The following is a 72,089-nucleotide window of genomic DNA, read 5'->3' as shown; positions in this document are numbered from 1 at the left end:
TGTTCCATCATTATTATCAATCTGACGTGCACCTGGTGCTCCGGTGACCACAAGGACCCCTAATAGGTGGCTCACATAAAGAGAGCTCATCTCACGGCGCCCCTTGAGCATACTACATTGACCTTTGCACACCAAAAAGCCAGATGACCAGCGAAGACGACCATGCAGACTCCTCGGACAGCAGTGGGATACCAAACTTAGTATTGCCCGCTATATGGCCGGGAAATGGTCTGAGCTGCCTTTTCATTTCATAGTAGCACTCCTTTCGTTGTCATCTTTAAAACGCAATGGTTTGTCGACAATATTCTATGCCCCATTTAGTTGCCCTTCATGGGAAGCCGTCCTGGGCTTAAGTTTCAGCAAGATGATGCCCACACTCACATGGTGAGTGCCTGCAAGATCTCTGTATCTCTCCCCAATTGAGAGCATTTTCAGCATTATGGGTAGGGCCCTCCAACCAGTTCGTGATTTTGACCATCTGACTAGCTAATTGGACACACTTTGGCACGATATCCCTCAGGGGAACATCCAACAACTCTGTCAATTAATGGAAAGTCGAGTAAATAATCAGTGGTCAATCGACATGGTACTCACTTGCTCAATTTGTTAATCTCTTTCTCTTGAATAACTCAACCAGTTTTTTTGAAATTGTAGTCATTAGTGTGTCTGTATATGTGCATCGCATCTACAGATCTTAGTCCCATTCTGATAATTCAACTGAGAAGAATGGCAGTGGTAAAGACATTCATGGGAAACGTATTGAACTGTGTGCTATAGCCATTATTATAATGTGTGCTCATAATTAAAGTGCAGCTAATCATGGGTGTCCAGTGTCGGTTGTATTGCATGGCAGCTATACTTGGTAGATATACTAATCCGTTAATGTGGAACGGATTTTCGACGGAAAAAAATTAGTTCCAGTTTTGGTCACCAGGTGCAAATCTCGCTCTCTACAGCATCCCATCAGTATCCACAGTGCTCGTATTGAAGAAACTGTGTAAGCAGCAGTTCATAATAAAATCAACTATAAGCCTTTCTCCCTTCTTTGGCCTTTCTGCCTATGTCCTGTTCGTAAACCATTATGTATGGAAACATTTCTGTACATCTTTTTCCCATTCAGAGTGCCAGGTTTCCACCTGGTGTTCAAAATTGGAGGTAATTTTTCTCCAGCGTAAATCAGTTTTCAATATCTGCGATATGATAACTACAGCCTGCACTTGACCTCTATGAGTACCTGCACTTTACTTATAACCACTCAGTATTAGATTTTCACGTTATTGTTCATTGTTATTATTACTACAAAAAGTGTCTCTGAACAAAAAATTGCAACCAAAAAGTGTTGTATGTTGTAACTATCAACATTTCGTAAGACAATATTGCGAATAAATCTTGTTACTCTATTTCCTTGTTACTGTTTACAAAAACCATACCTTCAATCGCCAAACCCAATCACATTGGTAGGTGTACTGCATATAAAAACAGAAAGTCAGTGGACTTCTACCATATATCTGTATAAAAAAGAGACATGTCATATGTTTTCATAGGACATGGGTGTGATGCTCATCAAATAACCTGGAGGTAAAATCCATGACAGCCGTCTTTGGGATAAAACTGTAGTAGAATAAGTGGCTAATAGGCAGTACGATAACACCTTAACTAATTTTTTTTATTATGCCTGGGGTGATGGCAATTTATAATGATCCTTTCAACACAGTATACAGGGCAAGAGTCACAGTCAGTCTGATGTCATTATAATTCGATTACAAATAATTGTGAGAAAAGTGGCAGCCCATCTGTTACTCTAGGTAATCGGACAATAAATAGGAGTGACAAATGGTTAATAAAAGCGATAGACTACGTGGCTGACTTGTAGAGAGTAGTGGACCCCTTTTCCAAGGGAAGAGTGAGGTGACAGGACAGGAGGTGAGGGATGGTTGACTTTGGAGATAAAGAGAATATTAACCCTGGATGGATATGGCAATGATGCACCCTTCCCTGACCTTTGGGAGTTTGCCAACACTGCCAAGTGTCCTTATATGCCCATTGATTCACTGTTTTACCCAACACTAACACTCACCCACGTCATAAGCTAGAGAATCGTCCTGATAACAACGTAAAATCATTATCATTGTTACCATCAAATAGATGGTAAAGCAATCCCTACAAGATAAAAATCCCCAAATTTAGATCATGACAGGTATTAGCTTAAACATCCCATTCAGTACAAACATGCATTACCCCATATTGGAAAGGAAAGGCCTTTCGATGCAGGAATGAGGGTGCCAAGACACTTTCATGAAGTTGACAAATAAACTGGAAATAGGTAAGCTTGCAAAACACCCTAACTTCTCAAAGGTATTCTGTATTACGACAGGCATTGACTAGTATGGGACTGGCACAGATTTGTATCAGTTATAGTCAGGTGAAGAGGTATGCTGACCGTTAGCCTTACAAAGTAGATCTTTGTAGATAGCCAACAAAAGTTAGTGGATCACAAAGCATTTCATCATGGCTAATAACGATCTACTTGTCTGATCACCAGGTTGCACAAAATGTTACCACAGACTGTAAATATTCTTATAAGACTTTTGCTTGAAACATACAAAGCTTGTGAGCTCCACATTATTTTTATTATACTTTAACACCTAGTACGAATAAATTCAGGAAACGATAAAATTATCTGTCAAAGTCTGCTACAGATTTGTTTACTTCAGTGAGACAAGTCACCTATAAGAAAGAACAGTATTTGCAAGATCGACTTAAGCAAGGTACTAACTATCACACAGCATAGATTCAGTATTTTGACTGTCTTGCTCATGAAGCCAAGAACCATTTCGCTCTGTTTAACTTGTTTATAAAAATGTCAATAGACAGAACAAAAACTGCACAAAAGAAATAAAATCTTATGGGACAGAAATAAAGTGTTATATATACATTTATGATATTGTAATGTGAGACGATACAGAGGAGGTCTTGTACTATAAATTAAGACTTTTGAATCACGCTCTGTACAACACTAACTTAAAGGTACTGGGACACCAACCAAACCAAAATGATTGCAGAATGAATTCGACAGCTAAATGATGTAACTAATGGGACAGGAAATACAATTCTAAAACAAGTAAATGAATTATATAATTTATATAATACAGTTAATACAATTATTAATGGTGACAGTACTCTGATGGATATTGTAAAAGATTCGCAATGACTAAACAAACAATCAGAAATAAAATACACTGGATGACAAACAGCCACCTTAATGAAAAAGTAAGGAAGAAATTCTTAAAACTATTCATTTAGAGTGTTTTAAAATATAATTGCGAATAGTGCACTTGTTGGCAACATAAAAAGAACACTGCCTGTAGGAAACAACACCTAGCGTGAGTCATGTTCAGACAGAAATCAAAGGATCTCCATTTTCAATCGTCAATTCCGAGAAACTAATCACATTACCGTAGATCTGGTGGAGAGTGAAGCATATATAATCACTCTGGTATCTCAGCCCGACGAGCCTGAAAGGCCACCTAGACGACAGCCGCTAGACGGTGCTGCTGAAATAAGCTAGCACAGCTGTCTCTGCCTCAGCGCTATGCGAGAGCCACACCCACTGCGCCAGCCTATTGACTCTTGCGGTTACACTACAAAACTAGCAACGCAGGGGCCAGACCTCAATGAACTGCATTCTCGTGTTCTTCATTGGATTCATCGTTGTTTGAGTCCTGATCTTGCTACGTCTAGACTCTCAATTCTGTTCAGTCTCCAGACTTGTCGTTCTGCCGTGCTGTCTACAGTGTTCGGCCATTGCTGTTGTCTTTCCGTGGTTTTCAGAGTTTCCACGTCATTTCCCTTGGCCAGTCTCTCCACTTCCAGTTACTATAATCTTAAGTCAGAGAATGCCAGAAAGAAAGGAGAATCGCAATGCGTGGGTGCCATCAAGCAGCTTCCAAGTTGGAGTTATGGTACTAGTTAAGACTAAAGAGAAATGCAGTCAAGTTATAGCGGCAGTGTATTCGTGGACATCTCTCACGATGCATTTACATTTGTGGACAAGCTGCACACACATTTCTACCAATTACTATATCCTCTGACACAACGATCTTAAAAAGATCATAGATCTTAGGAGCTACTATCAAGCCTAATATACACAAGTAGTACACAAACTGAAAAATAATCATTGCCTAAATATTGGGTTGGTGCATAAGTTGGCCGCGTTTTTCCATAAGTTTCACAAACATAGCAGATATAGTAACAGAGATTTTAGTCATCAATACTATATTCTCCTTCAGTATTTATAACACTCTGTCAATACAGGGGTAGCTTCTCAGTTCCACGACGTCTCTGTTGGTGACAATAAATGTCAAAAATGATGGTTACACCATGGGTAAGCAATTCGTAGTTCACCACACCATCGCTATTCCTCCACATGCATAACATTATCATTTTTGGATGCATGCAGGTCTTCGTACAGGGAGTTACTGTTTGTTTGGACTCTACCATTCCATTCTTTTCCTTCTGTTAGCATAAAGACACCAGTTATCGTCACCAGTAACCACAGGCGCGCACTCCATGGGGTCTGAGGGAGACTGAGCTCCCTCAAAAATTCGTTTGGGGGGTGAAGCCACCCCAATAATTTAAGAAAATTATTAGTTATATTATGCTTTGTAAAATCACAAAATTATGTTGGAATTTTTTATTTTCCTTGTTTGACGATAGTTACCTTTTAAAATACATTCAGTAACGAGTTAAAACAAATAATTATTGCTATAGTAAGCTGGTTAACTGAAAACGAGTGGTGTGAATCATGATAGTGTTACGGTGCTCCGGGCACACTTAGAATTTGTACCGGTGCGCGAACCTTCGGGTAAAGTCTGGCGCCGGCGGGCCAGCGCTGCGGCCACGGGGACATCAAGAGCACTGAAGCAGAAGCGCCTGAAACCCTCTGCCTCGCGTCACCTTAATGCTTCGAGACATTACGACGCTGCGGCTATACAAAGCCCACCCTGCTGTCGCAGTCATTCAGTGCGGATAGTTTCGTTTAGTGCATGCTGCAGACGTTAGTGTTCCGACTTTAGTGTCTAGTGGACTATTTTACATGACTACATTTTGTTCTTTTACTTTAGTCTGCCGGCCTGTGTGGCCGAGCGGTTCTAGGAGCTTCAGTCTCGAACCGCGCGACCGCTACGGTCGCAGGTTCGAATCCTGCCTCTGGCATGGATATGTGTGATGTCTTTAAGTTAGTTAGGTTTAAGCAGTTCTAAGTTCTAGGGGACTGATGACCTCAGATGTTAAGTTCCATAGTGCTCAGAGCCATTTGAACCATTTTTTTTAACTTTAGTCTCTTGGCGTATTGTGAATTAAGTTTGCAATGGATAAATTTGTTACCAAAAGGGCGCGCTTGGAAGTTGATGATACTGCAACTCAACCTTCAACAATTATTGTGTCGTCAATTGCTTCGTCGTCTTCAGACGAAAACCGTTCACACCCGAAACCTGGACAATCCGGTAAGGGTAGATCATTTCAGAAGTCTTGGTTGATCAAATATACATGGCTAGAATATGAAGCATCTAGGGAAAAGTTTTTTGCAACACCTGCAACAAGGCAGATCCTAAAAATCTATTACAATTTTCTTCAAAAAAAAAGAAGATGCATTTACTTCAGTAGGGTTTTCTAGCTGGAAAAAAGCTTTGGAAAAATTCTCTCTTCATGAAAATTCGTTTATACATAAAGAAGATGTTCTAAAAATAAATTCCATCACTAACCGAAGTGTGGCCTCCCAACTGAATGAACAGTTAGTGATATGAAGAAAGGCCGTTTAACTCCCTGGTACAATTTTTACTACTGTGCAATTTCTATGCCGACAAGGACCAGCAGTTAGAGGGCACGAAGATGTAAACTCAATTTTTTTTCAACTGTTGGAATGCTGAAAGAATGACATACCTGAGTTTAAAGACTGGTTAGGGAGTTCGGGGTATAAGTGGACGTCCAATAACATTTAAAACTAGATTATTGATCTACTAGGAAAGTCTGTATTGAGAAGGGTATTGGCTTCAATCAAGAAGACCGAACATTTTTCTATTATGGGTGGAGAAACAAGTGATACTTCGATTCACGAACAAGTGTCATTTTATATTTGTACTGTCGATGATTCCTTAATCATCAACGAAGACTCTGTTGGCTTATACGAGACCCCCAACACTGAATCACAAACTCTGTTTAATATTTTAAAAGACGTTTTTGCTTGTCTTCATTTGTCAATGGATAACTTAAGAGGACAGTGCTATGATGGTGCCTCGAAAATGAGAGTTAAGTTCAAAGGACGAAATAAGTTAGTTTTGGATATACAACCAAAAGCACATTATGTGCACTGCACTGCTCACAGTTTAGGCTTGGCACTTGTAGACGCTCTCCGCCATCTTACGACTATGGGTGATATTATGGCTTTAGCCAAGGACTTAATAAACACCGTAAGGGAATCCAACAAAGCGATGGGACTTTTCAGAAGCATACGCTGTGAGAGCGCCAACGACCAAGCTAGTCTACGATCCCTTTGCCTAGCTCGATGGACTATGCGAGCTTCTAGTATCTTGAGAGTACTGAAAAACTTTGAAGAACTTCTAGAGTGTTTAGAAACGTTTTCTGCAGAGAACAAAACAGAGGCAGGTTACAAATGTCGAGGCTACATTCAGTCAATGTTACAAGTCAAGACTTATTTCTTTTAACGTCTTTATTGCCATGAAATAAGCCCAGTAGAGTATGTCAATGAAAAACTTCAATGCCCTCATCTAAGTGTTACTGATCTGGATAAAATATATGAGGGCTTGATTTGTATATTGAATGGAAGGCGTGATAGTTTTGAACTCTTTTGGAAATTATCTTTAAAAGAAAAACCTTCACAAGTTGATGATCCTTCATTTGCTCAGAATAGAAGTATACCAAACAAGTATGAAAACAACGAAGCCAGCTCACCACACACGTTCAAAACCCCAAAGGAATACTACATAGCTACTTACACTGAAGTTTGTGAAACCGTGCATTCTTGCATTACCGAGCGGTTTGCTTCAACTGGACTCATACATAGCACTGCTGTTAAACAAAAGTGCTTTAGTAAACAGAGGTGAAACAAATTTGGAAAAATCAACTGAGTTTTTCAAAAATGACCTAGACAATGAAAGACTGCGCTTACACTCGATATCGCCAATGAAAAACCACTGGTCTTAAAAAGCATGCGTGGTGTTAGAGCCTGCAGTTTGAGAAATGTTATGTGATGTAGCGGGTGCATTAAGCTTGTCCAAGTAGTTCCAATCACGACAGCAACAGCAGAACGGTCATTTAGCGCCCTTAGACGTCTGAAGTCATATCTCTAATCAACAATGGGACAGAAGCGATTGAACAACTTCGCTGTTCTTCATCGTCACCGAGATGTTTTGGAAGAATTGGATATCCGACCAGTCATCAACGACTTCATATTCAGTAATCCAGTCAGACAGTCGACATTTGCACCTTTCTAAAGACACTCTAGCCCTAATAATAGCATTTAGAGCATTATTTAAAATCTTTATAAAATAGAGAATTAAATACATATATAATGTTAAATGTTCAGTTTCCTAACATTAGTACAAGTTTCGTACTGTATTACTATATTACTATAGTTATGTATTAATTATTTTCAAATACTTAAATATTTTTCGGGTGTAAGACCCAATTAGAACCTGCTATTTACATACTTTCTGGCTGAAAGTATTAGGCATACTGTATTAACTTTATTAACTGTATTAAAGCATTAACTTTGAGATATTGTTTTGATTTAATGAACCCTGAGCCTTGTTCAAAGTAAGCTTAAATTAACTATGTCACTTATTAACCAAAGTGCTATTACTGTGACTGATGACCTCAGATGTTAAGTCCCATAGTGCTCAGAACCATTTTTTGCTGTTACTGTGCGACAGCAACATTTTGTTTTATTCATTTAATGATAGTTTAGGATTTATTTAAATATAATTTCAGTCCTTTCAAGCTATATATTCACTGCTCTGTAATAGCCTATAAGCATGATTATTATTGTAAATTAAATTACCTTTTTATGAAAACACCATGCATGCTTATGTTTTGTTTCCTTTTTCAAAGCCAAAAAATATACCAGGCTTGTTGAGTTTCCCGGATTGTCGAGTTATCGAGAGTTCAGTTTTCGGGGTTCTAATGTTGGTCATATGACTCTTAAATGCTTAAAAAACTTTAAAACTCACTATTTTTCATTTAAAATTTTGAAAATTTCCTCCAAATATTTTTAATAAATCGGCGCCCCTGCCAGTAACAATATGGGATAGCATTGTTTTGTGTTGTTCACGAGCCAGTTGGTAACGAGCAAACAGAGGTGCACATATGGCCACTCGTTGATTTCTGTGATTTTGGGTAGGAGCATGCGGTACCCATACAACCGATATTTGAACCTTCCACATTGCATACCAATGTACTACAGTGGTGGAATGATCACACTTCATCACATTTGTCAGTTCTGGAGAACACTGACGTGGATTATTGTGGATTAATGCGATTAAAGGAACTTCATAAAACCTCGTAGGTCTTCCTGAATGTGGAGAGTCACTAATAGCAAAACGATCCTCCTTAAAAAGATAAAACCATTTTCTTGCGATGCTCTGTCCAGTAGCATTGTCCTCAGACACGGTGCTAATGTTTCTAGCTGCTAACTCAAATAGCAACAGTGAATTTCAAATAAAAAAATACACTCGATAAATAAACCCATAGCAACCAGGATACCAGCATTCAAAACAAATATGCTACTAACTTTAAGTAAGAACCTATTATAATGATTCATTGTACGAGACTGGAGACAATAAGTAAACGTGCTCCAAGTGTCATAAATATGAATATTTTAGGTACCAAACTAAAATTTAAATCCATTGATGGTATTTATCTACTCACATATTCAAGGCTACCAACCGGAGAGTAGTAAAGTGACGTCGTTCAGACAAGAAAGTAGCTGAGACAGCAGTATTACGAACATTGACAATGTTCTAAAGCTATTTAGTTTCAGATCTTGTGAAACAGAATCCAGTTTTGAATATTAACATCAATTAATGGTGTGAGGAAAAGTAACTTGACTTGTTGTGCTCCTTTTGAGGGCTCAGACTATTTTGTGTACGACTGTATGTGACCAAAAATGAAAATGTAACTATACAAAGACATAAGAACCAGTAACTAGCAGAGAACAAAGCCAACAGCGTATGAATTTCACTTCTGAAAACATTCTGACTTCTCTAATGTTCACATTTGTAACACATTTGTACCCAAAGTACTTTTCAATTTTGTTATTTTCCCAATATTTGCATTAAGATTAAAATAAGATTGCATTAATCTCGGTTGCAAAAATCGAAGTTAACTTAAATCAGTCTTTTTTCAATCATTGTGTGGAATGAGGTGTCATACCACATAGAGAGGGGACAGCTGAAGGTGTACTTAGAAATCATGATTTAATAGTACGATACATCAAGAATATGAGGCAAAGGAAATGATTGTTATAGTCTCTGCATGTAATACATGGTAGATCGTCAGCACACGTATGTCACAGCAATCCCCAGCACTATTCTTATCGCTTTCGTTCAAGACTCCACTACTGCAAACTCTTACCCAGAAATACACTTACGCAGTGTCGCCCTTTGCTAGAGCTTACGGTGAAGTCATGTTGCATATTACACAAAATGTGCTACGCTGAGGTAGGTAAAAGTTTTGACTGGTAACAGAGCAGCCATGTACACGAAAGAGTCAGTGCTTGTCAAAATATTGAACTATATTATTAATCAATGTAGTGTAGATGACAACACATATATTTTCATACTATTTTACGATGTGCTCCAAAGTTAAAGTACAAGTCAGGGTACGATTCTTGTGCGGAAAACGTATAAATTTCGCACAGGTTCACCGTGAAATGCTGGTGGTATATGAACCAAATGTAACGGCGCGTCACGGGGTAGCCGAGCGGTCTTGGGCGCCTTGTCACGGTCCGCGCGGTTCCCCCTTTCGGAGGTTCGAATCCTCCCTCGGACATGGGTGTGTGTGTTTTCCCTAGCGTAAGTTAATTTAATTTAGATTAAGTAGTGTGTAAGCTTAGGGACCGATGACCTCAGCAGTTTGCTCCCGTAAGACCTTACCACAAAAAAAATTCCAACGGCGCGTCAAGCCCTAGCGAAATACTGCCAACAATCTGAACAAGGACGCACAGACCTGGGTGGGACTGATCGGGAAGTACACAACTTGCTCCATGTGATTTCCATTTTTTTGACAAGCTGAAAGAACATCAGAGGCAAAGGGATCTCGCAATGAGGGTGGTGTTCATATAGCCGTTCTCGTATGTCTCCGTGACCAAGGAGCAAATATCTGCCGTCTAGGAACTGAACAGTGCGTTGACTGTTCCGAGTGTTGTTTACGGAAAATTAGTGGCTATAGCGAAAAATATTGTCATGGATATGAATCACTTTGAAGTGTAGCGTAGAATTCAATAAAAGTTACATGGATTAAAACAACAGTCGAGGTTCCAACAACATTTGTTTCTTATCACCGGTTCCGGCTGATGTTAAAGCCATCCTCAGATTTTGTAGGCCCCTGACGGCTGGTGATGGTGCCTATCCGGTTCTTCACGTGATACCACTATCATCAACACTGCCAAAATTCATATACCAACACTGATTCCATAAAAGAAAAGGGAAAAATGCAAAACAAGAAGAAGGAGAAGAAGAAGGAGAGAATGATGAAGTTATATTCATTGAATATCTTCAGAAGATGCCGACTCCATAAGACAAAATGGGAAAAGGCAAAAGAAGAAGAAGTTATGTTCATTGAACATTTTCAGGTGATAGGTTTCTACGATTTTGCTGAGTGCTTTGTTATGCTTGAGAACACGCTACTGAAACTGTTTTCATGTATTCAAAAGCATTCGGCAAGATCCTATACACCTGTCACTAGAAGATGTTGAATGAACATAACAAGTACTGGAAATTACAGTACACTCATGAGCCAAAACAAAGTGGCTACTGACGACCGCAAGACTGGACGTCAGCTAGTGGCACAACGGGCACGTGATGCGGAGCACAGAAGAAAAGGACCAAAACTGGGAAGATCCACTGACATAATTGACTTGGACGAAGGGCAGGTTGTTATGCACGGTGCCTCGGATCAAGCATCTCGGAAATGGCAAACCCGGTTGCCTGACGAGTATCTATGGCAAGTGGTTCAAGAACGGTAAAACCACGAGCAGTCAACAAGCTCATGGGAAATCCATGTCTCATCACGGAAAGTGGAGATCCAAGGCTTGCCCACTCTGTAAAGCCGATCTGTGACAGATCTGGCGACGGGATAATTTGCTGGTAAATGCACAGGTTTTTCAGAGCACATCCTTCAGCACTCACTGTTTAACATGGGCCACTGCAGCAGATGATACCAAGCTGTGCCCATATTGATCCAACTACACTGAGAACTGTAGAGTGGAAATGGAAAACATTGCAAGTGCCAAATCTTATATTTGTCTGTAGAACAAAACAGCAATGTCTTTGTTTGTACATAAATGATTTGTACATAAGCAATTGAGAAGGTATTCCGATACCACAAAATTATGCTACTCATCGCACATCGCAAAAAATAATTGATAAATTAGAAAATAAACACTTTATTAAGAACATCCTAACAGCCATACCTGGAAACTGTTTCTAAGTGCCAATAAAATAGTTTTAACAAGTTGATCCTTGCGGAAAAGCATACAGCAAATTGTTGCTGTTGATACCGCTTTCGAATCGACAGGTCCATCCTCAGATGGTTGTTCACGCTTCTATTACATTTGCTGTTGTTTACATATCTTTTCCAACAATTAGTACAAACTACAATAAATGTAGGATAAACATGAACAGTTGTCTGGAGGTGTACCTGGTGGTCCTAAACGGCTATTTTCGACAAAATAGGAGGAAGAAAATTTTTATTCCAACAACCATTAATACTAAGGCATTATCTCTTATTTGTAATAATACAAGTACAAAAACATAGCCGTAGGTTTTTAACTATTAGAACTGTAGTCAACAAAAACCACAATCCATTGTCTTTTAAATTTTGGTACTCGAGAGGGAAATACAGCTTAGCACAAAGGCCATGCGGTATCTACTAACGCGTGTTTTAAAGACTGCAGAACGTTTTTCATTTCCACTCTTCAATTAAGATTGCAGTGGGCACAGCTGCATCGAGACTGGACCGTGGACACGTGGAAACGTCTCGTCTAGTGCGATGAATGTGTCTCTTGTTCCACCAGATGGATGCTCATCTCCCGGATATGCCGTAATCCTCGCGAAAGGCTGTTAGAAACATTCGGCGCGCCACTGACGCAGTCCAGTGGATGTATTATTATGCTATGGAGGACATGCACCTGGGCTTTCGTGGCAGTTGTGGTAGTGATCGAATGCAGTACGACAATATGGACTACGTGACCATTATTGCGGCCACTTGCTTTCCTTCATGTTTGACGTCTTTCCCAAGAACTAGAGTATCTTTCAGGATAACTGCCTATATCACAAGGCCGGAATCCCGTTAAAGTGGTTTGAGGACCATCATACATAACTCATGTTGATGCCCTAGACACCAAAATCACCTGATTGGAACACAGTGGAACACTTTTGTGGGCCAGTTACGTGACCACAAACCACGGCCAGTAATTTAGAGGAAATGCATGGCCTACACATAGGGAACTGGTGCCACAAATGTCGAGAGACGTACCAGGCACTTCTCGAATACAGGCCATAGAGGGTTTCAGAGATGGACCAAGACATTACTGTGCATGAGGTCGTTACGTTTCGGCTCATCAGCGTATTTCATAAGAGCAACTAAGGTCGTGTTCTACATATACTTTTAAGTAGCAACAACTGTGGCAACACAATGTAAAACACGCAAAAAACTATTTCTGTCATACAAGCTGGTATTTTTAAGATCGAGTACAGGTTGTCGACACATGCTTGACGACGTATGCCAGTTTGGGTCTGGCCGTGATTCATCCGTGGATCGCCAAATGAGAAGACGACCGCTCGCGATAAGCGGGAAATACTGGTTCGAGTCCCGGTCCGGCACGAATTTTTACTGCCGTCATTCCGTTCTATAGCTGATGGTTGTCCATATTCGCAATTGCCAGTAGATTTAATGTACAGAAAGTTAAAAGTCATGGGAATTTTTAGAATATATGTGCACTCATTTGCTTGTATGTAAATCCCTTCTGTTGTAATGTTAAACTGTTGAAGTCATGGTATACCAGTAGTTCATTCTGGCACTGTAACCATGTGTGGCACTTTTTTGCCTGAGGAGTGTGAGGCGAGAGATAAATACGTCTAACAACGAAAGGCATTCGGAAGTATATGTGTTGAGATGAATCGCTGTCAGCAAACAGCAGTCCAGTTGCCTCTGTCCATCTGCGTATGCATTTTATTAGCATACCGAAGTACATGTGAGATCAGGCGCCGTGCCGATTGTCAAGTGGCCTCTGTCATAAAGTTTTAACGAACTGAGCACACACAGTGTGTCCAGAACCGACTCCTAGAAGATGCTGAGGACTACCCTCGCGATCAGACTGATATACACAAGGGAATGCCACAGCTGATGACAGAAAAAGTGGTAGTTCAGATCACATGGTCATGCGAATTCTGTTTCCAGATCTCGAGGACGCCATTGCCTGCATGTCTGCTACTGTCTAGCCCTTGTTCTGCAGAATGTTTCTCAGCTGTAAGATGATCTTGGGACTGCAACATTATTTCCATACACCACAGTAAATTGAGAAAATAACCCTAGGTGAGAGGAACGGAGTCAGCACATTCTAATATATGGTTTTAATACCCTCAAATCGTTTCATATAAGATTCAGATGACTGATTAAATCATAGACATCAGAGAGATCCACGATGGTAGAAATCAATGCAGCGTTGTGAAACAGTTGTCAGAACATAAAGGTTTTTAAAGAGGCTTCTTTATAACTTTAAAGTGTTAACACTAGATACAATTCTTATTACAAGCCTGTGTATTCTGCACAATTTGATTCCAGTATTGGTAGTTCACCTCCTCCCCCCCTCCCCTCAAAAAAAATTAATTTGCAACTTGTTAGTCAATGTGCATATGTAGAATAAACATGCTGATATAACCGAACCCAGTCTAGGGGGTGCGTTTTCCAAGATACAAGATATTTGTGGTGTCTAAATCTGAATTGTTAGCACTTCTTGTCTTCTGTTGTTGCAGAGGTTCTGGAATTCTGCAAGAAGTTCTGAACTGTACCAGTACGTAGTAACTCTCTTAAAAATTTAACGCTAATTCTGTAAGCTTTAACAAAATGTTAATAATTTTAATTATTTCAGTAGTTGTCCTTCAAGTGAGAAGATTACAATGTTTTTCGAAACCAAGGTTGTGCTGACAACAAAGGGTTAAGAATTTGATTTCGTGACAAAACTGAATGCGATATGAGGCACTGTGACAGATACGATACGACAAAAGGGAGAATATTTTCACATTTTTGGATTTTCTCAGTGCCCTCCAAGCGATTTCAGATACATGCCCAGTTGCCAAAATGATACAGACGATCCACGGCTCCATTATTCATCTGCATGACCAGGTAAAGAAAGTAGTAAGATATTCTGCTGCCTACCAGGACACGTCGGAATCAAAGAAATTTGAGGTACCCGACACTACAGGTGAGGAAGAATGTTAGGAATACACTACAGAAAAAAGTTTCTGCCCTCCTGTGACCGTCCCCACGTTGCTGAGTCAGACAGCCGTACGCCAATTGGAGCCAGGCAGGCTGGAAGTGTCGTAAAATAACCGTGGTCAGTCAGTCCGATTGGCCCATGTGGATTAAAATGCAGAGCTTTGCTGTTCTTGTATTACATTCCTGACGACAGAGCAGATATAAATTTAAGTTGGGACTACCATCTATAGCAGATGACGAGGCGAATGAGGTATTTAATTGAAAGAAAAACTGAACTGCCCAGACCCTAGCTTAAACTATCAGATCGGAGGATTTGGTGTGTTGGAGAGTGGCTGTTGTTTCCGTTTTTAATTTTACGATCGGTCGACGACCTGTATCTTCTGTAATATTTTAAGTTTTTCACCTTTCTCCTTTTATTCAAATGTTTATTTTAACATTTTTACGTATTTTAGCCAAATTTGCCTCATCAGACATTGGTATCAGCGCTTAATGTTGTACCCCCAAATACATCTACATCACAAGCTCATTTTCTCAATAACTGCGACCTGAGGCACTGTGACAGATAAGCAGTGTGACAGATAAGATACGAAGAAGGGGAGAATATTTTCACCTTTCTCGATTTCCTCTGTGCCCTCCAAGTGATTTCAGATATAAACCCAGTTGTCAAAATGATACAGATGATCCACGGCTCCATTATTCATCTGCATGACCAGGTAAAGGAAGTAGTACGATGTTCTGCAGGCAACCAGGACACGTCGAAATCAATTAAATTAGAGGTAGCTGACACAGCAAGTAAGGAAGAATATTAGGAATACACTACAGAAAATGTTTCTGTCCTCGTGTGACTGTCCTCTCGTTACTGAGTCAGACAGCTGTACGCCAATGGGAGCCAGACAAGCTGGAAGTGTCGTTAAATAACCTGCAGGTAATGAAACCAGTTGGCCAAATATGGTGAGTCACCTTCCAGTCACGAAGACTGGATGAAATGGCTCGCACCTGGCTCTGTATATGTCACTTTGTTCTAACCCACTTACCGAAACGATGTATCAGTTTGCGGAGCTTCTAGAATCAAGAGTAAATCGAGCAAACGTATAGCTATGACGACCACGGCGGACAGAGCCATCACACCGACGTCATCTGAGACGCCGTCGCAATCTGTTCCACCTCGCGACCGTGGCGCGGGGCGCGGACAGCGAAGGGAGCGCGCCGCGGGCGGAGGGTATTTAAATCGGCCACCATCGCGACCGAACTCAGTCCCCTCTGAGCAGTCATAGCGTACGGATCTCCGTGCCGGCACGCTCACAGGAGCTCAGTCCGTCAGTTCACCTGATGATGGCGACATGTATGATCGCCGAAATATTGTGCCCGTTGGACACTGTAGACCGGCAGTACACCCGTGGATATTTTGATTATCAAATACGCCGGGAGAAACTCAAGAATCACATACAATGAAATTAGTTGCGACTTTTAATGGTAAAATTCCTAAAGATACAATTGCCTATTTAGTCATGTATGGTAAGAAAAAATTAACATATGATGATCAGCATAGAATTTTGAGTCAAAATTTTTAATATTGTTTTTTATTCTATATAAATGGATACTCTACTGAAACAGCTTAGTAATGTAAGCAGTTTAAAAAGAATAGTGAACTAGTAGAAATGAACTGCATTACATTATGGGCTGTGAACATTTAAAAACTAGACATGGGGAGAAAATTTTTATCGAGCTTAATAATAAATTTAAAATTATTTTGCCAGGCATGTTGAATAAAATAATAACTAATGGGGTTTCCAATTGTTTGAAGATGGTAATATCAAGCTAAAATATCAAGGAAAGAAAAGAACTATAAGTAATGATAACAAATTTCGTGATCTTGAGTCCATTATGTGAGTAAATTTATAATCCCAAGATGACCTTGGATTTTAAATTTTCAACTATAATTTTATTAAATTATTTTTTGTATTTATTTTTGTGAATGGGTGAGTTTTAATCATTACATGATCTTTTACTGCACTCAGCCTAGCCACTTACTACTACAGTGGTATTACACTTGGTGTCATGGTGTGGGAATCCACTGGGTATTTCTTCAGGTGATGGATGGTAGTAATTGGGGAAACTCTGTCTCCACAACAGTATTTTACACACATCCTGCACCCTAACATGCTATTTTTCCTGTAACAGTTTTGTGGTATCATTTTTGAGAAGGACAATGCTTGTCTCCAGGAAGTGTCTGTGTCGCATTGAGGGACTCCCCCCTATCTGCCCCTCATAGAAGGTTTACGGAACCAGCTCAGACATTGACTCTGTCCCAGTGTTAGTATACAGAATACGAAGGACAAGTTGCAACAGTTGTGGGCCAGTTTGCCTCAGGAGAGGATACAACAGCTTTGTGACTCCTTTCCCAAGTAAATCAGTGCATGCACCCAGGGCAAAGGGGTGTAACATCATGCTGATTAGTTTGATCGTACTGTTAAGTTCTTCATATATTGAATTCAATTGTGTAATCACTGAGACATCATATAGCCCCTCAACCCATTATTTTCATTTCAATTCTTCTTCCTCTTTTTGGTACTTTTCTTTTCCAGTCAGTCATTTTATCAGTAGGCTTGTAGATATTGGAATCTGTTATTGCTACTGACTTGGGCTACGAAATGCCTAGTGTATTTTTACTTATTTACTTTATGTTACATTTACACTATGTTACATATCCTGCAATAAGCCACATTTACTGTCTACAATTTTATTAGTAAATTTGCTCTAAATAATAAGTGTATGGTAAAATATGTAGCAATAGTTATTATTGCTATTACTATCACTCTTACTACTGCCAAAACTAGACCATGTCCATCACTATTACTGCTTCAACATCTACCTCCGACATTATTATCTGTGCTACTGTCTTGATAGACAGCATAACTACAGAAACTAACTTTTTCTCCTCTCAGTTGCCTAGTTGCACTCTAGCCTGTAGATCTGTATATTATAGAAGAATGGTCAGGTTTACATTCAGAGTTTTGATTAAGGATTGGAGCACTGTCTGTTACTGTTTCCCAGTAATAATATGCCATCAAGCACCACTCTTAATAATCACAGATGCCTACAACTTTTATGAAAGTAATAAACGTAACACACAAGAAATTTCATTTTCAGAGAAACATATCATCTTAGCAACATTCATCCAAAAATTTCTGAAACAGTTCTAGTTGTATCATGCAACTGATTTTAGATCTCTAATGGCAACAATCCCGGACAACTTTGACAGTCTCATGACTTACAAGAAATAAAACTGAAGTGTATTGCAGTTAACACTATGACTGTGAACTCAGGTTTTGCAGACTATTGCAATGTGAGCTTGTGTCTATTCGTCATTTTTTTTCTTACTGATAGGTCTTTACCTTCCTTTCGTGACTCACTTGACTTTCTATGCATTATGGACATTACCTATGAATTCACAAACTGTCTCAAAATGTTCTTTGACAGCAGGTACACTGAGTCTGTGAATGGTGCCTTTGCCTTGCAGTTATGTTTGCTGCATGCAGATGGTCAGGCCACGAGCCCATCCATATGGACTAGTCCCCAGTCAAGCAATTGAAAAGTTTTGCATGTTAAAAGCATAAATTTCTCGAATTCCTTACCATTTTGGGATGTCTTACCTTTCTAATCGCTTAATTCCATGAAATTTAACTGAGAAATTAGGAAATGGGTCACCCCACACAAAATGGACCTATTTCAGGAAGCATCCCCACCTGCTGCTACATTTTCAAAGAAGTTTTTCAGAGATGTTCCCTACAGGATGAAGATAAGCTGCGCAAAATCTGAGCTCAAGGTATAAAGTATCCAAGGAGGACCGCAAAATATTTTCTAACTAAAAACAATTTTGTCCAGATTTAAGCAAGATTAAAACTGAAAACAGGAGTAGCGTTAGCAAGACATTTGTATCTGATGTACAACTTTCTGTTCTCATTACACTGTTAACATTTCAAGATAGTGTCACACTTTTTTTTGCTACATGCATTCAAATTTGATTTCAAAATTGTCATAATTTATTTCCTCATTTTGTGACTGCAGTAAAATACTGATAAACAAATATGTGAGTGCCCTTTAGTAATACCACAGGCAAATTACTTATTATCAATTCTATCAAACCACAGCTGTTATTTGTGAGTATTCTAGATGTTGTTAATGTATAAACATGTAAAAAGACTTTTGCATCAATTTTTTGTATAGTTTGATGTTGTACTGGTAAATATTATCTTTATTTTTGTTTCATTGTTAAGAGCATATTTTTTCTACTAAAAGAGGTTTTATTAAGTTCTGGAGACCCTCTGGATAATGTATAAAAAAGATCTTGATAATACTACTGTCAAACATTTGCTGTCTGTTGTTATATTTCATGTTTGATAATTTTCATGCTCTAATTTTTTATATTTTGTAGTAATTTATTTTTATCTATATCTCACCATAATTCTCCGTAAGTGATCTGACAGGTAGGGTGAGCAGCAGTTTGCCACTCTTTGCTGATGATGCTGCAGTGTATGGAAAATTATTGTCATTGTGAGACTGAAAAAGGATACAGGTTGATTTATATAGAATTTCTAATTGCTCTAAATGCATAAAAATGTAAGATAATGGGTATGAGCTGGATAGCATTCCTGTAATGATCGAATACAGTATTAATGGTGTGGTGCTTGACACAGTCATACCAATTAAATATTTGGGATTAACATTGGAAAGTGATTTGAAAAGGAAGAAACGTTTAAGGACAGTAGTAGGGAAGGTGAATGTTCGACTTCAGTTTATCAGGAGAGTTATGGAAACTGTAGCTAATTTGTAAGGGAGACAATGTATAGTTCACTTGTGCAACCTGTTCTTCAGTACTGCTTGAATGTTTGAGATCTTCACCAGATCTGATTAAAGGAAGACATTGGAGCAATTAATAAGCATGTTGCTACATTTCTTTCTGGTATGTTTGATCAACATGCGAGTATTAAGAAGATTCTTCATGAATTAAAATGGAAATACCTGAATGGAAGATTACATTCTGTTCATGAAACACTATTGAGGCAATTTAGAGATCAGAAATTCGCAGCTGACTGCAGAATGATTCTGCTCCTATCAACATACATTCTCTATAACGACCACAAAGTTTAGATAAGAGAAGTTATCGTTTGTATGGTGGTGTACAGACAGTCATTTCTCCCTCGCTGCATTTGGGCGTACAACAGGAAAAGAAAGGTACCCTACGCCATACACCACACAGTAGTTTTAGGCGTTTGAAGAAGGTGTTTATAGTTAGTTGCAGCCCTTATCTGCAGGTGGCGCGTGAAGGTGATTCACGAGTATCTGATCATGTCCATCGATCACAACAGAGCCATCCACCCATTTGGAAGATCCCTGCCAATGTTTAAAGCACCAGATTTCGTTACCTTGATACGACTGCTCACAGCTGTTTCATACAGACTCTGCCATTCCAGCACAACATGCACTTAATCCCTAGACTGAGCCATAAGGACCAGGTCACTGTATACACCCAACAGATAAATGTATGTCCCCTCATCTTGAGCCCAGTTAACCAGCTATGCAATCTGTATAATAGTGGCTCAAGGCCAATGGCAAAAAGGATCATCGACAATGGGAAACCCTGCCAGACTGATCATAAAACAATAAGGAGACCCACAACACGTCCATTGATCAGCATCCACCAGGCACCCCTAAAAAGACAATGATGGTATCTATGATGTCACAAGGGAAGGTCCTCTGTCGCATCACTTCTGCAAAATAACACCCTACCAAAGGCATGGTCGAAGTCTACGGACACCCCATCGCTTTGAAAGTGACAGGGCGCTGCTTAAGTGCTAACAATAGGGTAGTCACTGAATGCAGTTTGTATGTTACTATCTCCACCAAAACACGTCTGATCCAGAGATCTAATTTGAGGCAGGATGCACTGCAGATGGCCTGTGAGAAGCCAAGTGACAATCATAAAACCACAATTAAGCAGGAATGGAACATCAGGGGACACCAATTCTCGGTACACAGGAATCCAACGACTGACCATAGTGTCGCGGAATTCACGATAGAACTCCAGCAGGAAAGAGAGTGTTGGCAAAATCATTAGCTATAACTGCAGCTGTAAGGACCTCCGCAGCCACTCTGCCCACAAAAGATTGGAGGACTTCATCAATAGCCATAGCATCTTTGTCCACTTCCATACAGAACTGCTGATTGTGTTCCATAAATGCGCTCGCAATATCTCTCTGGGACATCGGGTAGCGACCATCCAGTGTGTCAGATGCATACGCCAGTCCTCTCTGGCACTGCTGCTTCTCACTAACAAAGCCATGCATTGGCAGGGGTTCCATATGGGCCCAGTCTTGACGTCTTGCACATATTATTGCTCCCTCAAGATGATGACATGTCAGAGAGATAATCTGCGCCTTTACCTTCTGAGTTTCATCCTGTATATCAAGGAACGTTGCTTGGCCAGAAAGCTCCCTGAGCAGCGTAAAATAAACTTCCAACTTATTTCAATGTCAATACTCTTGTCGCGACCATATTGCATTATCACGTGATGTATGCAAGTCACCAATCAAGCGTTGAAGGATATACCTGAAGATGTCTTTTATAGGTGGTCCACGTCTCTTCTATTGACTACCAGCATTCTGGAGCTGCAGATGTGCGACATCTAACTTCCACATGCCTTGACCGCACCACACTCTCTGCCATTGGGGGGAGACAGTGCATATGTACGCGATATGGTCAGAGAGGGCCGTAGGAGAGAAATTCAGCATCAACAGTCACTGTCGTGAGACCTTGGCAAACGTAGGTAAGATTAAGGCGACTCACCAAATGGTTCATAACATACGTATATCAACATTGATCACCATGCACTCGTTCCTACGAATAGCGAGATTCAAATCATGAGCCAGCAGTTGCAGTTTAGGGAATGGGGTATAATGAGGAAATGGATCCTTTTGGGATATCACAGAGTTGAAGTCTCCACCAAGAACAAATTCGTCGTTGCAGTCTACAAACACAGAGGCGACCTCTTCTGAATAAAACCGCAACGGTTCCCATCGGTTAACTGATCCACAGGGAGCTAAACATTGACAATCTGGACGCCAAGAAGGGTAACCGCGAGATCCCTCGCCGATGGCAGATAAAATGCATCTTCAACCATGATCTCCTCCAGGAGTGATATAGCCATTCCGCTACCACCTTTAGAACATGGCATTACATAGACATTGTATCGATAAAAATCTGGAAACCTGCTGAAGGGACGTTCTTGAAGGACAAAGTGCAGTTGGACCTGAATCTCAGTTGTGTTGATATTTATGAAGCCAAACCTATAAGCCTGCGGTTCAAGTGTAGTCATGGAGATGCTCATTGAGGCAAGAAGACAAATACTGCCCATAAGTGCTCCTCCAACTGAGTGCACAACTCCGTCAAAATCACAAGTCGATTAATACACTCCTGGAAATTGAAATAAGAACACCGTGAATTCATTGTCCCAGGAAGGGGAAACTTAATTGACACATTCCTGGGGTCAGATACATCACATGATCACACTGACAGAACCACAGGCACATAGACACAGGCAACAGAGCATGCACAATGTCGGCACTAGTACAGTGTATATCCACCTTTCGCAGCAATGCAGGCTGCTATTCTCCCATGGAGACGATCGTAGAGATGCTGGATGTAGTCCTGTGGAACGGCTTGCCATGCCATTTCCACCTGGCGCCTCAGTTGGACCAGCATTCGTGCTGGACGTGCAGACCGCGTGAGACGACGCTTCATCCAGTCCCAAACATGCTCAATGGGGGACAGATCCGGAGATCTTGCTGGCCAGGGTAGTTGACTTACACCTTCTAGAGCACGTTGGGTGGCACGGGATACATGCGGACGTGCATTGTCCTGTTGGAACAGCAAGTTCCCTTGCCAGTCTAGGAATGGTAGAACGATGGGTTCGATGATGGTTTGGATGTACTGTGCACTATTCAGTGTCCCTCGACGATCACCAGTGGTGTACGGCCAGTGTAGGAGATCGCTCCCCACACCATGATGCCGGGTGTTGGCCCTGTGTGCCTCGGTCGTATGCAGTCCTGATTGTGGCGCTCACCTGCATGGCGCCAAACACGCATACGACCATCATTGGCACCAAGGCAGAAGCGACTCTCATCGCTGAAGACGACACGTCTCCATTCGTCCCTCCGTTCACGCCTGTCGCGACACCACTGGAGGCGGGCTGCACGATGTTGGGGCGTGAGCGGAAGACGGCCTAACGGTGTGCGGGACCGTAGCCCAGCTTCATGGAGACGGTTGCGAATGGTCCTCGCCGATACCCCAGGAGCAACAGTGTCCCTAATTTGCTGGGAAGTGGCGGTGCGGTCCCCTACGGCACTGCGTAGGATCCTACGGTCTTGGCGTGCATCCGTGCGTCGCTGCGGTCCGGTCCCAGGTCGACGGGCACGTGCACCTTCCGCCGACCACTGGCGACAACATCGATGTACTGTGGAGACCTCACGCCCCACGTGTTGAGCAATTCGGCGGTACGTCCACCCGGCCTCCCGCATGCCCACTATACGCCCTCGCTCAAAGTCCGTCAACTGCACATACGGTTCACGTCCACGCTGTCGCGGCATGCTACCAGTGTTAAAGACTGCGATGGAGCTCCGTATGCCACGGCAAACTGGCTGACACTGACGGCGGCGGTGCACAAATGCTGCGCAGCTAGCGCCATTCGACGGCCAACACCGCGGTTCCTGGTGTGTCCGCTGTGCCGTGCGTGTGATCATTGCTTGTACAGCCCTCTCGCAGTGTCCGGAGCAAGTATGGTGGGTCTGACACACCGGTGTCAATGTGTTCTTTTTTCGATTTCCAGGAGTGTAGTTATTAGTTGCTGCTGCAGTGAACACAGCTGTTTTAATGTTCATTGGTCCAACTTCAAGATCATTGGACCAGGCAGTACTGCATCGGCCAGGAGCAACTAGCAGGGCGTTTGTAGCATCCCAGGGTGACAGTGTGGTGCTACAGGAAGATGGCGATGTCCGAACTGCTGTTAGTCAATGGGAAGAATGTCGCTAGACCGGTGCAATGATTGTTCTGTATCCGATGGGCGACAGGCATGATATTCCGCTATTGGATCATGTTGTGAGAGAAAAATGGTTCAAATGGCTCTGAGCACTATAGGACTTAACATCGATGGTCATCAGTCCCCTAGAACTTAGAACTACCTAAACCTAACTAACCTAAGGACATCACATACATCCACGCCCGAGGCAGGATTCGAACCTGCGACCGTAGCAGTCGCGCGGCTCCGGACTGAGCACCTAGAACCGCTAGACCACCGCGGCCGGCGTTGTGAGAGAAGATCTAAGCAGAGAGGATCGGTATCATTCATCGGTTGTGACTGGCAGGTGTCTGACCGAGTAAGCTGATCCTTGTTATGTCCCTTTGGCGAACATTGTTTATATATGAATGGCTCAGTATCCGAGGACGTCGGCGGGTCCTAATGGGCAGGCACAAAGGTGCCATTGGCTTGGTGGCGGAGTCGATGTCTGTCCCCCAGGCCGGAATCTCATCACCACCCACCACCACAGATGGAGCAGGAGTGGACACAGGCATAAGTGACATTCTCACATCACCTCTCAGCTGTACAATAGCAGTCAGCAAAGGTTCAGTAGCAGTAGATGCTGCAGACAGTGGTTGGGGTACTTTCAGAGAACTTCAACATATGTCAGTGGAAGTGTCATCAGTGTAGTCAAAACCATCTTGAGGTTGCAACTGCATGATCCTCCTCTGAATGCACTCCGAGCGAACATGTTCTTCTCATCCACAGTCCTAGCATGTCATCGGCTGTCCATGAAATATTACAATGGTGTGGCACCTGCCAATACATAAAGAGGATGGCACATGTTTGGTGAATTCAGTATGGACCTGCCACACTCCACTGATGACTGGGTACATGATGAAGTGAACAAACTTTTCAGTCGTATGGCTTACGACCTTATGACCTTCCCGTATGTGCAGGGCACAGAAAACACCATTTCTGAAGATACTTCAGACAGGAGTTCAAAACCAAGTGTCATCTGCAGTTCAAGACCTGCATGAACTATAGACACTTCTCCAAAATTGCCATCTGAGTAACAGGACTTGAGACTATTCCTAGTGTCATTTAGAATCTAGCCACAAACAACATCGTTAATTAACGTAACATACACCACATTGCTCAGTATGGATACGTACATACCAACAAGATCGTTATGGTCAATCTTAACAACATCTAGGAGAAAATGATCGATTTTGCGTGCTTTCGGACATGCATATTCACTGGAAAAGCTTATAGTAAGTGCCTGTTTACAATAAGATTAGGCCATTCTTCTTTGAAAGGAAATACAGCATGCAAAGTCGTCCGAAGCAGACAAACAACCCAGAGCGCGAGCTGTGCAGCAAGGATGTAAGCAGAGACATCCGTGCTGCTACATTGCTCAAGGCAGACGATATGCATACATGTATGAAGGAATATTTCATCGAACTTTACAGTCAGTGTCAAATATAGACTCTGCTCTAATGTATTTCATGCCAACTCCAAGGCAACCTGACGAGAAAACTATGCCTCTTCCTGTGCGGGAATCACATAATTGCGTTGTTAGTACTACAAGTAGCAGACACTGGGCCATACAGAAGTTAGGGTCCGTCCTTGAAGTGTGCTCACATAGCCAGTCAGTCTACCTTTGACAGTGGTAAGGCGAGCACTACTTGTTTGTATCTCTCTTCCGAGCAAGCGTGCATTTCTTTATTTCGGCATAGTGGCTTGTCTTTGTATCTCTATTCATCGACCGACATGGAGTTTTCCTATGGCCAAACCGAGATTAAATTATCGTTTGTTGTGGATCATGCAAGATCGAAAGAGAATGAACTCTAACAGTTTGGACTAGATGAAAAGCGTTTCCCACCACAAGATATTCTCAGGATTCATTTTTCGACCACTACTAGTACTGTGTGTATCAAGATGGCGAATGAAGAGCTGTGCACCAACGTTGTGCGGCGCCATGCTCACGATCTCAAGTAACGATACACTGACGGCCATATATGGGCTGTTGTGGTTGATAGTGCGGGATTTGGCCTCTGGACGTTGAATGTTATCCAACTACTCCTTCAGGTGACATCATACGTTGTGGTAGCTGCCTTTAAACCTGAGGCAACGTCGTCAGTCGGGTCGCTGAAGCGTGGAAGAGTTTCGAAGCTTACCATGTCCTCAAAGGTGCCCAACAAATACAAACTGAACTTAGGAAACATGTGCCTCTTTATCTGGTTATTGCCAGGTGCAGGGCTGTCGTGCAATGGCCAGCTGCACACTTGTTTAGGCTGTGACCAAGAAGCCCATGTCCGTCCGGAATGTTTTCTACGCAAACTGGTTCAGACGCTGATTGAAGAAGTTGCTCTCCCTGCAGCACTTGCAGTGTTACGTTTATCACATGCGTCCACGATGGGGCAGCCTGCTGTATCCACTCTCAGTCTCTCAGCACTGGCGTCAATTTCTCTCGCTGATGTGACAGACGTTTCGCCTGTCTCTCATACCCCACAGCTGGCGGAAGTACCGACAGACGATGGCCGTCAGCAGCAACAATATGTCTGCCCCAACCCAATGGTTCTTGTTCATGAAGCTGTACCAACCTTCTCTTCGCTGCCATCTGGCCACGTGTCAGACAACAGACACTTGCCATGGGACAGCTTGTTAGATAGCAATGGTTGCTGAGAAAATGGAACAAACAGCATCGTATACCTTGTGATGGCTGCCTCCATTGGGTGTGTGCACAGGATGATGATCCTCCTCCTGATGGTGCACTGTCCACTGACATCCTGGCATCAAATGATGCAACATCTCTCCCTGCCACAGTTTTTGATCAGCATCCACCTATGGACACCAACCTCCGTGTTCTGTCTTACTTTTTGCGTCTGATGCTACATATGCGCACACCTCTCAATGTGTTCCACTGAACTGGCCCAGTGAGGCATCTGTCTCCTTGGCGGATGACGTCGATACCAAGGACGGACATTTTGGAGGTTACAGGATGATGGAACCCCCTTGTTTGGGTCGACTCCCTCCCTGTCACCGTGATGTGCCCTTCCACAGGGGTGTAGCAGGGAGCTGTAGCATCGCAAGTTGTTCTGAGCGAACGTTTGTTTTAGGATAGCTTGCTGTATGTAACTTCAGTGGCTGACATCTAGCGACCTACCTGGGAGACACACGTGCATCTTTCACTGCCTGCCGTAGGAAAGCTATTCAATGTCTTACTGAATGCATGCATTGACCACCTATAAGAATCTGAATAAAGTACAGCAGTTTTTGTGTAACTGCTTTCAAAATTTTTATACTGCATTTTGTTATTCATAGAAAGGTGGTGCAAACATCGCATCTTTCAAGCGGGAATATTTTCGGAGACAGATAAATTTACTTTAAAGTTAGAAAACCTACACTTAAGAAAGGAAATTCACTTGGGAACATTTATGACTTGTTTTTGGTTGTCAATTGAAATACTCACCTGAAGTATCAGGGTAAAGAATTATTTAATTGAAATTTAATTTAAAAAATTTCAAATGCTTTACAATTTTCGTAGTATGAAATCTAGAATAACTTCAGAAAGAACTAATAAAATTAGTATTTATTTTATTATTTGTTATGTGAGCCTGTGAGTAAATGAGAGTGTGTATGTGGGACATTTATAAAATTTCAATGTTGTATTATACACCGTCTTCAGTAACCTGCAAGAGTTACATAAGCCTGTCATGGGAAAATGATCCTAAGGGAATTACCCACTTTGCTGACGACGTATGTCTAGGAGTGATTGCTATTGTAACAGCCAGAAAGTCAGCTGGAGTAAAATGTGTATCTAAAGAATATTTCCAGAATTATTGCCTTTTCGTTTTCGTTTATTAAACATAACTTTAATATATGCATGTCAGATTGACACAAATATGACTGTGAATAATAATTGGTGCAGGCCAGTTTTGGCGCCAGTACGTTCATGAGCGAGTATTCTGATTGGCCGTCAATATAGTCAGCCAATCAGAATTGAGACGGTTACCGCTCATTACCTGATAGTTATAATGGGAGTGAGGCTAGAAGAAGGAAGTCGCTCGCTAGCTTTGAGCGTGGACGATCATATTACTAGTGCCAGTAAAAACAATGTGTAAGATGAAGAATTACTTAGTGTTTGAGTTACTGGTGAGCTTAGTCGATAGCAGTTGTTGTTCAGGACGGCTTGGCGAAATTTCAGGGGTTTTGACTATATCTGTTGGACAGATATTTGAGTGTGAAATATTGGCCTTCATATAATCCACGTGGCATGTTTCAGTATTCAATTACTGAACATTTTTGGGGAGCAGTTTGTTTTTTTAGAAATCCACAAGAAGGACCGAATGTAATAACTCATATTAGTAGTGAAATTAATGACTGTGAAAACGATGTTTAGTTTGGGTCGGCATACACGTTTCTTACTGCGGCAATTATCCGTTGACAAAATTTCAATCAGATCATTTAGAAACAGTGAAAGTATTGATACTTTCTACCAGCTTTGAAAAATTGGCAGAAAAAGTGATAAAAGTTTTAAATAAACAAATTATCGTTATACTGAAAGCGTTAATAGCACTGTTCAAAGTAACAATGAACTAGGGTATTTTAAAAAACGATATATTTGACCAAATAAATCTAAAATTTTACCTATTAAGGCCATTTCTGATTCTACTGTACCACTTTAAACGTGAGACATATACAGAAATTAAAGAGAACGTTAATAACCTGAAAAATTACCAGAGTTTCTGTCTCTTGTCTCTAAATATACTATTTATCTGTTCTCCTTTACTTGCTCTGCAATTCTGTGAAGCAATTAGTTTTTTCGTGTTCGTGTATTCATATTCCATCTGTTGAAATGTTTTATACACTACCTGAAACGTCAGAAGTGAAACATTTCTTACATATCTGCAATGTAATTAAACTTTTTTAATCGAGTTAACGTATTGTCAATGACTTGTAAGAATGTTAGAGAACAAAATAATAGCCGGCCGCGGTGGTCTAGCGGTTCTAGGCGCTCAGTCCGGAACTGCGCGACTGCTACGGTAGCAGGTTCGAATCCTGCCTCGGGCATGGATGTGTGTGATGTCCTTAGGTTAGTTAGGTTTAAGTAGTTCTAAGTTCTAGCGGACTGATGACCACAGATGTTAAGTCCCATAGTGCTCAGAGCCATTTTTGAACAAAATAATACTGTTAGGGAAACATTTGTACCTATGGATACCTCACGAACTGAGGCGAGTTGTAGCAACGTCAAAATCATTCGTCTGAGTAATTTTGCGTAGCGTGTGGGAGGGCAGACGGGAAGCCGGGAGGGAGGGACAGAGAAGGGGGAGGAAGTGGCAAAGGGGGGGGGGCAGGGAAATCGACGAGCTGGGTAGAGGTGACCATCAAACGTCTGTTGAAATACTAAAGAGTACAGTGAATAGGTAGAAGTCTGTTACAGGAATGTTCTAGAAGTAAGGCCAGTGTTGGATTAACAACAGAAATAAAATAAAATACTTTTCGAGTTTACATAATCTGTGGGGACATTAAAGTAGAATTAATTATAAATGCCTTCCAAATTAAACTTTTCAGAGACTCGCATGTCTTTGGTTAATAGTAAATTAAAGGTTCATAAAACAACAAACACCAATGATATTTCTACACACACACACACACACACATACACACACACACACACTTACATGCAAGATGTGTGGAATTTCTTCCATTTTTCTTTGATGTCATTATCAATTCTGTTATAATTAAAAATGTAAACAGATGTTTATGTATGCTATCAAGCCAATATATTACATTTGTATAAAAGCTATGCATAGTCACTGATTCTTGTCCAGGGATTAGTTAAAATAATAAATTTACAGGGTGTCCCAGGAGGAAATGCCAATGTTCAGCATTCACGGATATGACAGGAAAGATCATCTGAAGCAAATAAGTGTACTAAGCAAGGGCTCTCAAAAGTATAACTTAAGACCTATGAATAGCGTTCACTAGAAGACGTGTGTTTCACATTAGAGAAGATGAAAAAGTGCTCTCGTTAATGTATATAATACAATGCTACACACACACATACACAGACACACACACACACACACACACACACACACACACACACACACACACACAAGAGGTAAAGAATATTTTTTCCATTTATCTTTGATGTCAACATGGTTTCATTATAATTAAAAATATTAACAGCACTTGTTCGGCAGAAGAGATACGTTTCACTGTAGCAAAAATGAACAAGTGCTCTTCGCTCTTAAGATACGGGTATGCACTTTGTTCACTGTGTAATTATTTTCTACTGTTGGTCAATTTCTACTAGACATCTTTGCTTCGTATTATCATTCCCATCACTTCCCTGAATATAGGCCATTCTTCCTGGGACACCCTGTATAACATGGAGATAAAACGCTCATTTTATATTCAGTGCCCTTAGTTAGGGGATGCGCCTTGGATAAGAGAGGTGGGAGGACGCTGCAAATGAGTCAAGTGCTTGAAAGCAATAAAAAAGAGTTATGTGTACTTACACCAATTTTCTTCCTTTATCCGCCTCAGCCTGGCTTTAATGGATCTAGGAGAGGTATCTGTCGGAGTTAAGACGGTATATAACCATATCTCCTGCTGTTCCTTCTCCTGCCAAAGAACAAAACAACCAGCATCATACCAGCACCTTGGCCAAGCAGTAAGGAAGTATACGCTTTCTTTAGCGGTTTATTCTCAAGCTAAATAAAACGCGTTATTATTCAGCAAATGTCTGCATAAGGAACGTTAATTTGACGAAAGTAGATATGTAGTGCCATTCTTGGTGTGATTTTGAGGTGTGCTAATATTATCTATGACGTCTGCCATGACATCATGGGATTTCATTACCCAAACCTCCCACCCTGGTGTAACTAAGGCCAATTGCCCTATGTATAAAATGGAGGGAAATTCTAATTTTGGAGGGAAATTACAAAATTTTGGTGGGATTCAAAAAATACCGCAACTGCACCAGTGTGTTTTCCGCAGAAGGTGGGTTATTGTCCTAAGTACAAATTCAATCTGATGTATTTTCATGCTGGCTGACTTGGAATATTGCCACGGTCGCCATGTGCGATCCCCATTGTTTATTGCAGGTCTTTTCTTTCGGATACTGACGTCATCATAGAGCTGTGTCAGGCTGTTACGTTTGAGCCAGGCTTGGAATTTGAACAGCAGCCTAGCTATGTCGTCAGAATCCAAGATGGCTGACCTCGAACAGAAGATGGCGATTGGGACATACTGGCGCACCTCTATGACGTCACAATCCACCTCAGACCTGTCGGCATGTAATTCTGGTATACTGCTCCAGAGCTAGAATACTGGCGCAGCTCTTTGACATCTGAAACCCAGGAAGTAACTTGCCTGTAGATACCTATGGGGCTATTTATAGCAATGAGGTCACTGTGTAATTCCATATTGCCAGTGCCAAGCTAAACAATTCCCCCGTTTAAAAAGTGTTTGTGTTTGACCAGCACACATGTCATGCAGCATCGCAAGTTTAAGTGCAAACACTGAGCTGCGTAGTACCAACAATGTTGTTTTTATTTAAACAAAAGCTACGGATAAGCAGAAGGCTCTCTGTCCCCACTCCAATCCTGCACCACACGGCCTCCCAGTGCTATCACTTGGCGGATGACTTTGGAGACTGGAGCCTCTTCATGTCGCACATGCCACCGCCGAGCATTGTCACCCTGACTCCCCGAAGTCGTGTATGTAGTACAAATGATCCAGGTGCAACGGCATAATATCCTCCCACCAAGACGCCATAGCCAAGTGATTCAAATTCTGCCTACACCACGCTGGCACCATGCCCATTGTCTACTATGTTGACCACACCGTTGAGTTATTTATAACAGTGCTGAATTTCGGCATACTGGCCCAGATCTGGCATAGTGGCCTTGGCTCTATGAGGTCAGGAACTTGCTAATACCAGGTTGAGCTGTTTACAACAGTGTGGAATTCTGGCATACTGTCGCAGACTTGAGATACTGATCTAGCACTACTATGAAGCCAGAATCCAAGATGGATGACCTGGAATACAAGATGGCGATCGAATGTGGCGATCAGCTCATACTGATATAGCTTCAAGCAAATTTTCAATGCTTTCATTCTCAGATTTTCCTGGCATTTCAACTGAGGACACACTCCGTTGTGGTTGTAACGTCATCACAATCATTACACTAGTGATCCAAGAATGATGCATCCCTTCAGAAAAATATAAATGGTCTGTGATGATGACGTTTGGTTTGTGAGGCAGTGCCCATACAGAGTCCCAATTCTTACACGATCCAACTTTTACACAGTCCAATCTGGCCACTGTCACGAATGATAATGACGATGATGATGAAATGATGAGGACAACACCCAGTCCCCAGGCAGAGCAAATTCCCAATGCGGCAGAGGATCGAACCCGGGACCCCGTGATCCAGAAGTAGCAATGCTAGCCACTAGTCCACAAGCTGCGGACATATAAATGGTTTGAGTTAGACTGAATCGATGTTTTATGTCATGTACAAAACTGAAGTTTCATCCTGTTAAAGTTTCCGAGTATTGCGTCTGGAGCTCTGTACAAGAGAAACTTGCTAGATGAATGTATGTCAGGTGCCAGAAAAGGATTTCCTCCTATTTTAGAGCGCCCCGACTGTGACGAGGTACACAGCTTCTGTGGTACAATAGGCGAGCCTATGCTTGCATTCAAACTGTACGAGAAGGCTTCATATGCTCCAGACCATTCTCATGTAGGAAAAATGGGAGGTTGTGTCATCTTACAGAGCGTGCTGACTGTGACAGTGTTTGTATTGGGCGAGAGGTGAGGGATGTTTGCTTGCATTCCTCACTGTATGATGGGATGACTGCTGCTCTATACTTGTAGGTGAAAGAGGGCTCGCCATAGTGGTGCATCGTCTGCTCTGCAGCATTCGGGCACCAGAGTTCGACAGCAGTTCGAGTACGACCTATGGTGTCACACAGTCTCTGGCGCTGCCTGGCCAACTAGCTGACTGATGGCACAGCTTCGCAATGGACTTTAACCTAGTAGGGTTAGTGAGGCTGGTGTCACAGGGGTCTTCCCTTCCCTAGTGAAGAGATTCCAACATAGCGTTACGAGTAGCAGTGCACCTCGTAGTGAATTGTAGTATAAAAAAATACGTCAAGTAAGACACCCTTTGTCCTGGAGACAAGTGTGGACTTGCACGAACATCATTTGTCTTTAGCATCATAGAGTCACAGCCAGTATTCGAGAACTCGGATTCCGACGACATACAGCCTGTCCCAGTGTGCACTGGTTGCCATGTTAGATCTCCATCTAGTATTCCAGATCAACCTTCTCGGATTCCGACGTCGTCGTAGAGCAGCATCAGGATCTCAAGTCTGGGCCAGTATACCAGAATTCCATACTGTCATAAATTGCTCAACATGTCTTAGCAAGATTCTGGCTTCATAGAGCTAGGACCAGTATTCCAGATCTGGGCCAGTACGACATAATTCCACATTGTTACAAATAGCTCAGGAGCTCTGGTTCACATAGCAGACAATAGGCGTGGTGCTGCCATAGGGTACGTAGAATTCGAATCACATGACCATGGCGTCTTGGTTGGAGGGTGCCACGCATTCGCACCATAATTGTTTGTGCAACATGTGAGACAATCGGTGAGTGAGGCTGACAGTGCTGGGCTGTGGCCCGTGCGACAGGAAGGAGCTCCAACCTCCAGTAGGCGTCTGGAAAGTGTTAAGAGCTGGGAGGTGGTGCAGTGCAGCGTGGAAGTGGGGGCTCCCCTTACCGCCCCAGTGTTTGTTTAAAGACATAATTGTTGCTACTATGAAGCATACTGTTTGGACTCTATTGTACGATGTTCAATGACACACAATGCTGAATGGCATATGAGCTGGCCAAACAGAAACATTTGCTTAAGGAAGGGATTTGCTTAGATTGGGATGGGCAGTATGGAATTACACAGTGATCTCGCTGCTATAAACAGTCCATCAGGCAAGCTACTTCCCACTGTCCTACCATCTTGGATTCAGATGTCATAGTGTGTGCCAGTACTCCATCTCTGGGGCTGTATACCAAAATACCATGCCGATAGGTCTGAGCTGGACTGTGACGTCATAGACCTGCGCCAGTATAGCCCAGTCGCCATATTGTATTCGAGGTCAGTCCTCTTGGATTCTGACGTTGTAGTTAGGCTGGTGCTCGTATTCCAAGTCTCAGGTTATGGCGTCATAGAGCCAAGGCTGGTATTGAAAATCAGCCAGCAAGACATTCCACCATCCTGAGTTTATACTTAGGACAGCAACTCTCCTGCCAGATGAAACAGACTAGCATCATTGAAGTATTTTTTTAATTTCCCGCCAAAATTTGAATTTCCCACCATTTTATAATATGGTAAGTGGACTTTGTCAGATGAGGGTAGGTGTTGGGGTGAGGAAATCCCATGACCTCATCGATGACGTCCGCACGCCAGAAAATTATTCTAGAAACGGCACTACATACCTAGTGACAAAGTCTCATTTAGTCTTACCGATCTTATTCTCCTCATTCTGGCACGGATAGCGGGGGGGGAACTATCCGACGCCACCATGAGGTGGTAGCTCCACCGCTCCACCTTGTGCCTCTGCTTTTTTCTTCTGTTTTTCTTCTGCTTTTTTCTTCGTTTTTCGTTTTCCTATGAAAGAAGAAAAATAGCCAGCATCTTATTTGCACCTGCACCAGGCGACCTGGAAGCATCGAAGAAAGGAATTTTGTGCTTAAAGGGACAAAACGGTGAGTCCCTGCTTCCTAAGATAATGAAGCAAAAGAGATACCTCAAAGATAAAATGGTGGTCTGGTGGTCACACAATTAATTCTTTAGTAGTCTTATCTCAAGCGAAATCAATTACGCAGGAAGATAAGTGACAATAAACAGTCACAAAACAAATAACATACCTTGATGTGGGTGAGGGCTGAAGTGTCAGATGCCACTGAGGCCCTATAGGGCTCGGTTTCTGGCGTTTTCACAAGAGACTCAGAGGAAGAAAACAGTCGTCGATTCTAAGAGGCGGCGTGTCTGAAATGTTTTCGTCGGCCACTCATAAAAAAATTATGAGATTTCGAATAAGTGATAACTGAACTGCGTTGTGCAGTGTATATCTCGCATATAAACTGTGAAGACAACAGAGGAGAAATATACGGCTCGTGCAACTTTTAAGGTTCTGTGAAATGTCTGTTTTGTTCCCTAAAATTTTATGGAGAGGTTAGTAGAGTATATGGACAGTCGTTTTTCCCTCACTTCATTTATGAGTGGAACATTGAAGGGAATGGCTTACAGTGATACAAGGTATCTTCCGCCACGCATCGTATAGTAGTATGTAGAGCCCTTGTAGGTGTAACTGATACAAATACTGGACTGCTCGAATGTGTGCTATTGCATTACTTTGATGATAGGAACGATATTTCTTTGCTGCAAACATTTTCACCGTAGTTCAGTTACATGGTCTCCTCATTCTTCAAATATAGTTAAAAAAATTATTTAATTTTAAGCGTAATTTTTAAACTGTTTCGCACCATAGACAATTTAGTCTCTAATCGACTTCAAAGTAACTCATTCTCAAGCAGTTCCACAGGATGTGTTCTGTTGCATTACCGGTGTTCCACTAGGCTATCAATAATTAATTTGGAAACCAGGAAGCAACATCACAGGGTTATAAAGCCTGGACAGGAAGTCTTTCAACTGTCTTCTGAAAATTGTATTTTAATGTTAATTAACACAGCAGATTTATCCTGCATTCTGAGGCTGACGGAAGCCACTAAGTGTTGGTTATTAACACTGTTTGCACCAAAAGATAGCTTTTGGTACTGTTGTTGTTGTGGTCTTCAGTCCTGAGACTGGTTTGATGCAGCTCTCCATGCTACTCTATCCTGTGCAAGCTTTTTCATCTCCCAGTACCTACTGCAACCTACATCCTTCTGAATCTGCTTAGTGTATTCATCTCTTGGTCTCCCTCTACAATTTTTACCCTCCACGCTGCCCTCCAATACTAAATTGGTGATCCCTTGATGCCTCAGAACATGTCCTACAAACCGATCCCTTCTTCTGTTCAAGTTGTGCCACAAACTTCTCTCCTCCCCAATCCTATTCAATACCTCCTCATTAGTTATGTGATCTACCCATCTAATCTTCAGCATTCTTCTGTAGCACCACATTTCGAAAGCTTCTATTCTCTTCTTGTCCAAACTATTTATCGTCCATGTTTCACTTCCATACATGGCTACACTCCATACAAATACTTTCAGAAATTACTTCCTGACACTTAAATCAATACTGGATGCTAACAAATTTCTCTTCTTCAGAAACGCTTTCCTTGCCATTGCCAGCCTACATTTTATATCCTCTCTACTTCGACCATCATCAGTTATTTTGCTCCCCAAATAGCAAAACTCCTTTACTACTTTAAGTGCCTCATTTCCTAATCTAATTCCCTCAGCATCACCCGACTTAATTAGACTACATTCCATTATCCTTGTTTTGCTTTTGTTGATGTTCATCTTATATCCTCCTTTCAAGACACTGTCCATTCCATTCAACTGCTCTTCCAAGTCCTTTGCTGTCTCTGACAGAATTACAATGTCATCGGCGAACCTCAAAGTTTTTATTTCTTCTCCATGAATTTTAATACCTACCCCGAATTTTTCATTTGTTTCCTTTACTGCTTGCTCAATATAAAGATTGAACAACATCGGGGAGAGGCTACAACCCTGTCTTACTCCCTTCCCAACCACTGCTTCCCTTTCATGTCCCTCGACTCTTATAACTGCCATCTGGTTTCTGTACAAATTGTAAATAGCCTTTCGCTCCCTGTATTTTACCCCTGCCACCTTTAGAATTTGAAAGAGAGTATTCCAGTCAACATTGTCAAAAGCTTTCTCTAAGTCTACAAATGCTAGAAACGTAGGTTTGCCTTTCCGTAATCTTTCTTCTAAGATAAGTCGTAAGGTCAGTATTGCCTCACGTGTTCCAGTGTTTCTACGGAATCCAAACTGATCTTCCCCGAGGTTGGCTTCTACTAGTTTTTCCATTCGTCTGTAAAGATTTCGTGTTAGTATTTTGCAGCTGTGACTTATTAAGCTGATAGTTCGGTAATTTTCACATCTGTCAACACCTGCTTTCTTTGGGATTGGAATTATCATATTCTTCTTGAAGTCTGAGGGTATTTCGCCTGTTTCATACATCTTGCTCACCAGATGGTAGAGTTTTGTCAGGACTGGCTCTCCCACGGCCGTCAGTAGTTCCAATGGAATATTGTCTACTCCGGGGGCCTTGTTTCGACTCAGGTCTTTCAGTGCTCTGTCAAACTCTTCACGCAGTATCATATCTCCCATTTCATCTTCATCTACATCCTCTTCCATTTCCATAATATTGTCCTCAAGTACATCGCCCTTGTATAGACCCTCTATATACTCCTTCCACCTTTCTGCTTTCCCTTCTTTGCTTAGAACTGGGTTTCCATCTGAGCTCTTGATACTCATTCAAGTCGTTCTCTTATCTCCAAAGGTCTCTTTAATTTTCCTGTAGGCGGTATCTATCTTACCCCTAGTGAGATAGGCCTCTACATCCTTACATTTGTCCTCTAGCCATCCCTGCTTAGCCATTTTGCACTTCCTGTCGATCTCATTTTTGAGACGTTTGTATTCCTTTTTGCCTGTTTCATTTACTGCATTTTTATATTTTCTCCTTTCATCAATTAAATTCAATATTTCTTCTGTTACCCAAGGATTTCTACTAGCCCTCGTCTTTTTACCTACTTGATCCTCTGCTGCCTTCACTACTTCATCCCTCAAAGCTACCCATTCTTCTTCTACTGTATTTATTTCCCCCATTCCTGTCAATTGCTCCCTTATGCTCTCCCTGAATCTCTGTACAACCTCTGGTTCTTTTAGTTTATCCAGGTCCCATCTCCTTAAATTCCCACCTTTTTGCAGTTTCTTCAGTTTTAATCTACAGGTCATAACCAATAGATTGTGGTCAGAGTCCACATCTGCCCCTGGAAATGTCTTACAATTTAAAACCTGGTTCCTAAATCTCTGTCTTACCATTATATAATCTATCTGATACCTTTTAGTATCTCCAGGGTTCTTCCATGTATACAACCTTCTTTCATGATTTTTAAACCAAGTGTTAGCTATGATTATGTTGTGCTCTGTGCAAAATTCTACCAGGCGGCTTCCTCTTTCATTTCTGTCCCCCAATCCATATTCACCTACTATGTTTCCTTCTCTCCCTTTTCCTACACTCGAATTCCAGTCACACATGACTATTAAATTTTCGTCTCCCTTCACAATCTGAATAATTTCTTTTATTTCATCATACATTTCTTCAATTTCTTCGTCATCTGCAGAGCTAGTTGGCATATAAACTTGTACTACTGTAGTAGGTGTGGGCTTCGTGTCTATCTTGGCCACAATAATGCGTTCACTATGCTGTTTGTAGTAGCTTACCCGCATTCCTATTTTCCTATTCATTATCAAACCTACTCCTGCATTACCCCTGTTTGATTTTGTGTTTATAACCCTGCAGTCACCTGACCAGAAGTCTTGTTCCTCCTGCCACCGAACTTCACTAATTCCCACTATATCTAACTTCAACCTATCCATTTCCCTTTTTAAATTTTCTAACCTACCTGCCCGATTAAGGGATCTGACATTCCACGCTCCGATCCGTAGAACGCCAGTTTTCTTTCTCCTTTTGGTACTATAGTCCGATTAAAATTACTTGATAGTTGACATCCCTCACTTGGCGCTACAGTGCTGTCACATTGGCTACCGGAAACGCTGTTCGTGTAACGCGGAGCAATGTTGGAAGCTGCTACCATGAAGTATGGCGGGAACGCAAGAGGCATTGTCCACAGCGGATTTTAATTGACCAATGACTCAACTGTCGCAGACAACACATTTTGTAGCCCTGAATTTACAATCGTGTCCTAGCCGAGCCAGAACCTCTCGATGCTCAATGTATGCGAGAAAAGAGTGGCCAGCAACCTGCGGCAAATCACGCTCGCTTTGCACACGGCGGTTAAAGCTGACCTCTACGAGTAAACTTAAGATAGAAAAATAGTTTCAACATTAAAAGCAAACTGTAACATCTCGCATTGCTAGGCGAGTTAACGCGATACAGACTGATGAAAAATCCTGCTTCGAAGTCATTTATGGGTTATAGAAGACACAGGCAGATTCCAAATGAAAAAAAGATAAGAAGAAAAGGAAGAGCAAATAAAAGGTCAATACAATGAAGAAAATGATGTGACAAAAGATTAAAAATAAAATAATTGTTTTGAAACAAATTAACTGAAAATAATAATAATCAGTCATTTTGATAAATATTTAATAATAAAAAAGTATTGTCTTTCGACTAGATTTGATCCCACGACATTCTGCAGCATGGATTGTAACGTCACCATTGTGCCTTGGAAGACTTCAGCTTTACGCCCTTATATTTATCTATAGAATCAGTTGCAACGATTATTTGTTGCCTTCAAAAAGTTCAGGTTTATGACATGGCGTACCTACCATATGCCAATCTCCGCGATGCTAATAATTGAATATGTACGTTCGAATCCTGTCTTATGTGAAAGAATCCAGTAGTCTTTGGCTTGCGATGTGTACGAAATGTGTGTATTTCGTTACCTTCGTTTTGTGTGTATGGGTGTCTTTATCATGTGTGATGAAATGAGAAATAAAATGGCTGGATGCAGAATTCGGGATCCAAACACTACAAGAAAAAAATTCAGACAAGCAATTGGAAGTAAACTGACCATTTGTTGTGACAATTTGGCAACAGCGAACAATTCGGGCGTGACGTTCTGCGCTCTGATTGGATGAGACACCTCCAAAACGTGAATTGTGTCAAACATCAAATTATTTTTATCAGACTATAGCGTGCTTCATCTTTCTCATTTGATGATGTAGAAAATCAATCAATAAATTGCGACTGCAGACGTTAGCTATATGATTCAAAATCTCGTTTCCAACAATACAGTCTGTTTAGCAATGGAATAAGGAGATCCGCATTTTCGTGTGCCTTTATTCTAAGGTGTAGAGCAGACACATGTTTCATTGCAGACCACGATTTATAAGACTGTTCCTATTCGACTGGACGAACTAATCGAATACGGACACCTCCCGCAACGGGCAATGGATTATGTAGGACAGCTGTAGTCGGATTCTGCAACAAAAGCACCCGCCACTCGCGTGACGTGATTTACAGAAAAGTTAAATGAAAGAAATTGAATGACAAATTGAATCCCCTCCTTTCGAATATGAATCCACTGTCTAAATAATTGCTATCCGTACATTCGCTTACGTTCAGTTAAATTTATTTATTATTAAGGATTTGTTTAAGAGCTTGTTTTCACATTTTGTAAACAGGTTCTCCATTAAGAGCAGTCTTATAATTCTTTACAGTATATGAGGGTTAGAATGCAATAAATAAGGATTTTTTTTTATTTCCAATTGAACATCTGAAGAAATATGTGGAGTGGCCAACAGTTAGCAGATTGAATATTTCGAAACGTGAACGTAAACATTAGTAGGCTATAGCGGAAAAACTAGTATTAAATTATAGAGTTCGCGAAGAAATAAAGGAAACTCAAAGGGATCTGCAGCTAAATGATGTTAAGGGAGAAAGGTTCAACCTAACAGGACGCTTCGCAAAAACAAAAACTCTTGTTCCAACATGACTGGAATTGGAACGAAAACTTTATAAATGTCCTAGTTTGGGTAAGGAAGTGGGGCAGAAATAAGGAAAATGCTCACAGCTTCTGAAAATTTGTATGTATGGGAGTTTTTTTTTTGGGGGGGGGGGGGGGAGCAGTGTAGTTTTATGCGGTCACTCCATTCGCTCCGAAGAGAAACTCCAAGATATATTACGATTGCTACTGTCCTCAGTTATTTACTGCCGGCCATGTAACCGGACACAAGGCCTAATGGATGTCTTCGACTATTTATTCGAAATACGTTACATTATTATTGTTACTATTTTGGCCCTTTGAAGAACAGCGTACTATCATTAGTCGCCTTCGGTCTTCTTGTTCTTCTTATCGTCTCAGAGCTTCTTCATCCTCACATTATGGGTCTGTCGCCATGTAATACCCAAGCGTTTTCTTAGTACCATTCTCTCCTTTGTTAGCTGGTCGGAGGTGACCTCCTGAGAACCAAGCTTCTGTATATATGTAGCCCTTATAGTAGCCAGTGTGTGAATAGCGACCACCGTGATGCATTTTTCTGTGTGGGCTAGACATCGTACTTCGGTTTTTCGAACTCTGGAAGCTTATTATGGTTAACTGTGACAAGGTCAGTCGTACAACATGTCCTTAACATTTCAGAATATATCTGTGCGCAATGGAAGTAATAGTGAATATAGTTCTTCTAATTTCTTGCCCATTCAGTTAGCGTGTCCAATCTTGCATCTGAATATTTTCAGTAACATTTATCGGTCCCGTACGCGATGGCATTTACTGTTAAGGCACTTCTAAATGTACTCTAGATATTCATCATGACGAAATCTTTAAGGAAATTATTGTCGCTAATTTTGTATCGGTTATTATTTATTACAGATGAGACAAATGATTTGTAAATTTCACGATTTGTCATGGTTATGTTTTGTGTGAAGCTAAACATGCAGAAGCGTTACGTACTTCCCTTACGGCTCTCCTCATGAACACAATGAAAAACCTTTTGTAGAACAGCTCACAGAAATTTTACTAAATATTGTGTTTTCTCAAAGATACGATGGTGCAGAGATCTTCATTCAGGTTTGCAGACTATTCCGAAAGAGCATTTTAGATCCCACAGCATAACCCACCACCCGAGATCTCTCAGAGAATCGACCTCCGGTGTACGGAACAGCTTCACACTGTAACTTGCATGCAGTGAGTTACATTGTCTGAAGACATATACGCAGTTACTTATTTCAAAACCTGACTTATTGTGTTAAATATTTAACGTAATATTACATTCCTTCATGAGTTGATTACAACAGCATTTTAAATTTTTTAATTTGCTCAATAATTTTATTAAGTACTAAAATTTTTGTTGTCTCTGGAAGCTATCGAGTAGGCAACCTACAACTGGAGTTGGTGACTGTTTTAGCCATCAAATGATTATTTTGTTCATTGTTTGGTCTAAATTAGTGGTTTTTTCACCTTAGTGAAATTTATATTCTATCCACAGTTCTTCCCCGTGAACAGGAGTGGTAATTATGTGTTGAATAATAAAGTCTCCCCACCCCTGCCTCCAACATGAAATGATCATTTTAATCAAGAACTGTGCACATTGTTTGAAGGGTTCTTGGGTGTTTAGCCGGGTACGATCGTCGAATGCCCACGTTATTTCGGAAAGTAACCGTTCCGCCTCTGCTCCCTCTTTGGAGCAGCGTGTGGGGGAGTTTGTAGCCTTGCGGCTTTTACTCCTGTGTGTCTGAATTTATCTGTGATTTTTTGGTGTCTGTGAAATGTAATGAATGTTCTGTATGTGTCTCGTACTTGCCTGAGGTTGGCGACATGATTGTTAATTTTCGGGGCGGAAAGAGGATTAGGATTTGGATATAGGGATGTTCTCTTCGACTTCGTCGTCGGAGATCGTCATAGGGCGTTTGTGCTTGTCGCGGGACATGTCATACCGATGAGGTTATTTCCAGATCTGGAAGAGCTCTCGTAGAAAGCCCTTGCCAGATCTTGGAATCTTTCTTTGACGTTTCGGCAGGGACGTGCAGATCATCAGTGGAGAATCCAAGGGGTAGGTGCAGTGCCCTCCTGAGGGCGCGGTTTTCCAGCCTCTGGAATTTGTCCAGATGCTGCTTTCCTGTGTATCCCCAGATGGGGCATGCATATTCCATTACTGGTCGGATCAGGGCCTGGTACACATTAACTCCAACTGGGCAGGGAAGGGAGCTGGTTGAGTTCAGGATTGGGTATAGGATGGACATTCTGGCGTAGACCTTCCTGTGGACCTGGTTTATGTGGGGTTTCCACGTAAGACGAGAGTCCACGGTTACGCCAAGGTACTTGGCGATTCTGCGCCAGGGGAGTTGGGTTCCGTTTAGGTGAAGATGGAGGGGGAGGGGGGGGGGGGAGGTTAGCGCCTTCCGAGCCTGAAGGTAATCAGCATAGCCTGCGTCCTTTCAGAGTTGATGGTAATGTCCCAGCGATGGGCCCAAGTTTCTGTGTCATCTAAAACCCTTTGTAGCCTACGGATGACCAGGTCCTTGTTCGCATTTCTCGTGTAGAAGGCTGTGTCGTCTGCGTACTGTGCAGTGTGCATCAGGGGGGCCGTTGGTGTGTCCGCAGTATACAGGCTGTACAAAACGGGGCCCCAGGACCGATCCCTGTGGCACCCCAGCGCGAATACGCCTTTTGGTGGAGGTGACAGTTTCTAATTTGACGGAGGAAGCTCTATTCGTGAGATAGTTTTTGATCAGCTTAACTTTGCTCCGAGGATACCCCTGTGTGTACAACTTGTAGAGTAGCCCTCTATGCCATACTGAGTCAAGGGCTTTGGCTACGTTTTGCAGCATTATCCCGCAGTAGCCTCTGTGGCTGAAGCCCTCTGTGGCTGCTTCAACCACTCTCATGACTTGTTGTGGGGCAGAGTGGTTCTGCCGGAATCCGAATTGGAAATCCGGCAGAGGTTGCTCTCTGGTAATATGTTCCTGCATGGGTCTTACCAGGAGGCGCTCATAGATCTTGCTGAGAGTTGGCAAGAGGCTAATCGGCCTGTAATATTTCGGGAATAGAGGGTGTTTCCCTGGTTTGTGTATCGTGACCACTTCCGCATGTTTCCAGCAAACTGGGAACTCGCGGGTTCGAGTAATATCGTTGAAGGCGCTCACGAGGTGTGTGATCGCCGTGGGTGGGAGATTTTTGACTAACTGACTGGTGAAACTGTCGTGTCCTGGCGCCTTTTTTGTGGGGAGGGACCTAATTACGTCTTCGGGGGCGAAAAGTGTAGGTTCGTCCTCTGTATCCTCCTCAACATTGAGGAAGACAGCCAGTTGACGACTGACTACCTCTTCATGTTCTTCATCCTGGGGTTCTGCCGCTTGAAACTGCTTCTCGAAGGAGTCGGCGAGGGCGTTGGCCTTCTCAGCATGGCTCTAGACCAGATCCCGCTGGCCGCGCAGTGGCGGCATCCTACCGCGTCTTTCTGTCAACTGTTTGGTTGCTTGCCATAGTGTATGATCGTCTACTTTGAGAGCTGTGACGCGGTTTTGCCATTGCTGGTTTCTGTGCTCATTGAGCGCTACCTTCAGTTCACTCTGTAGACGATTGAGTAGCCTTCTGGTGGCCTGATTTCTGGTGACCTTCCACTCCTTTGCTACTCTGTTCTTATGTCGAATTTGAGCTAGCAAGTGTTCCGGGAGCTGTACTTGCGGCGGTGAGCCATCCCTTTGTGGAGGGGTGGCCTCTTCCGCTGCCTGCAAGATGGTGCCTGTTAAGTGTTGTAGCGCTTGTTGTACTGTTTCGGCAGTAGGTGGCGGAGCGCGAGCGATATCAGAGGCGACAGTTTCTCGGTATCGCTCCCAGTCTGTACGATTGTAAAACGTCTGATACTGTGGGAGTGCTACCCATTCTCCCACATCGACCTCTAGAATCACCCGGTTGTGGTCGGACGACATTTTGTTGATTGTCCTTGCGGCCACAAACCTTGCGATCCTCCTACTGAGAGCTATGACTGACACGTCGGACCTGCCTCCATTTTTTGGAAAATGTGTGGGCTCGACTGTGATGGTTCGAAATGGTGGATGCGCGCTAATTGTTGCAGTTTGGCGCCTGCTTTGGAGGTTACTCTAGAATTTCAATCAGGGTGTTTGGCATTGGAGCCGCCCCCTATTATGAGTTTGCCTTCAATTTGCCCTAGAGCAGCTATGTCTCCCTCATCTATCTGGTCTTGTGGGGGTCGGTAAATTGCAACAATTGTTAGGGGTCTGGTGGCAGTGGTTACTTCCACCGCCACTGCTTCGATTTTGTTGGTAGCTGGTAAGAATACCTGGTGGTAGGGGATCCCTCTTTTTATTCCGCCAACAGTTGATGCAATGGTCTGTTCGATCTCTGCCGCTAGTATTTATACCTCGAGGATGCACAGCCGATTCCGTGCGCCGAAGACTGGTGGCGTGATCGATGGTTGGGGAATTGGAGGCTGCGGTAGGTGGTGGGCGGGGGAGGGGGTAGGCACAGTATCTTTTTGGCGGTCGTGGCAGAATGGTCTCGTGTCCATGTGCAACAATGCTCACTGATGGAGCTCAGCATTGGTTCCCAGGCCTTACTGAGTTGGTAGCCATTTTCCCTGTTGATGAGGCTGTCAGTTAGGCGAATTTCTATGGCCTCTTTAATGATGCAGTCCCAGTAGTTATTTGTGGTGGCTGCTAGAGCACATTGGCTTCGTTGGCGTAGGCGGGTGAAATGTTGGTGTCCTTTGCATCGACCTTCTACCGTATGAACTGTTTAGATGATATAGGATTTGCCACAGCCACAACAAATTTTGTATACACCTGCTTTCTTGAGGCTGACATTGTCTTTCACTGTCCTAGTAAGACGGGGGTCTTAGCTGGTAGTCGTAAGACTTTGTCGATCTTGTGTTGCCCCAAAGGTCTCCCTATTTTGGACAACACATTCTCTGCAAAAGGTAGAAACGCCAGACCTTTTTTCTCTTCTTCCATTTGTTTTCCATCTTGGTCACTACCTCGTTTCTGCTGTCAGAAGGCCCTTTGGATTGGTGGTTTCCATAGCCATTCTTGCAGAACAGAGTCTCCAGGTGTTTGAGTTCTGTTGATAGGATCTGTTTGTCCAAGAGCTATGTGCTCTGTGTACCAAGGTGTTAAACACTCTGTCCAGCAGAGCCAGATGGAGACAGCTGGAAGAATGCAGGTACTAGTCAGTGTGTGTGGCCTTGCAGTACACACTGTGACTTAGCAAGCCATCTGACTTGTGCTGCACCAGGACATCAAGAAAGGGTGGCAGTCCACCTTTCTCGATTTCCATAGTGAACTGTATGTTATTATGGATGGAATTTAGATGTTATAGAAAAATTTGTAGGTGATCCCTTCCATGTATCCAGATTACAAATGTGTCATCTACATATTGGAAGAAACATACAGGCTTCAATTCGTCAGTTTCCAGGGCTACTTCTTTGAAACTCTCCATGTATAGATTAGGACCACCAGAGAGAGAGGGCTCCCCATGGGGGACTCGCGTAATTAGTGACACGACGTCAAAGTAGACCATGATGTCGAATACATGTAAAGTTTGCTACTTTAGGCTGCCAATGAAGTCCGTCGAATTCTGGATGTGGTGCAAACATTTTCCCATCAAGGATTGTAGCAGGCCTACCAGATGCTGTGCCAGGGGCTACATTGGCGACCCTATGCTGCTACCTGACGGTCGCATCCCCACCTATTACGGTTAGTCCGGAGTTGAGTTCCTGATGTTGCGTCATACCTCACACTATCCTCTTGAGAAACAGCACGCCCCCACCTGGTTCTGAGGACAGGCATCAGAATACACCTTTGAGAACAGTCCACATTCAGTCATTGGAAGGCCATATATCCTCGTGCTACCGCCGAGCGTTGGTGAAGTCTTTTGGCGCCCTTATCCTCGAGCAAGCCATATTTCAGCAAGTTGGAAGTGCTTTGTTGTATCTTCTTAATCGGGTCTGTTTTAATTTTCCGATATGCTGGATCGTCCAGTAATTTTGTAGCATCTCCTGTTAATAGTCGCATCTCTCTAGAGTGACAGTAGCGTTCTCCTTGTCGGTGGGGAGAACCACTGATATCTATATTTTCTCTGAGGTTGCGTAGTGCTGTTCTTTTTGCTCTGTAGATAATGCTTCTGGCCAGTGTTGCTCTCGAAAGAAGCACTAGAAGCAGCCGTAGCTCACTGACCAATGAGCATCATCTTACATGCTCCCTAAAATGGGGGCTCCTCATCCAGCACATTGTGGGCTGTTACCTCTACGCCCTGCTTACGCCTGTTACCCCGGATTTCCTGGTGTTGCCCCAGACCTCACACTACCCTCTTCCGAAATGCCATGCCCCCATCCGGTTCCGAGGACAGGCATCAGAATACATCTTTCATAACAGTTCACATACAGTCTATGACTGGTGGAATTGGGTTGTTACTGCACACACTATGCTTGTGCAGTTGCCCCATTACCAACAAACCTTTGAAGGATATCTCCACAGCTTCTTTCTTGACCTACCTCATTGTTGGGGTGTGCCCCATATTCCCATTTCATGACGCATCGATGATCACCTTCCACGGTATAGTGCACTGACACCTTCATGCCAATTAATGGATATAATAGGAAAAAGAAGAAAAGAAAAAACAGAAGAACTTGTTTCATGGTTATTGGGCTCTCGTATCCCTCATTTCTATCGCCATTAAGGATTGTAGCTCAAACGATTGGACCTTTTAGTTGCCTTAGTTTAGTTTTCTTAAGTACGAGGTAGGTTTCGATATAATTAGTATCGCAATCCCTGAAGAGGGATCAGTTTATTTTTGTTTGGGAGGATCACAAGTGACGTTTCTCGTAGCCTTGGCGCTGCTTTTTTGTTGGTTTTTTTGTTTTTTTGCTAGGTACCCTTAACGCGACAACTTTTCTGCTAAAAAATTAAAAAGAGAGCAGACTGCTGAGACATCAAACTCACATCCACCACGGAGTTCGAGTTCGAATTCTCACCAGGTTCCTTTTTTCATTTTGTAAATGTTCGTTCCCTAGTTCTCATCGTTTATAAGCAGGACATCATTTTGTTACATGACAACAGACAGTCACATGACAGCGGGATCCATTAAACTGCATGCATATGTGTCTAATAACTGCGCAGTGCACTACTATGACCGGTCCTGTCAGCTTCACATAGGGCTGCTTACCAATGGAGTATATATATTATCAATAAATCGATACAATTTTGGTGCTAGGTGCATCCGATAAGCAAGCTGCAGCTGCTGCTCGTGCATACGCTGCATGGTACTCTCAAAGACGTCATTCTGATAAGGATGTTTTATCTCGCCTGGAGCAATGCGCTTGGTAAACCGGTAATCTTCCTCCGCAGTTAATGGGCAGAGAACTTCCAAAGGCTAGATGTACTGCCCAAACGAAGGATATGATTCTGGTAACGGTTAGCTAGTCACCTAAACAAAGTACCCATGATATTGCGAGGCCGCTACAGATATCTCATAGACTAGCTGTAGAAATGTTGCACGATAAAGAACTACATCCATATCATTACACGTTAACATTACATCAGTGGCCAGAAGATCACATTTGACGAATACAATTTTGTGAATGGCTGTTGCACCAAGTGGAAGATAACGAACATTTGAAAAATAACATGATATGGACTGATGAATTTAGCTTCACTCAAGAAGATATTTTTAACCTTCACAACAGGCATTATTGATAGAAACACAGCCTGAATGACACCTATGTACTAGGCTTTCAGGCATGCTTTGGCATATACGTGTGGCTCGGAATCGTGTGTGGAGTGCTTCTGGGCGCTTAACTTTTCCGTATAAAATGAGTGCGCCCATGTATAGCATATTTCTTTGCAATAATTTGCCTGACGTATTAGAAAACGTACCACTTGGTGTTCGGGGACAGCTATGGTTTCAGCATGATGTGTGCCGCCAGACTTTATAATGAAGGGGAATAACTATCTAAATGACGTGTTTCCAAGGAACTGCATTGGTTTTGGATATCCAGCGTTCCTGACTTTAATTCACCAGATTTTTATTTGTGGGGACACTTAAAGGAATAAGTTTATAGTGCTTTGCCCGTCGATGTACACAATCTAATAGCTCTTGCGCATTCCGCTTTGAGAATGGTAATTTGGAAATTTATGGTAAGTGCTATGGGACCAAACTGCTGAGGTCATCGGTCCCTAGACTTGCACACTACTTAATCTAACTTAAACTAACTTACACTAAGGACAACACACACACCCATGTCCAATGGAGGACTCGAACCTCCGACAGGGGAGCCGCTCAAACTGTGGCAAGACGCCTTGGATTGCACGGACACCCCGCGCAGCTCAGAGAATGGTGGATGCAGGTGTATTGTGTAGGATCCAGCATAGGTTAAAGTTAGATATAGTGGGAATAAGTGACGTTCTGCGGCAGCGAATTGTGAAGTGTTTGCAAATGATAGGTGGTTGTTTTGAACATCTTCTCTAAAGTGAATGTTGCTCGTATGTGTACGAGCTCTGTGAAGATAAGCTTGGATGTCAAACATACAGAATGGAATTATTGTGCATAGCGTAATATGCCCCCCTCCCTCCCAATAAACCATAGACCTTACCTTTGGTGGGGAGGTTTGCGTGCCTCAGCGGTACAGATAGCCTTACCACTGGTGCAACCACAATGGAGGCATATCTACTGAGAGGCCAGACAAACGTGTGGTTCCTGAAGAGAGGCAGCAGCCTTTTCAGTAGTTTCAGGGGCAGCAGTCTGAATGATTGACTGATCTGGCCTTGTAACATCAACCAAAACAGCCTTGCTGTGCTGGTACTGCGAATGGCTGAAAGCAAGGGGAAACTACAGCCGTAGTTTTTCTCAAGGGCATGCAGATTTAATGTATGGTTAAATGATGATGACGTCCTCCTGGGTAAAATACTCCGGAGGTAAAATGTTCCTTCATTTGGATCTCTGGGTGGACGTCGTTATCACGAGAACAAAACTAGTGTACTATGGATCGGAGTGTGGAATGTCAGATCCCCCAGGTACGTTAGAAAATTTAAAAAGGGAAATGGATAGGTTAAAGTTAGATATAGTGGGTATAAGTGACGTTCTGCGGCAGGAAGAACCGGTCTTCTGGTCAGGTGAATACAGAGTTATAAATCCAAATTCAAAAAAGGGTAATGCAGGAGTAGGTTTAGTAGTGAATTAAAAAATTGGAACCCAGATATGCTACTATTAACAGCATAGTGAACGCATTATTATAGCCAAGATAGACAAGAAGCCCACGTCTACCACAACAGTACAAGTTTATACCCCAGTTAACTCCGCAGAGATAGAGAGATTGAAGAAATGTATGATTCGATAAAAGAAATTATTCAGATAGTTAAGGGAGACAGAAGTTCAATAGTCATGGGGGACTGGAATTCGACAGTAGGGAAAGGAAGAGAAGGAAAAGTAGTTAGTGAATATGGACTGGGGGCAATGGATCAAAGATAATCCAAATGGTTCAAATGGCTCTGAGCACTATGGTACTTAACATCTATGGTCATCAGTCCCCTAGAACTTAGAACTACTTAAACCTAACTAACCCAAGGACAGCACACAACACCCAGCCATCACGAGGCAGAGAAAATCCCTGACCCCGCCGGGAATCGAACCCGGGAACCCGGGAGTGGGAAGCGAGAACGCTACCGCACGACCACGAGATGCGGGCAAAGATAATCCGCCTGGTAGAATTTTCCACAGAGCATAACTTTATCATAGCAAACACTTGCTTTAATACTCATGAAAGACGGTTGTATACGTGGAAGTGGCTTGTAGACACTGGAGGGTTTCAGTTCAATTATATAATGGTAAGACAAAGATTTAGGAACCAGGTTTTAAATTGTAAGACATTTCCAAGGGCAGATGTAGACTCTGACCACAATTTATTGGTTACGAACTGTAGACTAAAACTGAAGAAACTATAAAAAGATAGGAATTTAAGGAGATGGGACCTGGATAAACTGAAAGATCAAAGGCTGTAGAGAGTTTCAGAGAGAGCATTAGGGAACGATTGACAAGACCAGAGGAAAGAGATACAGTAGAAGGAGAATGGGTAAATATGAGAGATGAAATAGTGAAGGCAGCAGAGCATCAAGTAGGTAAAAAGAGGAGGACTCACAGAAATCGTAGGGTAACAATTTAATCGATGAAAGGAGAAAATATAAAAATGCAATAAGTAAGGCAGAAGAAAGGAAATACAAACGTCTAAAAAATGAGACTGACAGGAAATGCAAAGCAGGGATGACTAGAGGACAAATGTAAGGACGTAGAAGCATGTATCACAAGGGGGGAAGATACATACTGTCTACAGGAAAATTAAAGAGATCTTTGGAAAACGGATAAGGACCTGTATAAATATCAAGAGCTGAGATGGAAAACCAGTCCTATGAAAAGAAGGGAAAGCAGAAAGGAGGAAGCAGTATGTAGAAGGTCTATACAAGGGCAATATACTTGAGGGCAATATTATGGAAATGGAAGAGGACGTAGATGAAGATGAAATGGGAGATACGATACTGGGTGAAGAATTTGACAGAGCACTGAAAGATCTAAGTCAAAACAAGACCCCAGGAGTAGACAACATTCCATTAGAACTACTGATAGCCTTGGGAGAGCCAACCGTGACAAAACTCTGCCATCTGGTGAGTAAGGTGTATGAGACAGGCGAAATACCTTCAGACTTCAAGAAGAATCTAATAATTCCAATCCTAAAGAAATCAGATGCTGAATGGTATGAAAATTACCGAACTATCAGTTTAATAAGTCACGGTTGCAAAATACTAACGTGAATTCCAAACAGACGAATGGAAAAACTGGTGGAAGCCAACCTCGAGAAAGATCAATTTGGATTTTGTAGAAATGACGGAGCACACGAGGCAATATTGACCTTACGACTTATCTTAGAGGATAGGCTAAGAAAGACAAACCTATGTTTCTAGCACTTGTAGACTTAGAGAAAGCTACTGACAATGTTGACTGGAATACTCTCTTTCATGTTCTGAAGATGGCAGGGGTAAAGTACATGGAGCAAAATGCTATTTACAATTAGTACAGAAACCAGATGGCAGTTATAAGTGTCGAGGGCCACGAAAGGGAAGCAGTGGTTGGGAAGGGAGTAAGACATGGCTGTAGCCTATCCCTGATGTTATTCATTCTGTATATTGAGTAAGCAGTAAAGGAAACAAAAGAAAAATTTCTCCCCCAAACACATTTCAATAGAAGTGTTTGTTTTTACCTACATCTTCACAGCTAGTTTTGGAAGAAGAAAATAACATAAAAATTAAGTGTGTAGAAATTAGCTAAAACTTCTACAGATGACACACTGCTTTTAACACAGGATACTTTTTTGTTGATGGTGTAGAGCCTGCCCACATGGAAGGTCTTGCAACCTGAATGGCAACATTCCAGCTAGGTAAAGGCACACGGTCCCATTATGACCATGCTTCCTATCACGGTTTGAAAGACCACCAGTAGTCAACAAACTGAAGGATGTTGAGTAATGGGATACTGCACAGGAAAAACCTTGCATCAAGAAGGAAAAAAAAACAATGGCAAGACTGACGCCACAAATGGCAGTACAAACAATTGAAAGAAACACCCTCACATAACCATAACCTACACATCTAGGAGGTGTGATTGGAATGTCTTAAGAATGGATCCGCTACTGAGTCACTGCCTTGTCCTTGAAGACCCCATGACAGGAAACTGCGTTTTCTTTATTCAGTTCATTGTGGCAGCTGGATGAGTGCGGGTATGTTAGGGCTTGTTGCCAGATTTTGTCTGCATGAAAATGGCCGTAAAAACAAAGCAACAAGTTTGTGTGAAATTTTGTTTTAAGACCGGTAAGTCAGCTTCTGATACTTACGAAGTATTTAAAAATGGTTTTGGAGATAATTGTACGAGCCAGTCAAATGTTTTTGTCTGGTTCAACAGATTTGAAAATGGCCACGAATCATATGATAATGAGACAGGGTCCAGCCATCCTTCCACCTCAAAAACGAATGAAAATGTTGTGGAAGTTCACGGCTTAGTGCGCTCTGATTGTAGGCTTGCAATTAGGGAGACTGATGATTAACTTAATACAAGTTTCTATGCAGTTCAGTAAATTTTAACTGATGATCTGAACATCTGTTGAGTGTCCACAAAAGTCACTCCACAAGTGTTGCCAAGTGACCAGAGACAATAACCAACTTGAAGTGTGGCAAGAACTGATTAATCGGATTAAAAATGACCCAGATTTTTTAAACAGGCTAAATACACGTGACGAATCGTGGGTATATGGATATGATCCTGAAAACAAAGTGTAGTCTGCGCAGTGGAAGACTGCAGGTTCACCATGACCAAATAAAGCATGGCAAATTCAGTCGAAGGTGAAGAAAATGTTGTTGATTTTTTTCGATTCTACTGGTATTGTGCATCATGAATTTACCCCTACAGGAATAGCAAAAATGTGTTTTTGAGCGTTTGCGCGAAAAGGTGCGGAAGAAAATGCCTGCATTGTGGAATGACAGGAATTGACAATACTCCGGCTCATCGTGCATTCTCCACCTTTAAATTTTTGACCAAACTCAAAATTCCTGTGCTTCCACAACCACCATACTTCCCTGATTTAAACCCTGAGGACTTCCACCTGTTTCCTCAACTGAAATTTTCACTGAAAGGGAAGCGATTTGACTCGATTGAAGACATCCAGGCAAATACAGAGAGCATCCTTAACACACTTCAGGAAAAAAAATTCCAGGAATGTTTCCAAATGTGAAAACACCGTTGGAGTCGGTGTGTTCAGTCAGAAGGGAACTATTCTGAAGGAGATGCATCACAGTAGCATGTAAGTACCGCCGGCCAGTGTGGCCGAGCGGTTCTAGGCGCTTCAGTCAGGAACTGCGCGACTGCTGCAGTTGCAGGTTCGAATCCTGCCTCAGGCATGGATGTGTGTGGTGTCCTTAGGTTAGTTAGGTTTAAGTAGTTCTAAGTTGTAGGGGACTGATGACCTCAGATGTTAAGTCCCATAGTGTTCAGAGCCATTTGATCCATATAAGTATCACCATTGTACAATTACAAGCTCATTCTTAAAACTTTCCAGTCATACCTCATATGCTCATGATCTTAGTGCTGATTGAAAGAACATTAATGGTGAGAGTATCCTTTAATTTCATGCTGTGAAAATTATGATGACGCCAAGGTTCTAAGACTTGCTTACTATTACAGTTCTTAAATTTATTACATTTCATAGGTTCCCAAATTTTTGAACTAATGCTTCTCAGATGCTATATTCCTCTGAACTACACTTTCTTTGATTTTATGCTAAATCGTTTTACTATGTACTGGTTTAAACATATTTTTTATTTTTATTATTATTACTAAATAATTATTATTATATTAAGATATTTTATATATATTATTACCCAATTAAAGTCATAAGCATCTGTGGCATGTTATGAAACTGAATAGGAGTAAGTGTGTCAGTCAGTCTGTGTTAGATTAGTCTTGAAACTTTAAGTTCATATCTGAGAGAATGCCCAATCCAGAGTTTCTTGTATATCTCTGACAGGGATACACTCTTTGAATTAATGTGCGGGACACTTCCAACAGCACCATTCTGGCATCTTATCACTCTACAAACCTCTCAAATTGTAGCTAAAAACAATTTGGCTATCATCCTATAGCACCTGATTCCTCCATCTGACACCTATAATTCACAGCTATCAAATTTACATGTAAACCCCATTTTCTTTGCACCAAGAGGGTTTATTCCCTCAGTTTAGCTCATAAGTATACAAGGGCTTGTTAGTTACCATTTACAATCTTTTGCTAGAGCCAGTAAAATATTATTGTGGAGTGATATGAAACAGTTAATCTCTGTTAATTTAATAGCTACGTAACCTACAACAAACTCTGTAACAAGCTTATTATGATATATATATATAGACACACACATCAAAAAAAGTAATGCATCACCTCTGTTCCGAGAGTTCTGGAACCTGTACAGGAAATTGAAATATAGATCAACATAAACATAGTTTCCCCCTTTTTATTGCTCATGAAAACCACACATTGTATGTACCACCATACAGCGAGACCTTCAGAGGTGCTGAGGCGGTGGTCCAAATTACTGTACACACCGGTACCTCTAATACCCAGTAGCATGACCTCTTGCATTGATGCGTGCCTGTATTTGTCATGGCATTCTATCCACAAGTTTGTCAAGACAGCCCTTTTCAATCTATCCCAGGCATGTTCAATAGGATTCATGTCTGGAGAACATGCTGCCACTAGTTGAGCGATGTCATTATCCTAAAGGCAGTCATTCACCAGATGTGCATGATGAGGGTGCGAATTGTCGTCCATGAAGACGAATACCTGCCCAATATGCTAACCATATGGTTGCACTATCGGTTGGAGGACGGCATTCACATATCGTACAGCTGTTACGGTGACTTCCATGACCCCACCGGCGTACATCGGCCCCACATAATGCCACCCTAAAACAGCAAAGAACATCTACATTGCTGCACTCACTGCAACTGTGTCGAAGGCATTCAGCCTGACTGGGTTACCTCCAAACACGTCTCTGACAAATGTCTAGTTGAAGGCATATGCGACACTCATCAGTGAAGAGAACATGGTGCCAATCTTAAGAAGTCCTTTTGGCATTTTGTTGGGCCCATATGTACCATGCTTCCTGGTGTCGTGGTTGCAAAGATGGACCTAGCCATGGACATCGGGAGTGAAGTTGTGCATCATGCAGCCTATTGCGCACAGTTTGAGTAGTAACACGACATGCTATGGCTGCACAAAAAGCATTATTCAACATGGTGGCGTTGCTGTCAGGGTTCCTCCGAAACATAATCTGTAGGTAGCGGTCATCTATTGCAGTAGTAGCCCTTGGGCAGCCTCGGCGAGGCATGTCATCAGCAGTTCTAGTGTGTGTGTCCCATGTCCGAACAACATCACTTTGGTTCAATCCAAAAGGACTTGACACTTCCCTTCTTGAGATCCTTTCCTGGCACAAAGTAACAATGCGGATGCGATCGAACCGTGGTATTGACCGTCTAGGTATGGTTTAACTACAAACAACAAGAACCATGTACCTCCTCTGTCGTGGAATGACTGGAACTGATCAGCTGTCAGACCCCCCTCCGTTTAATAGGTACTGGTCATGCATGGTTGTTTACATCTTTGGGAGAGTTTAGTGATGTCTCTAAACAGTGAAATAGACTGTGTCTGTGATACAATATGCACAGTCAACGTCTATCTTCAGGAGTTCTGGGAACTGGGGTGATGCAAAACTTTTTTTGATGTGTGTGTGTGTGTGTGTGTGTGTGTGTGTGTGTGTGTGTGTGTCCATATATATATGCAGAGTTCTTCTAGCTTCTTCACAGTACATGAAACAGAGATGATATCAAACACTCTGTGGTAATGCAGGATACACAGCGTATAATGAGAAAGGATTATTACTGAGGATTGGCTCTGAAAAGTAAACGGTAGAAATGGTATACTATACTTATGTTAAAGTATTATAAAAACAATAAAATATAAAGAGTATTGGCTTTGAAAAGTGAATTTCAGAAATGACACAGTATATTTATATTAATGTTTTGTAAAACGAGTAAAATATACAGAAATAAATATTAACTTCCATGGTTTAGAGGTTAATGAGTCTTTTGAACAATTCTAGAGCCCACAAATAGTGGTCTAGTGGTTAGCATTGTTGCTTCTAGAATGCAGGGTGTCAGGTTCAATAATTAGCAAAGTCAGAGAGTTTCTCCATTCAGAGCTTGGTGTTTGTATTGTCCTAATCATTTCATCTCAACATCACCTATAAGCTAATTATCAAAGTGGCATTAAACAGATTTTGCACCTTGCAGCTGTCTCCCATCCAATAATGCCATATGATCATTTCATACCAATATTATGCTGCAAGAAACACAACCACTCAAACATACATATAAGTAGTAGTATTGCTGGTGTACAAGTCCCCAGTGGATAATATTTTCAGGCTCATCAAATAATTAAAAATGATATACATCTTGTCATGTAAAATTAACTGGAAATGCATTGCTTGTAGATATTTTTATTTTAATCTTCCCTCAGATATCACTGATCAATGATATCTTGAGCTATTATTCACTATAATATACATAGTGTATCAAAAGGGTCTTTACAACTTTGAAAATTTGTACAGAATTATTCGTACAACTTGGAGACCCAGTCTTGCTGTCAACTTGAAGGAGAGTAGAACAGTTGTGACTCATGTGGTATGCTAGTTGAGAATCACACCACTGCAAGTGCTATCAACAGATGCAGCAAAAATGGCTTCCCTTACCAGTCCTGAGTGTGTCCTGAGGATGCTCACTGTGTGTTGTAGTTTGAAGAGTTGAAGTTTGCAAACAATATGCAACAGCACATTTACCATACAAATTATGGTAAAGATCCTTCCAGTAGATCTGCTATTTTTGAGTACTAGAGTTGGTTTATTGAAACTAAACATTCCATAAGGCATAAGAAATCCTCAGTTAACTGCTATGCATCTGATGATGTTGAGCAAATGAGACAAAGCTTTTGATCACTTTTGCAAATCTAACTGGCATGCTTCTTGAGAGCTGGGTGTACTAAACATGACTGTTTGATGTGTGCTAACATAGTTTTATCTCAAACCATACAAGTTTACAATGGTGCAAGGACTAAAAGACAGTGATAAGATTGCTTGTAAGGACTTTTGTTTGGATATGTTACATCAGTTTGATGAAGATTTCTTTGGAAAGGCTATCTTTAGTGATGAGTTGACTTCCCACTTACGTAGTAAAGTTAATAAACACAACTGTAGCATTTGGGGCAGTGAACTCAGATTTTAAGCTATTTGGTTACTCTAATCACCGAGATCTAATAAATAAATAAAGAAAGACACTGAATATCGTATCCTAATATTTAATATATTTTCGATAACAATTCTTTTAGCCTTCCTTTCTTTCAACTTAGGCTTCAATGAACTAGAAGATAGCAGTTTTTGTTTCATTAGGACCCTGGCAGAAAAATAGAAAGAAAAAACTCAGGCAGCCGGAGATATAAGACATAGATTACGTGTAATAAGTACACTTTAAGAGGTTGAAGGACATAGGCCTAAGATACCATGTTTAAGTTGTGTTGAGATAGTAGCTGTTAACAGATGTCTTAAAGTAATGCATAGTTACAAAGCCATGAGAAACGTGAAAGGGTCCGAACATAGGATGATATAAGGGCCAATATGACCAATTTTGAGTTCCTAGAAAAGAAGTCATCAGAATTATAATTAATGTCTCAGTCAAAATACTTAGAAAATTCATAGAAGATCAGTGGGAAAGAGAGTTACATAAAACAACTTAAATCCTCTTTAAATACATTCATAAATGCAATTTTAGTTTAACATGCATGAGGGTAAGAAGTAAGATGATGGATGACACCAAGAACCCATGTATCTCCTGTTTGAAAAGAGTTCCATACAGTTCAAATGATATGCAGCAATCCAAAACAGAAATAAAATTGTTACTAAATTTGTAATATCCCTCAGCTTGTTATTAGAATGGCATGCAATATGACCAAATATCATATTACCCATATAATAAAGCAAAATTAATATGACAGACAGTTTTACTTACAAGGCTCAGTTTCTAATTAATCAAGACTTGATTTACTTCCTTCTAACTACAGAAATCCTTCATACTAGTTTGTTTTTGGCAAAATTTATTTGTAAAGTATTGTACTTAATTCATGGTTATAGATGTTTATGCATTTCATTAGTATTCAAGTGAAATATTGGCTTTTATATGTATATAGCTACACACACTACTATTTTCTACTATGAAAATAAGTTTTCCAATAAATCACAGTAAAAGAACTCACACTACTGCCTTGTCAAATAATATACATAAAGGTTCCTTTCTTAAATGTTACCTACTTTCATTGCATGTAAAGTGGTTAACACTTTGAAGTTACATTATTTAAAATTAACATTTGCAACATTAAAAATTAAGAGAGGATATTTACAAGTCTCCAGGCAGTAGACATGAAAGAAATCAAGATTTATTTCCACCACTTCTCATCAAATTCCAGCATTACTTCTGCACAGTGTCAGAAATCATAGGGACAAATAATAAAAAGTCAAAGGCTTGTCCACTGAATTTATCTGATAGACATGGCATGCAAGCCACACTTTAGCAACTGACAATCAAAATGATTATCATAGTCATTAATTATTTTTTCTCACTATAATCATACCTCTAGCAGACAGTCCTAACATATGATAATGAAAGTTATCTGAAAACACTGAGTCAAACTAATAGTTTTTAATTACAGAATAATTTCATTACTTTCCCATTCTTCTCTAAATTTTTGTGACTCTAGCACAAAAACGAATTTTCACTCAGCTTCCAAAAAAGATCTGGCTATGCCCAAAGAGAGATTTACATCACTTCAAAACAATTTGTCTTGCTTAGCTTTGCCAGCACTCTTATTAAACTCTAAAAAATGCACCACAATGGAGTTATGCTAATAGGTCACAGCTTGATATTCTTACAGGTATCAATGGAAATGCAAAACTGAAAACTTGGGTACCTGGTGGATGAATGTGTGATGCTGCAACACAATTTCACCACGCAACTGGAAGGGGTGGTAAACAGAGGACATGTTAACATCAGGTCATAAAGTCTTTATAAATTAAATTCCATATACTTAGTCGGATAGTAACTATGCCCCGCAGACAGCTTCATGTACAAATGAAGAATATATGCAGATGTCAGCACAATGCAAGAGGATGTATAGTTGGGCTCAAAGAAACCAGTTGGAGTAATCGGTAAATCACTCAACATTTGAATGGGAGTGATGCCACTATTCATCAATGTTGGCAAGAATGGGTGAACCATCCAGCATCAAGACAGAAGCAGTTGCTCTAAAGAGAAGACAGAATGAGAGGAATGAGCTATCATCAGAGTGGCACTCAGAGCCCAGGATTCATGATTATCATCAATCCGACACCCAACTGGTGCTTCAGAGACCACTAGAACCATTAATAGGTGGCTTACAGAAAGAGGGCTGAACTCATGGCACTCCTAGCTCTGACTACTACCAACATCCGTTCACCAACAGTGGTGTCAGCCGCATTTGTCATGGAATCGCATTGACAGGAGTAAAATTATCTTCAGTGATGTGTTCCACTTTTAGCTGAGCCCATATGATCAGTGAAGATGTGTCTGTAAATGCCCCAGACAACAGTGGGTACTAGCCTCACTGTCACCTACCATACAGCCTGACAACCAGGAGGGATGTTGTGGGGTGCCATTTCTTTAGTTAGTAGGCCCCCTTTGGTAGTCACCTTACAGCACAGTGGTAGGTTAACAATATTCTACAGCCTGTTTTGTTGACCTTCATGGCAAGTCATCATTATGGACTTATATTCCAGCAGGATAATGTTCGTCTTCTCATGGTGAGAGTTTCTACTGCTTGTCTTCATGCTAGCCAAACCCAATCTTGGCCAGCGAGATCACAAAATCTCTCCCTATTTGAGAACATTTGGTGAGTTATGGATAGGGCACTCCAACCAGCTGCGGACTTTGATGATCTAATGCCCCCAACTGCACATAATTTAGCACAATATACCTCAGGACATCCAACAACTGGATCAGTCCATGCAAAGCCAAATAACGGCTTGCAGAAGGCCAAAAGTGGACCAAAGCATTATTGATTTGCTCAATGTGTGATCTTCCTCTTGAACGAATGATCCAATTTTTCTAAAATACTAATCATTTACTTGTCTGTACATATACATCACATTTACCAAATTCTGGCCCATCGAGATAATGCCTTCATGATGTATCATTTGTTTCTTATCAGACTGAATTCCTGAAGGGCTCTAATATTGAAAAGGCTGCTTAAATATTTGTCAAAAATGTACTTCATTCATTAGACAATAAATTATAGGCCACAGACATATTCCGCGATCTGTTTGGAAGTGTGAATCACAATATCATTTACATTAAATTAGAATATTTTTGTTTAGTAGAAAAGCTGCAAAACTTCTCAAATAATACCTCTATGATGGGAGACAAATAGTGTGAATAGGAAATAGTTATGTATTAAAGTTTCAGTCATCATCCAACTGGGAACTAACTATATGTGGTGTTCTGTGAGGTCCCATCTTAGGACTCTTACTTTTTCTTTTGTCAGTTAATACCCATTTATCAAAAACAAGTTTATTTGTAATTAATTATTTAAGGTTTCCATCAGCATTACTTAGTTGTCAGATGATACAAACATTACAATAAGTAGCAGATCAAACACAGATTCAGAAAGAACATTTAATGAAATTTTTATTCACATAGTAACTGTTTCATAGCCTCTTCATTGTCACAAAAAACTGAGAAAAAGAAACACTACATGTGCTTCAGAACTTGAAAAGTATATTCTCTTCTCACATTTTTACATATGATGATAAGCTCATAGAAAAGATTGCCAGTGTTAAATATAACCTGATAGCAATTTCAATTCGGAGGAGCATGCCAAAGGACTACTAAAGCACCAAAACAAATCTTTATTTACAATGCAGATGTTGACAGACATAGATGTTATAAAAATAAAAACAGCTCAATCCAAAATTGCAAGTCTCCATCAGGCACCTCCATATATGGCAGATAGAGAAATGCTCACCAAATATGGTAGGTATGGGGCAAATAAAGTCATTTGGTGGAGCAAAACCAGCAAAATGGACCAAAGACGTGCCTGCAGTGGAAACCACCCACAACTTGGTCAGCACCTGTTCACTCAGTGGATGCAGTTGCTGCTCAACTCCAGGTTTTGACAATCCTTGCTTCTAGGTAACCAATGGAAACATTAAACAAACAATCACAAGCTATATTCACAAAGAAAAGCAGCACAAGACTCTTCAAATGTTGCCAACAAAACCACTTGAAAACCGTGTCAAATCTTTCAGAAAATTTCCAAGATAGTCAACATCTTGCAGGTTCACCATGCAAGAAATTGGTGAATATCAGGTCTATTATATAGCCACTTCACACCCACTACAGAAAGAAATCCACGATGTTCAAGTTGGCACAGGGGTGAACATCAACTTGGACCACTATTGAACAAGAATCAAAGTGAAGTTTACACCAAAGAAAATATGTCCAAAAACATATTTACAAATATCTGACACAAACAAAATCAGAGCAACTAACCTCTGAACAAGCAAAAACCAAAATTCCACACCAAAGTTGCCCAAAATGGCAACCAATTAATCCCTTTGACAAAAACTCTAGACACTTCTGGTGAGATTCAAATTGTGAAAACATTGTGAAAAATTGCAAATAAGCTTTCCTTAAGTATAACAGTAAGAAAACATCAAAAAATAAACAACACTTACAAAGACCATTAGACAAAACGAAAGGAAACACATGAAAGAACAGCTGTACTCTATAAAAGAAAATTTTCACAACTAAAATGAATAAGTTTCCTATAGGACTTTTTAAGTAATAATCCAAGGTATACCCCTCAAAATGTATATTAGTGAAAATCAGATGAAAGTCTCTCCTTGAATAATCAGGCATACAGTTGTAAGTGACACAATATTTTTCTGAAGACCTCAACTGCCCCAAACCCCTTCAAGATTCTCTGTGTAAGTGTAAATCTACATTTACACTGAGATCAAATTTCCATGACCCTGACAATAAGGTAATCACCTGTCTACAATCAGGTTTAATAATTGCACAGCTTTACAAAAGATAGTATCATTGCAGAACTGTTGAAAAATCTTGGACCAAATTCCCTAAAACACTCATACAAATTACAACACAGATTTGTGAGACAAAAAACTTTCCAAAGAAAGGATATGTGCACTCACTCAACTATTGTACAAAAAAAAGTGAAACAATGGAGTTAAATAACTATCAAGGAATTTTCCTTCTTTCAGTTATATACAGAGTTTTGTCAACTTGCCTCTTCCAAAGAAATCAGTGGCAGTTCGATTCCAAAATTAGTAAATACCTATCCAGTTTTCACATTTCAGTGAATACTCATCCAGCTTCCACACTGGTCTGAATTGATTAGAACAACAATTCAATTTAAAGCAACAGTAAAAGACAAACCACTCAGGACCAGTTTCATCATATGCTCCTTTGTGAACATCATGAAGACATACAATTAACTCAAGATCAGTCCTATTTACCATTACCAAAGAACTAAGATTTGAGCCAAAAACACTAAATCTCACCAAAAAACCCTCAACTACATAACCTCAATATAAAAATTGCAAATGAGCCATCAGAACCACTTCTGATAAAAATCAGTGTTTGACAGGTTGATGGTCTCCTATCCTCTTTAATCTGGTTTTGGACAAAGTCATCTTAGAGTGGGAAAAGTTGATATAAAATGATTAGGACAACACAAACACCTATCCCTTAGTGAAAAAGTCTGTGATCTGGCCGGGTATTGTACCTGGGAGCCCTCAATTGCATCCAAATTTCTTGCATAACTTTTACAGACAGTCTCTCAATGCTAACAGACTATGAGACAGTAGCAACCAGACAGCAACTCTCAAGGAATGTAGTGAAAGAGTTGGTATCCAAACAACCTTCTCACAAAACAAAAGTATATCTGCTCAAAACATCCTGATCAGAAAATATTTTCAAATTGAGAGCCCCATAGTTCAAGTATTTTGGCAAAATCCTTGAACCTTTGGGGGAGGGGAGGGAGGGGGACAGAGAGAAAATGGCACAGAAAATTTGCATACAAAACTAAGGAGAGCTTATTCTGAAATGTACAACATCTACAGCAAATAATGTATGTCCATGCATAGAAATATTAGGCACCATAACATAATTATCAAATTTGAAGCCTTGTACAGCATTGAAATATTTCTACTACACAGAAAAGGTGATCTGTAGGATATTCTAAAAGAAGAATACATTACTCTAAAAAATATATTAAGTCCCAAAAGAACACAAAATGGATACAGACTACAATCCCAAAAATTGTAATATATCTCATGACAGATGAGAGAAAAACAAGATTAAAATTGAATGAGCATACCCACAGACTCCCAAGAACAAGATTCATTCATAAAATTGTAACATATGTGCAACAACTCAAAACCATACCCCTGCAGGTCAAAAAGAATTTAGAAAAAGCTGTATATTTCATCAGACATTTTCAAGATAAACTCACATGGACAAAAAATTAGTAGTTCAGAAGTACTGCCAGAGGATGATGTCACCATCAGGCCATGGTTAGTGGGGACTCAAGAAAGAAAAATTATCCCAGAGGAAAATTGAGAGCTTCTTGGAAACGCTTAAGAGTGAAACATGATAGTTTTGCATTGCCTAATATGTTCAAATTGCTCCTAATAGTAATGCAGATGACATACTTCACATACTTGCATTCAATAATATCATATAGAATCAATTTTTGGAGTAAGTTAGCCATCAAAAATAAAGTAGTATTAATTCAAAAGGATGAAATATGATTTTTGTGTTATGTTAGTCCAGCAGAAATGCCTGTTCCAGGAGCTGGGTCACTAGTTATTATTTCTCAGTATATTTATTCCTTAATTACATTTATGAAAAATATCAGGCATTTTTTTAAACAAAAGAGACGTCCATGGAGTCAATATTACAAACAAGAATAAATAACATAATGATTTAATCATTTACTTTCAAGCAAAGAGGTGTCTATTATTCAGTAACACACATTTTCAATAAATAATTTGCTACCAGCCAAATAAAGTTAAGCTACCAGTAAATTCCATTATGAGGAAAGCCCTAGGTATTTAATTGTACCCATTTCTTTCTACTAGTAATGTGACACGTTCCACATCATTACGAAGTGTCGTATTCATGATCTACAGAACAAGTATTAATCTAATCTAATTTACCCTAATCTAATCTAATCAAAATAAATAAGTATTGTAACTTGTGACTTGTATTTAGTCAAGACTGGCTATAATAAAGAATTATCATATGTACTTCAGAATATGTACATTTCCATGTTTTTGAAAATATTACTATCCAAGATTTGTGAAAGGAAAATTAGCATATCTTTTTCTTTGTGAATATGAATTACACATTCTTATTTTATGATGTGTTCAACATCCTTGAAGATTGTCTCACCGTTGACCTACAGAATGAAAAGTATACTTACTCTAATCTAGAATTTTAAAGATGTTTCACAGGACAGAAACTTTGTATCAAACGTACTTCAGTAAATTATCATTTTGTCACACAGCTCCTCTGCATTGTTGTATGTTTGGACCTCAAAATTGAGATGGTAAAATAATAATGAGGATTGCCTTATTCTGTAATTTTGTAACATCTGGAAAACCTATTTGCAAATAATCAATACGCCGTACAACTCATAAGCCAGTGGAGTGCACAACAGTGATAAAACAATGGATATTATTATGAGAGGCTTGTTACATAAGCAGACAGGAGGTTGACACAACATGTTCACATGATAGACAATGTCTGGCCCAGTTATTGATCAAATTAAACAAGAGCAGGAAGCAAACCTTACCACAGTTCCTAGATCTTGGGTGTAAATATGAATTAAGTGCAGACCTTGGTTGGTTGGGAAATCCAAGCCTTAACATTAGGAATGGGCACAATACATTTAAAAAATTAATGGCAGGACTGAAAATCAAATGGAATTTAAGAATGCACAATGATGTAGTTGAGTGTGCCTAAGATCAGTTCTTCTTCGATGTTAAATGAATTTTGTGGGTTGTGGACACTAAAAACTATCAATCAAGCACAAAAAAACTTGAATTTCATAGTTACTGAGAATGAATGACTCATGACCAGTTGTGTTTAAGCACAACATTTAGTGGTTTATATTTTTGTTTCCTAAGGATTTCTCTTTCATACCATGCACATATTCTACATTCCTGCATTCAGCCACCTTGAAATTAGGAGGAATTTCTTATTCTCAACTTTGATAATGTTATGTCCTGTGAGGAAAGATAAATTCCATATAATATCTAGTACTAGTACGAGGGCAGTTCAATAAGTAATGCAACACATTTTTTTTTCTCAGCCAATTTTGGTTGAAAAAACCGGAAATCTCTTGTGGAATATTTTCAAACATTCCCGCTTCGTCTCGTATAGTTTGATTGACTTCCGACAGGTGGCAGCGCTGTACGGAGCTGTTAAAATGGCGTCTGTAACGGATGTGTGTTGCAAACAACGGGCAGTGATCGAGTTTCTTTTGGCGGAAAACCAGGGCATCTCAGATATTCATAGGCGCTTGCAGAATGTCTACGGTGATCTGGCAGTGGACGAAAGCACGGTGAGTCGTTGGGCAAAGCGTGTGTCATCATCGCCGCAAGGTCAAGCAAGACTGTCTGATCTCCCGCGTGCGGGCCGGCCGTGCACAGCTGTGACTCCTGCAATGGCGGAGCGTGCGAACACACTCGTTCGAGATGATCGACGGATCACCATCAAACAACTCAGTGCTCAACTTGACATCTCTGTTGGTAGTGCTGTCACAATTGTTCACCAGTTGGGATATTCAAAGGTTTGTTCCCGCTGGGTCCCTCGTTGTCTAACCGAACACCATAAAGAGCAAAGGAGAACCATCTGTGCGGAATTGCTTGCTCGTCATGTGGCTGAGGGTGACAATTTCTTGTCAAAGATTGTTACAGGCGATGAAACATGGGTTCATCACTTCGAACCTGAACAAAACGGCAATCAATGGAGTGGCGCCACACCCACTCCCCTACCAAGAAAAAGTTTAAAGCCATACCCTCAGCCGGTAACGTCATGGTTACAGTCTTCTGGGACGCTCAAGGGGTTATTCTGTTCGATGTCCTTCCCCATGGTCAAATGATCAACTCTGAAGTGTATTGTGCTACTCTTCAGAAATTGAAGAAACGACTTCAGCGTGTTTGTAGGCACAAAAATCTGAACGAACTTCTCCTTCTTCATGACAACGCAAGACCTCACACAAGTCTTCGCACCCGAGAGGAGCTCCCAAAACTTCAGTGGACTGTTCTTCCTCATGCACCCTACAGCCCCAATCTTGCACCGTCGGATTTCCACATGTTTGGCCCAATGAAGGACGCAATCCGTGGGAGGCACTACGCGGATGATGAAGAAGTTATTGATGCAGTACGACGTTGGCTCCGACATCGACCAGTGGAATGGTACCGTGCAGGCATACAGGCCCTCATTTCAAGGTGGCGTAAGGCCGTAGCATTGAATGGAGATTACGTTGAAAAATAGTGTTGTGTAGCTAAAAGATTGGGAAATAACCTGGTGTATTTCAATGCTGAATAAAACAACCCCTGTTTCAGAAAAAAAATGTGTTGCATTACTTATTGAACTGCCCTCGTAGTTACTTGAGAATCAATCCACTAGATTTTGTAACTACTGCAGTTAAAGTTGTTGTTAGTGGGAAACCTCACTGAAAATGTGACAATTTGCAATATATATCATTATTCACTTCTCCTGTTGAACATATCCATTTATTATCTGTAACTAACAAACCAGAAAAAATGTAAACATGTAAATAACCTTAGATTTTTCCACTCTGTTCTTTTCTAGTGCTTCCCAGTGCTTTCTTCTTGAAACACTATCAGCTGTCTTCTCTACAGTGAGAAAGGCCATCACATGGTCTTCCCAAATTCATAGTAGATAGTAAATTATGAAACTTTAGTAATTTTGCATATACAATAGGGTTAGAAGAAAACGTGATTGAGTATATAGGTGACTGAGAGTATACAGGACACAAAATTTGGAATGCAGAGGTGCCGCCAGTGGCAGAAACAATGGCTTCAACTTTGCTGGGCATCAAGTTGAGCTGACCTTAAATGACACATATGGGTACATAATTTTGTGCTGCATCAGCTTTATTCCTGAGTTCATCAATCATAGTTTTCAGTAAGTGAGACATCTAGAGAATGTGCTGGCCAGGACAACAGTCATACATATGCTATGTTGTGATAGCATGGTCAATGTGCAGTGTTGCAGTATCTTCTTGAAAGATAATGTCACAGCAACCTCAAAGATAGAGCACAGCTACTGACTGTAAAATGGCAGAAACAATGACTGCAATCTAAATTACTAGCTATGCAAACCAGAGGGGATCTAGTTGTTTACCCAGTGGCACACCACACTATTGCACCAGGTGATGTACTGAAATAACAATGAAAAATTGAGGCTAGTAAACTCTGTTGCTTCCATGCACTGATATGTCCATCATGATGCTCAATGCAGAACTGGGATTTATCTTAAAACATGATGTGGTGCCTTTCACATATACGTTGTTATTGGGTGCATCAATTAGATGGAGGATTGACCAAAAAGTTTATATTTCAAATACATTTTTACTGCCTAGGATAATATTTCAGCTTAGTTTCTATCATCATATATTTTCTCCCATAACAGTTTTCACTAGTAATTCTCATACAGCCTGTATATTCCTATATGAATTTAAGACTTTCCTGTTATTCACTTCTGTATCATGCAGCCTTCCTTTCCTTGTACTACATGGACATCCTTATTTTTAATAAGTTAGTCTCATTCTTTGACCTTACCACAGTGTCATTGATAGACATAGAGTTGGCTATTTATATGCCCCAGGGAAGTGTGTTGGGACCAGTGCTGCATATTAATGGCCTTGAGACAATATTAATAGTAACCTCAAACTTTTTCCAGATGATGTGATTATCTATAATGAAGTAATGTCTGAAAAAAGTTGCAAATATTTTGGCAACATTTCAAAGTGATGCAAATTGCTGTGAATGTTCAAACAATGTGAACTTCACAAAATGAAAACTAACATAGTATCCTACGACTGCAACATTGAGTGAAAGTTGGAATTAGTCAACTCATACAAATACCTGAGTGTGGCACTTTGTAAGTATATAAAATGGAATGATCACATAGGTTCAAGCATAGGTAAATCAGGTGGAAGACTATAGTTATTGATAGAATACTAGGGAAATGCACCCTGTCTACAAACCAGATTGATTACAAATATCTCATGGAACGCTTCCTCAAATTCTGTTCAAGTTTGTGGGACCCATACCAAACACAACAAATAGGAAATAATGAACATATAAACAGAAAAGAGTAGCACAAATTTTGAGAGATTTCCTTAATCTGTGGGAGAACATCACAGAGATCCTGAAAAAGCAGAACTGGCAGATAGTTGAAGATAGAGAAAGTCTACTCACAAAGTTTCAAGTACTGGCTTCAAATGATGGCTCTAGTAATATATTACACTCCCCTACATATTGATTCCATTTGTATTGCATGGGCAGGACTAGATTACATTCAGTGTACACAGTGGCATTTAAATAATCATTCTTCCCCTGCTCCATGTGTGAAAAGAATGGGAAGAAGTCTCAAAAAACTGGTACAGTGGAAAAGATCTTCTGCCATGCTCTTCACAGTGTTTCGTAGGGTATGGGTATACATCTAATGTTGATGTGCGTGTTAATGCAGATTACTGACAATGCATGAATAATCTCTTTCTGATCTGCCAATGAATAATCTCTGTGAGTGACATTACTGATCCACCCCTTTCTCATATATACCATCCAATCGATCAGTAGTTTTTCTAACATAAAAAACCCTAGATGCTTACCTCATGCCTTCAATTACCTGAATAGTCACTGCTGTTGGTATAGCATACCTCAACTATTAAGAGGATTCCAATAGTTCTCTACACAACAGGGCATAGTGACGATATCAACATTTGAGATAGTTGTAGAGTCATCTGAGCTTCTCATTCAAACCTACCACACAGCTTCAAACCAGAGGACCTTGATCAGTTCTAGTAATGATACTGTAGATGGGGATTTATGCCTTGAGCCCGTTTGAGAGGCTAATGGTTTTCATAAATTCAGCCAGTTATTTAAGGAGGCTGAGAGTGGTCTCAGAACTCATCTACCAACATGATCTGCAATTTCTTGTCAATTACGTGTATGAGGATCAATATAGCGAGATCTGATATTCATGAAGGGAATGTTATGGACACACTGCTGTTCCTGGTCTATATAAATGGTATAGGAATTTGAGCAACCCTCTTAGATTATTTGTGGATGATGCTGTCATTTACCAACTTGTAAACTCATCAGATGATCAAAATCATTTGTAAAATGATTCAGACAAAATATTCATATGGTCCAAAAAGAGGCAATTGACTCTTAAAACTGAAAGGTGTGAAGGCATGCACATGAGTAGTAAAAGTGATTCACGGAATTTCAATTACATGAAAAATCACACAAATCTCAACGCTGTGTATTCAACAAAATATTTAGGGATTGCAATTATGAGTAACTCAAATTGGAATGATCACATATATAATGTTATTGAAAAAGTGAACAAAATACAGTTATTGATTGACAGAACACTTAGAATACACTACAGGTCTATTAATCAAGCAGAGGTTAACTAAAGAGGCTGCCTACACTAAATGTGTCTGTCCTCTTCTGGAGTATTGCAGCATGGTGTGGGATCCGCATCAGATAGGACTGATGGAGGACATTAAACAAATTCAAAGAAGGGCAGACCATTTGGTATTATTGCAAAATAGGAGACAGAGTGCCATAAATATGACATGTAAGTTGCAGAGGCAATCATTAAAACTGTGACATTTTTGTTGCAGCAGAATCTTCTCATTAAACTGCAGTCACCGGCTTTCTCCACGAAATACAAATATATTTTGTTGACACTCAGCTGCAGAGGAAGAAATCTTCTTCCTCTTAACCATTTATATGAACTGTAGTGTCTCAACACAGTGCACTGCTTTTGGCTACCAAATACCAGATCCTCTAGCGGCATGATGCCTTAGAAGATGGTGTTAAGGAAATGATGGTGTGAAGGAAATTGCTCATTATCTGCTCAATACCACATACACAAGACCCATCTTGGTTATGACAGAGTTCCCAATTTTATTTGGCAGTTTTTCTTTGCCCATTGCTCATTGCTCATGTGAAGAGAATTAGGTGATCTCCATGCTGACCATGACAGGCTGTTTCCGGGACTGAAGACTCTCTTCTGTCTTTGACTTCAGTGAGATTCAATTACATGAGATGAATCTTTTCCTGCTGCAAAGACATCAAGTAACAGGATGATGCCCATGAAGTGGGTGTCTGTCTATAGTGTTGACTTTGTTTTTTTCAGATTTTGCTTATACTATCTGCCTGAAATTTTGTCAAGTTATTCCAGCCAGAACCTGGATCATTTCAACTGCAGTTGGTGCTAAGTATCCTGTCACCTGGCAGCAAATTTCATGAAGAACAGTATCAACCTGTTACAATTGACAGGGTTGCTACTAACCAGGAGAAGCATATTCTTCTGCTGAGTAGCATACGGCAAGAGCGATGTGCGCAGTGCAACACATGTGGATTTACTCCCCAACGTGTGCATTTGAGTTTTTTAAGACATTGTTTCATGCTGTGACCTTCAGCCTGACAGAATCACAATGTTCCATGAATGTCAGATTCCTAACAAGAATAATCCCGAGACATTTACAGGTAGAATTGTCACTGACAGGAGTTCTCAGCCATGAGAGTTTTAACCTGAAGTTAGTATATTTGTTACAGGAATGCAAAACGATAACCATCCTTGAAATGCAGGGTAAGATACAGTACCTGCCTCCCAAGGTTGGAAGCTGGCTTGTTCTATGATGAGCAATTTTCTTCAGACAGTACTTCATTATAAATAATCACATCATCTGGAAAATGTTTGAGGTTACTATTAATATTGTCTCAAGGCCATTAATATACAACACTGGTCCCAACACACTTCCCTGGGGCATATCAATAGCTAACTCTATGTCTATCAACCTCCCTCCATGAACCATGGACCTTGCTGTTGCTTGGGAGGCTTGCGTGCCTCGGCGATACAGATGGCCGTACCGTAGGTGCAACCACAATGGAGGGGTATGTGTGGTTCCTGAAGAGGGGCAGCAGCCTTTTCAGTAGTTGCAGGGGCAACAGTCTGGATGATTGACTGATCTGGCCTTGCACCAACTAACCAAAAAGGCCTTGCTGTGCTGGTACTGCGAACGGCTGAAAGAAAGGGGAAACTACAGCCATAATTTTTCCCGAGGGCATGCAGCTTTACTGTATGGTTAAATAATGATGACGTCCTCTTGGGTAAAATATTTCGGAGGGAAAATAGTCCCCCATTCAGATCTCCGGGGGGGGGGGGGGGGGGGGGGGGGACTACTCAGGAGGATATCGTTATCAGGAGAAAGAAAACTGGCGTTCTACGGATTGGAGCGTACAATGTCAGATTCCTTAATCGGGCAGGTAGGTTAGAAAATTTAAAAAGGGAAATGGATGGGTTAAGGGTAGATATAGTGGGAATTAGTGAAGTTCGGTGGCAGGAGGAACAAGACTTTTCGTCAGGTGAATACAGGGTTATAAATACAAAATCAAATAGAGGTAAAGCAGGAGTAGGTTTAATAATGAATAAAAAAAATAGGAGTGCAGGTAAGCTACTGCAAACAGCATAGTGAATGTATTATTGTGGCTAAGATAGACACG

Source organism: Schistocerca piceifrons, chromosome X (genome assembly GCF_021461385.2).
Source record: "Schistocerca piceifrons isolate TAMUIC-IGC-003096 chromosome X, iqSchPice1.1, whole genome shotgun sequence".
Classification (NCBI taxonomy): Eukaryota; Metazoa; Arthropoda; class Insecta; order Orthoptera; family Acrididae; genus Schistocerca; species Schistocerca piceifrons.
This window is presented reverse-complemented; position numbering follows the sequence as displayed.